This window comes from Haemaphysalis longicornis, unplaced genomic scaffold, assembly GCF_048455015.1.
Source record: "Haemaphysalis longicornis isolate Haplotype H1 unplaced genomic scaffold, Haemaphysalis longicornis Haplotype H1 scaffold_4, whole genome shotgun sequence".
NCBI lineage: Eukaryota > Metazoa > Arthropoda > Arachnida > Ixodida > Ixodidae > Haemaphysalis > Haemaphysalis longicornis.
In genome coordinates this window covers 92,296,305-92,366,205 of record NW_027526361.1, presented here as the reverse complement: position 1 = coordinate 92,366,205, position 69,901 = coordinate 92,296,305, and the positions used below count along the sequence as shown (strand labels likewise).

The window sequence follows — 69,901 nt, the reverse complement described above, 5'->3', positions numbered from 1 at the left end:
ATTTGCTCCAACAAATGTGGTGGGCTTATTGGAATTCTAGTTTGAACTTGCAGTGTGTGCTACAAGGTGACATGAAACTTGCAGATGGTACAAAGGTGATATGATATGCTCAGCGAGGCGGGATCACCATAAATGAGAGCAGCCCTTTCTACTAATGAAAATGGCATGCATGCTGCTGTCTTGATCTTTGTCCTGCTATAAAAGGTTTACAGCTGTGTCTATTCACGACAGATATGGATATGTCCTTTTGAGGGCATGGTGGTAGGTGTACATGGCTGATACCGTACATTTGAGTGCATTTAGAGAGGGCTTCAGTTTGCCTACCGTGATGTTGACACTCTTTCAGTGATACCGTAGGTTGTGCTGCCATGTTCTTGTGGGATCTGCATTAGTGGGCTTAACACATTGTCTAATTACGTTTTAGGATTAAAGTCTGAAATGCAAGCATGGCCGTATTTTGAAATTGTTTAGACAATATACTAGTATTTTCTAACGAGAAAAATGCATGGAAGTGTTGTTCTCTTTATGCCATTCTCCTCGAAGACTTGCTGATGTCCACTACTATGACGTGCTGGGCAACTCTGCAGGGCCAAATTAAGCAGATAGGATTGCCCGCCGCGGTGGCTTAGTGGCTAAGGCGTTGCGCTGCTGAGCACGAAGTCACAGGTTCGGTTCCCGGCCGCGGCGGCTGCTTTTCTGATCTAGGCGGCAAGCAAAAACGCCCGTGTGTACGAGATTTCGGCGCACGTTAAAGATTCCCAGACGATCAAAATTAATCCGGAGCCCTCCATTACGGTGCACCTCATCGCCTGCATTGCGTCAGCACATTAAACCCTACAATCAGTCAATCAGGCAGATAGGATTCCTGTCATGTTTGTATGACTGTGCATGGAGAAGCAAGGTCAGTGTTAGCCAAAGAGTGGATGAAAATAAATAATTGTGAAAGCTGAGACAGCGGGACAACATGAAGCAAACCAGTGACATTACCTGGTTGGTGTGGCGGCCGCAAATGGTGCATGGTGTTTTTGCTTCTGCCGTGCATTACAGGTAAGGTGAGGTTCTAAGACGTTCGGTGAATAGTTTAGTAATGAATTACATGGGCTGAACAGCGCCATGCAGCTGTGAAATGCCTAGGCCGAAGGAGTTGGTCACAGTGGGAAAACGGGATGACTTACGGCTCACGTGGCTCTTTTCAGGCTGCATGACCTATGTGTGGCACGACCAGAGAAAAGCGTTCACGGGCGACGCCCTACTCATTCGTGGCTGCGGTCGAACGGACTTCCAAGAAGGTACGCACCAACTGCTGCTCACAGTGCGACATGTTGGCTGGCATAGTTCTCTGGTACCAGTGCACAAGAGTAGCTAAACAGCAAGATGGTTTAGACTGATCTTAAGACCAAGTCAGAAACTGGTATAGGTGTTAGGTGTAGTGAACTTACGTTGTAAAGGCGTATCCTGAAATCGCCAAGCTCTAATTGTTGCGCGTCATTAATTTCTTGTATGAATGTGCCTTGGGAGCAAATTTAAAGGGACACTGAAGGGTGGCAACAAGTTGGCCTGTATCGATGAGTTAAGGTGCCGGGAATACAAATTTGCCATTCTCGCAACTCACAGTTGTCTAACAAAGCAGAAAATGCCAGAAACGTGGAAATGGGTGCCGATGCCCCACACGCTTTCGGGTACTATGGTTTGTGACATCACAATATTTGTGCACGGTGAGAGATAATTGGAGAAGCTCCTATAGATGTTCTTCCTAAAATGAACAGTTCTGAAGTGGTTGAGCACGTGAAATAAATGTAAAGCAGAGCTTTCCACGAGCTGACGTAATTTTAAAAAATGCAGACAATAGATTTTATACACTGTGAGACAGGCTGCTTCCCTCGCGCTTGTCAGCCATCATGCTTTTAGTTTCGTTTTAAAAGAAGCATTGGTGCGCAGTTAGTGAAGTCAGTAACCTGACATGGTGAATGTTCTAGCTTCTGCAAGCAATATCTCTGGCAGGAAGCGGCAAAGGGACAAGATGCACTGGAGGTGTTCAAGCGACCCAACCCGCCTGAGCTTCTAATCCGTTCTCCGCCAGTAAGGCGTGCCCACGCCTGGTTCAGACCTTATCGCCCAGGTTAGAGTACTTACTGCACGGGGTTAGCCGACTGATCCAGACTTGTACTCTTTGCCCGCTGCGAGCTGCCGTTGACAAATAATCCACACATCGTGCGCGCCATAGCTCTACCCGTGTAATGTTTGGGCCGGGCGGAGCCACTCCGAAGTTCGCCCATTCGGCCATGAAGACTACTCGAGACAGCTGCGATAGAGTGTATTTTGTGTCAGGTTGGCGCATCGTGTGAGAGAAGAGAATATGATATGGACGTGATTGCTGGACAAGCTGAGATGAAAGCTGCCACTTTAGCTATGCCTACCGGGGAAGCCGCTCTAGCGCGATATTTGAAACAGCACTTGTTGCATTTCATTCGCGGCTGGCGTGACGTCTGGGTGTCCAGTGTAACGGCTCCTGGAGCGGTGAAAAGGATTTCTCGTTTGGTCGGTGATAAATAATAAAAGTGAAAGCCAGCCTCCTTGGTCAAAGAAACGTTCTCGGTGGTCGGCCATGACTTGGCGACGTAAAAGCTGTTGTTGCCAGACCACACCAGTGCCTCACTCCTATTTTGTGACGCGATGTCTACGTCATGAGAAAATGAAAGGGAAGCAGGAGAGAGAAATATCAGCTTTCTTTGCCGATTTCTCTGGAAATAACGCATTTTTGCTCAGCGAAAAAAGCTGAGAGTGCTACGAAACGTATGATCTTTCAGTTAAAACAACATTTCATTCAACCTTTAGTGTCCCTTTAATTTAAGAAGTATCGGAGCAAACCCGAGAAATAGCCACATGAAATCCTGAACATAGAACTTGCTGTCATTGATCTTTGCGAGTGACTTTTGAGGAACATAATGAAGTAATAATGTACAAATGTACCCTTACTTGTGTAGCAGGCTTCGGCGTGCACTACTGTGTGAAAAAACCTTCTGCTGACTTGCAGGGAGCCCAGAGCGCCTCTACGACTCGGTGCACTCACAGATACTGAGCTTGCCAGAGGACTACAATTTGTACCCTGCACATGACTACAAAGGTACATATGCACCCCTGAATAAATGTAACATGAGCTGCCACTCTTTGTGAGCTGCCTGGCTAAGCTGCATTACACTCCGGGACATATCGAACTCCAAGGAGATCATGAAATAGTTCGATATATCGATAGTTCAAAATATAAAATATGCCCATCTGAAGCTTACCTGAAAACTCTGCACATCACTGATAGCTTTCTGAGATAACGACAAATGGTAGCTTTGCAATTTGTTCCTCAAAGCACGGAAAATACAAAACATGGTGCAATGACCACCACACTTTATTTAGCACGAAAAAAGTCTGTGAGCTTCGCTTGCTTTATCTTCTGTGTCATGAAGTTCACCAAGCTTTCTTCAAGCTTACTAATACCATTCAAATGAAAAAGCCCGGTGCCGTCCACTGCGCCGCCGCGGTGCATGTTACGTTGAATGCTGATGCAAGCTCGGCTGCCATAGGCGGTTGGAACATCAGGTTTCCTAATAAGGCTTCTTCAGTGCTTCTTCAGTGATGGAGATCGCTGCTGTGATCGCCGCATCGTTGCGATCTGCCACAGCCTGCATGTTGTCCTCGACACTTAACAAACTTGCGTGCTGCTGTGGCATCTGGAATGGCGCATGGGAATGTTGACAGCTCTCTAATTCACTCTCGAGGCACTCAACACTGTCCACTATTGTCTTCTGTGTCCGAACACCTCTCACCTGGAGCCGCATTGAAGCCGCTTTGCTGAACCAATGGACGTTTTTCTAGTAGCGCTCTGCGCATGCACTGCCCTTGCTCCCAGTGACCGATCCGCCATTCTTGGGGGGCAAAATGTAAACAAAACGACATCATATTGAATTAGCCAGAGCTAAGTGCTGCTCCATCTTCTAAGCCATGAAAGTGGCCGACAGATAGGTGCTACAGCTGCCATCGAAAAATTTCTCTGCCACCAAAACCATGCGTGGCACCTGGGACAGCTTCCTCAACAGCGCAGGGCAGGCGGAAAAGAAGGGGGTGTGTTCTTCTATAATCTCCCAAGTGTGGTTCGGGTGGCCGCCGCAAGAGGGCTACGCTACTGGAAAAAGGTCCATTGCAGGAACACGCACACGACACGCTCCAGAACAGCCAGCTGCATCACCTTCACCTTATGTCGGCTTACTGTGCAGTGTCGAAATGTGCTGCAAAGAATTTCAACTTTAAGTGCCTCTGCAACCGACGACTACTTTTCACTGGCCTCCGCCCGTCTAATGATGTCTGCCTTCGTCACTAAAAATCCAAATTCTTCCTCTCTTTTCGCAACCACGACTCTGAAGACATGTTGCCATGAACAAAACAAACACGCACCACGCTGCACCGGTCTCCATGCCAGCAGAGCCGCCTCCCGACGGTTTCCCTTTCTCCTTTCGTACCCAATCACACTCCGAGTTCTCGTTGTCATGAGGCTAGCCCCATGCTAGCGTGACGAGCAGGTTGAGCATGGAAGGTGTTGAGTATAGAGTTTCTTACTAAGTATTAGAGGTCACCCAGACGACGCGACACGTGAGAAGTCGTCACCATCGCCCACAATACCATCGGGAGAAGTGCACTTGCCGGGGCACTTGCAGCACGGCATTCAATATACGGAATGTGACAGTGAACGAGAGTTCGATATGTACGTAGAAGAAAGCTACACTTTTTCATAGGATTTCCAAGGGGGTGTTCGGGCTGTTTGATATATGCGATAATTAGTTATGTCTGGGTTTGATATAACCAGCATCGACTGCATATACATATACACATCCATCTGTTTGATTGAGAATGTTGTGGCAGCTTCAAAAAGATTTCTTCAAATCTGTTATTTTTTTGTGGTAAATTCTAATTTAAATGTTTTTTTTTTTGTGTGCGTGAATGAGTTAAAATGCAGCTTGAATCTAGCAATTTTGTTTTCCAGCTAAGCAGTTGTCCTGAATGTGTTGATTTGATGCATTAGCAAAGCTAAATGTCAGTAGCTGCTAAGGTTCTGCATTTGTCAACTTTGCACAATTGTTCCGTTGCAGGGCAGACCACCACCACAGTGGCAGAGGAGCTCAAGTACAATCCTCGCTTGACAAAATCCAAGGCGGAATTTGTGGACATCATGAACAACCTGAACCTCAGCTACCCCAAAATGATAGGTACCAATCCTGCTCACTGGATCAAATCACTTTTACACCTATTTGAGTTCATTGCTCAGAATTTCGAATTTTGTGGGTCCAGAGTGCAAGGCTCCTGGTTTATTCAGAACATGGGGATTTTTAATGTGCACCGAAATATCGGCACACTGGAGTTTTTCGCTTCTCACTGACATCAGGATAACGGCTGCTGCGGCTGGAATCGAACCAGCGTCCTTGGACTTAGCAGCACGACGTTTTAGCCACAAAGCCACTGCGGTAGGTCGTTGTTCAGGATCTAAAGTTCTGGCAGAGTCAAAAACTGGTCTGCAATCAAGACATGCTGGGGTGTTGGTCAGCGGGCCAATCTACACCAATTTGGTTTTTAAATTTGCATTAAAGGGGCCACACAGACAAAATCAAAGTTTGGTTCTTTCGAAATATTGCCTCGTTGGAATAACACTGACACTACTTTAAACGCAAACTTCACTCAAGTAAGCTATTTAATTAGAAAGAAAGAGAATGGCCATGTGAACCACTGGCTCGTTTCCGGCACTAGACCTATGACGTATTATGGGCTGTTGTGCGATTGGCCAAGGCTGGCAAAAGCAAATGCAAATTAAACAGGAGATGTAACCTTGCAGAACGAGCTATTTGCGCTTAAATTTAATGCATATTCTTTTTTATACCAGTAAGAATGGTGGGGTAAATGATGGAAGCTACCAAGACACACGTAAACATGGAAGCACCAGTGCGTGCTGCGCGCACTAAGCCGGTTATAGCTGGACAGCCGCCCGGCGCATTGAGCCGACACTGGCCAACTGGCATAAGTGACACTGTCTTCTGTGGCTCTGTTTGTCGAACATACTCGGTGTTTCACAAAACAAGTACTATCAACCGTAACAAATGCTATCCAGGCACAAATGCAATCAAAGACACAGTGAGGGTGGACAGCGCTCTCGGGCGGCATGGTGGGCACCATCTAGGAGGACTGGCAGGAAACAAGGTGCTTCTGCCGTTCACTACAGCCCTAGTCGTAATACTTTCGTTCGCTTCAGTACATGCCCTGGAGATGTCATCACAGACGTCCCGAAACACGATTCAGCGGGAGTCAAAATTATGGCTTAAATTGTTTCTTTTCTAAGTGAATAAAGCATAGTTTTGTGCCGGACAACCACTGGGGGCACTATAAAACAGCAAATCTTTTGAATAAAACAAACTTGTATACAATGCAGATTATAGGATTCCTACTTTCGGCAGGTTTCTGACATCATAGGTCAAATGAAAAATTCGGTATGCCATTTGGTGTTTATAAGGAAGGCATAATGTTGTTGAAGAAATTGTGGATATTTCTAGGGGTGCCATGGGAGCAAATTTAGGAAGCATTAAACCAAGCCCAAGCAACAGTCGCATGAAATGTTGTTGATAGAACTATAGCTGTCGTTGGTCTCCATGTTGCAGTTGCTTTTCAGGCCACCTAAAGCAGTGCGTGTGACCCAGGCCTCCAAGTCGCAGCGGTAAAATGGCGCATCTGCATTTACAGATGCTAATGGATAGAGGTCGCTCTCAGTTCTAATTGAGAATATTGAAATTTCAGACTAGTTTGTTGGCTGACCACAAAGTATGGGCATGAAGCCAGGTTTGTGCTGATGACCAGACGAGTCGCTTTGTTTCTGATGGTGTTTCCAATGGAGGTCTATTGGATGTAAAGTGCATAATTCGGTTGGTGCTTGTCCAGTGTTTGAATTGAACCACATGGGAATGTGCTTTGAAGACGACTCTTGCAAGGTGCTACAGCCACATTGCTACACATTTGGCCTGCTGAGCTTACAAATATTTTTACTCCATTCTCTTAAAAGTAAAAGCTGTCAAGCACAGGGAAATGCACTGTGACTGTTGTGGTGGCGCCTTCATTGGAGGGAAATTTTCTCATGCTGAGCCAGATTTTTAAGTTTGCCAAGAAGAAGAAATGAGATAGGTTCAAAGTGAAAGAATGTGGAGAGCAAGGAATTACTTGAAAGCACAAATCATTCAATTTAGCCATTGCAATGGTTGACTTGCGGGACGGTGTCATCATCAACGGCTCCACTGCACCTGCAGTTACCTGTTGCTTGTGTTACATTACGTCCATGCATGAAATTTTAAGTTCTACTTGCAATATTTGTCTCGCTTATCCAACAAGTGTCCAGGTCACATTTGCGTAATTATTTACCAGTGGCCACTGAGAGATTAAATTAGTGAAATTAGATATTAAATTATGTAGTTTCCTTGGTGCTCAGAATGACTTGCATTGAATTTTGCTTGCGCAGTTTTTCACCTACGCAAGCATATCTGCAGGCTGACCAAGATCGGTTGCTAACACAGCTGGCTGTGTTCATTTTTTCCAGACAAGGCAGTTCCAGCCAACATGGTATGCGGAGTCCACGAAGTTGCTGAAAATGTCTGAAGCTGCCTGCTCGGTGCAGTACCTACCAGTTGCTGACATCCGCCTTAAAATGTATTTGCCTGCTCCAGCGCACAAGCACACTGCATTTGCATTTACACCTGCAGCTACCTGGATAGGAAAAGCCGTGGACCGCATTGAGAATGCCTCTCTTGTGACCACCGTTAGTAGTATACCACCAACGTAGATAACATACAATCTACCCCACCCCATAGATTCTGAGAAATGTGATACTATAAGTACAACAAACGATAATAAAAATATTTTATCGATATTTTTGTTTGGTAAACTTTTTGTAGTTTCCAATGCATTTGTAGACTGAATTGCAGTAGTTTTAACTTCATAAAAAAAAAGGGGGGGGGCTGTCGCTGAAATGACACGTCAAGCAAGGCTGGTTCAAATGGAAAACCCATCTTCCACTACACATTCAGTCATTGCAGGGAGCTCGACAAGAGAGAGAGAGAGAGAGAGAGAGAGAGAACATTTTTATTGAGCTTTATGTGGCTCAGGGGGCGGTTGTGGCCGCTGGCTTGTGCTGGGCGGCGACATCGGCAGCTCTGGTGACCAAGGAGGTTTGTACCTCTAGATCTGAGCTCCCTAGCGCCTCCTCCCACTGCTCATCACAGGAAATTAGGGGAAAGGGATCTTTCGGGCACCCCCAGAAGATGTGGGGAAGGGTAGCGAGAGCGCCACATGCAAGGCATTCTGGGGAAGGGTACAATGAAGGGTGTATTCGGTGAAGTATAGTGGGATTAGGGAACGTGTTCGTCTGAAGGAGACGCTACGTGTGTTCTTCCGAATTAGTAAGGTTGGCGTGAGCCGGGGGGTACCTACGGCGGTCGAGGCGGTAATGAGCGGTTATTTCTTTGTACGTAAGGAGTCTATCTCTGGCGGATCTGGCCCCGTGATAGGGTTCGAGGCTGGCCCCGGCTCGGATTGTGAGCCTTCGAGCCGTATTGTGGGCAGCCTCATTACCTGCGAGGCCAGCGTGCGCCAGAGTCCAGACAATTTCTACCGGGGAGTTGGGTGGGTGGCGTCGGAGAATTTTGGAAGCCTGTGGCGAAACATGGCCGTTGGCAAAATTTTGAATGGTCGCTTTGGAATCGGAAATTATTATCGCGGGGGTCGGCCTTTGGGAGAGGGCTAAAGCTATTGCCGCCTCTTCTGCCGTGGCTGGATGGGAAGTATTTAAGGTTAGGGAGTCGAGAGGGGGATTATCAAGGTCGTTAATGACTGCAATGGCGAATGCGGCGCGGTGCCTGTATTCTGCAGCATCCACATATACCACGTCGGCTCGAGCGGGGAGTCGTTTTTGGAGAGCACGTGTTCTCTCTTCCCGGCGTCAAGAAAGTTGTGCCTGCGCGGTCATTTGGGGATGAAACGAATGGCCATGACAGTTCCCAAGTGGAGGGAGGAACATATTAACAGGTCATGGCACATCACCGTGTTCGCAAGGCTGTATGGGGTACTGTATCGTACTGTGTCATTGGCTCTGCCGACTTTCCTTTTGTCTAAGCTTTAGACTCTGGCCAAGCACTCGCAGGGTACCATAGTATCAATGTGAGAGCATTATTCTGAATTGCCCATCCAGCAGAGGAGTCAGCGTTTCCTGGCTTCCTAGTGCCCACTGGCTGCGAGGCATCTTTTGCCATGTGCACCAGAAAAAACGAAGAGGAGGGGCACACCTACTCGCTGTGACTCGTAACGTAGCCGCTAACATGGGTACTACACGCCATCCTGACATATCCCCCTTCCCTCATATGCAGGTTTCTTAAATTGCTTACCATGCCACATCACAAAATCTAGAAATTGTCTAAACAGCTGCGCTTGCAATTCGTATTACAACAAAGCAAAGCTATTGCAGACAAATTTTTAAAACAACCTTTCCTAGCAAACTGAAAGGCAGCTTTAGTGTAACAGTGATTATACTTCAAAAAACAGACATGAGCAACAAGTACAATGCAAGACTTGTTTACTTTCATTTGGAATTTAAGCGTTTTTCCACTTCAACTTCAGCTAAGCAGCGCAAAGTGGCCTGCACTGATTTTTTATTACTGTGAACTGAAAAGACTTTGTTTTGGCTTTTCACATACGTTCCCTTAATTAAGACCCTCAAAATTTTGAGCCATATTTGATGGCAGAGATATTTCTGGCAAGCAGTACCTTGTTAAAATTGCCATTTTATGCCAAGCTAGATAGTTCTTTTGCACTTGTGGGCAGTCAAATACACTATGCCACCTGGCCAGCCAACATGTCTCCATCACCATTAGCTCTTCTCCAGCACCGCTTTTCGCTTTTTTTGCCTGAAGGTGCTTTCCGCTGCACTTTCAATGGTCAGCAAAGTTTGGTTCATTCGAAAAATAGACAGCTTCATTGGAATAACTCTTGGCCTATTTAATGCACACTTCATTCACATGCTGTAGAATGTGGAAAACCGAATAGGCATGCGACTTGCCACCCACTTTCCCACAAGAACAACAGTGTATTGTGGAGTGCTTGCACAATTGAACGAGGCCTGCGAAATCGAGCTCAAATTGAGGGGGTTACAAGCTTGCAGAACAAGCTGTTTGTGCTTGAAATTTAGTGCATATCCTTTTAACAGCCATGGGAATGGTGGAGTGAACAACTCAAGTTCCAAACACGTAAACATACATGCACTGTGTATACGGAACTACCACCAGCCAACACCATGTGATGAGCATGTAAGCCTTGACACTGGCCAACTTGCATACACAACACTCACTTGTGTGACCGTTTGTCAAATCATACGCAAAGTTTTTTAAATTGATAACTATGAATCATAACAAAATATGGTACGTAAAGACCCAGTTGTAAATAGGTAAACTGAACATGGAAGTGCCGGCTGGCAAAGCTAAGGCCCCTAGAAGAGCTTTGGTGGCCCACACGGAGTAGCCTTGCTACGCTACCTAGGAAGGATGACAATACCTATGTGCACGCCGTGCAGCCTTGTCAGCTTCAGTTCCAGCTCCTGTTGGATTGGAGCTGCATGGAGCCAAGCATCTGTTACATCCGCGCTGATGCCATGAAACGTGATGTAGTGGGACAATGGAAATTTTGGGTTGAATTTCTGTCGATAAGGAATTGTTTGTTGCTGGTGAAGCATTGAGTGTACCATAAAGCACCAAATCTTTCAAATAAAAAACAAGCCATGATCAGTCTTTCTAATGCAAGAGATACTTTGATTCACTTCGAGCAGCATTTAGGGAGAAAATTTAGTTCACCAGTCTATTCACTTCTCCTAGCCTGTAACCCTTGACAACGCATCACTCAACTGGTGATAAGGCAATGTCACGCAAAACAGTTGACCAGTTCGATTCCCCATCATCGTGATGCGGTGAAGCAAGCAATGTGTGAAGGACGTCTTCAACTTTAAGTGGAAAGCAGGTGAACGGAAAAAGGTGGCACCTTCTGAGAACACACAGTTTCATGTCCACCAACATCAACGGTTTGAAGGCTGTAGACTCGCATTGAGTAGCTGTAGACTCTAGACATACAATGGAAGTTATCACAACATAGCTTACTTTCCATTGCAGTTTGTCGTGGGCTTGCCCAGCTCAGACTACGTTATCGGCTGCATTCCTCTTATCACACACACACACAAAAAAAAAACAGACGCAGTTGAAATTGAAGTGAATTTGATGCAGCTGTTGGAAGTGCGGAGCAGTGATTCACCAGTGTTTCCCCTTGTTGCGAGTACCTTGTGTTTACCTTTTTTTTTCTGTCGTGTTTTACTCTTTGTGTGTTGCTGTGCTTTCTGTGTTTTGCTTTTGTTCACGTTTTAATCATCACTGGTGCAATAACACCTAAAATTGCCGGAATTCTGGCCAGCCTCCCATAACATGGATATGCACACCAAAGCGAGGAACAGCAGCAATCATCGGAGAAGACTGCTGTCAACTTGCCCGCGACACCTAGGACTGCAATTGTCACTTCCAGTGCTTTAGTCTTTCAAGGTCACAAAAGAGCTGGGCCGCTGCCATAGGGATGTGTCACGCAGTCCACTTATTCACTGCAGAGCCGGTTCATTTGTTCGGATCAGGTCGACTTTGTGATTTTGTTTCCACACTCTTTCTTTTTCCTCTCATGTGAACTTACCACAGCACCTCTTCTGCTACCCTATTTCGTCTTACCTCATTGGTTTTCATGACTGAACCAAATTATTCTTGTCCAATCCCCCTAAGTGAGTATGCATTTGATTTGCGTGACGCCTGACATTAGTAGACAACTTTCTGGGCCCCTAAAGTGCTGTGCACTTAAAAGAAAGTTGGATATTTTAGTAACTGGCATAGCATTGCATTACCCCTTAAATTGTTGGTGCCCCAGGATTTTTATGAAACCTCTGGACATAATGTAACCACTGGGAGCTGTACGCACTTTGGTAAGTTGCAATTAACCTGGCCGATCCACATTAAAGGGGCCATGCAGACACAAAACACAAGTTCGATTCATTCTTTTAACGTAAACTTCACTCAAATAAGCTACACAATAGGAAAAAAAGGGCACGGCCATGTGACTGACTCACTAGCTCTTTTCCCACACTAGAACCTACGGCGCAATATGCACAGCTGTGCGATTGGCTGAGGCTGGCAAAAGCAAACACAAATTTGACAGCACTTAAGCTTGCTGAATGAGCTATTTGTGCTTAAATTTCGGGCATGTTCTTTTTATAGCAGCAAGAATTGTAGGGGTTAACAATTAAAGCTACGAACGAACACACAAACACCGAAGCCGTTAGTTCGGCACATTGTCGACTGACACTGGCAGCCGTCAGACTCGCTGGACTTGTTTGACACAACTAGCCACCAACTGACATTAGCGGCACGGTCACTTACAAGATCATGTTTGCCGAGTCTTAACTAGCATTTTTATGAAATGGTTAGTATGAAACCTAATAAAAACACGGCAGGTATAGAAGTCCAGCCAGAAGCAAAGGGCGAACACTGGCATTTCAGCAATATTGCAGAGCCATCACTGAAAGTGGGCGATAAACAAGATAACCAAAACGCCGTCTGTGAGATGGTAGCAGCCCTGGTCAGCAGGCTATCTTTAGTTATAAGGCGCTGCTCTGGACATGTCATTGTCAATGTCACAAAAACACACGGTTTAGTGGGATAATAAAAATTCTTAAAATGTTCAGCTTCTCGGTAGAGTGGCTGACCTCACCTAGAATAGAAGAGCAACGCAGCCTGATTGACTTCATTCAAGAAGCCGTCAGAAGACGCCTGGACCGAGGCCTCTGAATCTCGCAGCACTCCCTACAACTCCTCCTCACTTTCTACCTGTGAATAAAATATTATCTCTCTCTCGGTGAATAAAGCATCATTTGCTGCCGGACAAGCACCGCGGGCAATCTAAAACACAATCTTTTGAATAAAACAAACTTGCGTTTTGTCTGCATGGTCCCTTCCAAAAGAAGGGGGGGGGGGGGGGGGGGGGGCATTCGGAGCTATCGTTCAAGACGGTAAAAAGTAAATGCAAGGGGCACTTGCCTTCGGCTGTAGGTTTGCTCTGCTCACAGAGCATTTTATTTATTTATTTATTGATACTGCAATCCCACATTGGGATTTTGGCAGGAGGGTTCAGCATTACTACAGAACAGCTACAAATAGCAGCAAAGTGTTATTAAAAGCTTTCACAATAAAAAAACTACACCAACTCGAAAGACTACTCTATTATGTTAGTCCTTTCTGGCCCCGAAAAATACTTGGTATTCACGGACATAAAACCAAAATTTCAGGAGCTGTACTAAAAAAAATCAGCCACCTTCGCAATTGAGATGCAAAGACTTTGAGAAAACAGCGGAGCTGGTGGTCTTTGCTTGCTGTAACTAGCTATTTTCTTAGGTCTGACCCTTTCTTAGGAAAAAGATGATTCAACAGCTAAGTTTTTTTCCATGAATTGAGCTAAATCAAAGTCCACAATCCACCCTCCCAAAGTCCAAAATCTAAAATGACAAAGTCCGAAGCCAATGTCCGCACTACGAACCCAAAGGAATTGCTGTGCCCACACTAAAACAAACATCCAACACTGTACCAGGCTTGCCAGAACAAACCAGAAGCCCCCATTACTTGCACCCCAACCCTCAAGAGTGGAAGGCTGCGCTGTGCAGCTTGTACCCTGGTGAACCGAGGCCTTCTCCCACTTCGAAACCAGGCATCCATGTCAGCGAGCGTCATTTTCTATCCCAAGTTGTCAAAGCACAAAAGCCCAGCATGCGCTGCGTGCTGCACGTACATACCCCCTTCACCTTCCTTTTATCCTCCACGGTCCCAGGGTACCCAAATGGGTACCACAACCATAAAGGCAATAGCTTTCCCCCGTTCGAAATTAACGCGTCAAAAGTTGTCTCCCCGCAAAAAGCAGGCCTTGCTTTCACTAAGCCCCTCTAGGTGGCATGATGTGTCCAGGCATCTCTGAAGAGCGAGGCGGCAAAAATGGCTTTCACCGGCGCAAGCGCTCGAATGCATCCACAGGGTAAGAAGACCCAGAGTACCCAAATGGGTACCCTCAAATTTCATAACTTTCATTTGCTTTTTTGTTATTGTAATTTTTTTGCATTTATTTCTATAGATAATTAATCAAATAAAAGTGTGTTACAAAAGCTTTTTGTATTTGCACATTCTTGGGACTGAAGAGGTTATTGCGACTCATGCAAACCATGTGACAGTTCTGCAGGAGGTTCAGAAACGGTTTAAAACACCCATCACCAGTTCGTGGGCTCCTTGCCTCCTCACTCTTCCCCTCTCCACTTCTCCGAGTGCAATTTTCTGGCAAAGACCCGCACGGACAGAAGAAAGCTTGCAACAGCTACACCGTATTGCGAATCAGCCCGCCGCAGTGCTTTGTGCCGCACTCCTCAGCTGTGCGGCAAAGCCTCCACTACGTGCGCCTTTCGAGCAGGCCTTTCTGTCAGTGACTCATGCTTGCAGCCGACGGATCCAAACACAATGCTACATGTCTGGATCGATGGCGCCTCACTACTGGTGCGATTCAAACTTCAGTGGTGGCCGACGCAACACGCAGAGCCTTGTCCGAAGGATGCGGAAGCCGTTGCGGAGACCTCCTCTCCCCCCTCTCTCGGACTCAGTGTGCGCCACTACCGACTGCTCACGAACTCTGGAAGGTGTGTGTGCCTGTACCGTTCATGTCGTGTGCACAATCTAGAGGGAACGCTTGTTTGCCCGTTAGCTCTTTGGGTATAAATAAGATTCCTCCAGCGCTGTAGTTCATTCCTGTTTGAGCAGTGAATCAATGCTGTCATTTCTGCTCGAGTCCTGTATTGTAACCTCGCCCGTCGGGGTATTGCTTGTCTGACTTTGGCCTATCTCTCGCCATGAAGTAAACAAGTTAAGTTTGCCTTCAGCCTCTGGTCTTCAAGGCAGCAACATTGGCTGACCGCTCGCTTCACCATGCTAGCACACGCATGTTGGAGGCGACGCAGCTCGGCTCGGGTACGCCCTCCCGTATGCAACAATGGGTTGTCAGCGGTGGGATGGCAACGTTGCAACAGCCGTTAAAAAATTTTGCAGTTAAGGTTGTGCGGGTGGAGAAGTACAGCCGTACGAGGGGAACACACTTTTTTCTTCCCACCTCCGATAGATGCGTGCAAAAGTTTTGGCAGTGGGAAGAGTGAATCTCCCCCTGAAATGCTACAATACTTGGAAAATGTGGCTTCCCCACCAAATAGATACAGCCACGATCAAAAGTTTACGGACAAGGAAAATGGCAATTTTAGGTTATTTCTCTTTCGCTAGAAAGCCAGAGAAACTGCCGTGTGCATGTGAGGTGTCGTATAGTTACTGAACTAATGAAAAATACGGCACATAGTACCTCGGGCTGCCGCTTGGCAGAGAAATCACCCAAAATTGCTGCTTTCGAGGTCCGTAAACTTTAGATTGTGGGTGTACCTTGAACTTCTTCCAACAAACCTTCACAACCAATTTCATTTCTGTGCATACTTTGCAAGGTTTGGTCCCTATTGCCACACATTTGCAGAACGGTAGGAGAAACGAGCAGTACTCGCTGAGCACACGAGCACTGCACCTTGGCAATGCTGCTTTATTACAGATATCCCTTTAGCATAGAGATGAGGACACAAGTACACCACCACTTATTTACTAGGCCACTATTAACATGAGGGGGAAAAAAATACAAGGGGGAAGGCAGGCAAACGCTAACAAACAGTGCACAAGGAGAATACACACAGCAGAGAGCAAGGGGCATAGCAAGCAGAGGATGTCCATTGCGCGAAAGGGGGAAAAAGCATCAGAAGCGGCCGGCACGCTCCTCCCGGTCCTTCTTCTCACGAGAGCGCGACCTCCGCTCACGGCTTCGGCTGCGTCGTCGGCGCTCGCGGCTGCGACTGCGGCGCCTGGGTCCCTTGGGGCTGCGTGATCCAGACCGCGACCTGGGCAGGCACAGTGGGACACTCATCTACCGAGGCGCCTCCCGAATCAATGAGGCACAGGGTTACTACAAGTTGCAAAGCAACAGCGTGAGCACGAGCCGCTCTGCTCGGATGCACAGCTGCATTGAACTAGGCACCCCTGAAGTCAGACCATTGTTTGGAAACATTTGAGCGCCTCGCTGATCGTCGCAAGGATACACGCTGCAGACAGCAGTGAGCACTCTGACGACGCAGTTGTGCAGCCTACTCACGTAGTGTCTTCGCAAGAGGCAACAGTCCCTCGGGGACTTCGTTTCCACCAAGGACATTTAACTCAGCTAGGTGAAGCATCTTTAAATGCTTTTTAAAAAGGTGTGCGCCAACTTTACGTGCAGAAAACAAAGCTGACCGAGTATGGCCTCTTTTCTGCAAACGAGTAGTAGTACAAGCTTGCTCGCATGCAAGCATAATGTTTTCAGCTCAGTTTCGTCCTTTTATTTTGCAACCCGCTTATAACAATTATCGGTTATAACGATGGGATATTTCTGGAACTTGGATATAATTCCAAGTGGACTAGACTGTATACAGCATGATTACTTGTCCTGCAAGGAAGGAAATGTTTAACTTAATAGAAAGAAATTACCCATTTTACTTACAGACAAAGGGGAAAAGAAATTTGTGCGTTTCGGGTGTTTATTTTTTCCAACAAAACAAACTAGGCCAAAAAAGGACATAAAAAAAAATAAGTAGCAAGGAAAACGCCAATAAATAGAATAAAGCTTCAGGCGTAAATCTCATGCGCGGGACAATTTTTTTAAAGACAGAGTTTGGACACGTGTAAAAAGAAGTATCGCATGCCGGTTCGGCGAGTTTCTTCACATGACAAAGCATTTGTTTGTGTGAAACGTATATTCTAGCTGCGCACCAAGATTTTCGAAGCCGGCACATGACAGCATTCAACAGTGAGTACGTCATCGAGCAACATTCACAAAGCTGGCCAATGAGTCGTCAGGCTATACGGCCTCATTACCTGTTCCACAGTATCGTTTGCCAACAGCACAGGGTCAAATTCACTCATCGTTGTCATCGCACCACATAGAAGCAAACCAGCTCGAAATAGGCACAAAGAGAGCCTCGCAACCTTAGGAAGTACTAATCCGAAAACACTCCAAATGTCAGTGGTAAAGCATTACACGGAGTTCTACACTTACTTTAACGTGGAGGACTTTATCATAGCTACAAAGCACCACTGCAGATATTTCGGCAACTTTACAGAATTACTAGGGAAAATATCTGTTCTTACTCAAGGCACAATGAACTTGGCAGCGATCCAAAGGCCTGAAAGCTCAACCTAAAGATGCCACCAATGTTTCACACAAAGCCATTTGGCCATTTGGCCGGACTGGGCACGTCCACACTAATGACAGTTGGCGTAGTTAGCAAAGACCGATCTAGGGCCCCTCCAGGTAGAAGGAGTGGGAGGTACCCACCTCTTGCGGCGCTTGCGCCCGTACAGCTCCCGACGCAGCTCCCTCGAGATGGGCTTGAGGTGCATGAAGTTGCAAAAGCCACTGCGAGTGCACTCCCTAGATACAACAAGGAGAACAGGGCACACACCGATGAACCACCCCCCACAGCCACGCCGGTGGAGGCAAGGCCTGCGGCGCCCACACACACACACGTGCACACACAAATACCCCACCACAAAGATGGGTCAAAACCTCCATGTACAGGCACCTGCCACCATACTAAACTCACTGACCTGTGACCACCTCCCTGCCAAGTGTGCAACCACTATACAGTGGACCGTCATTGCCCCCCCCCCAAAACTACCGGAGCTAAAACAAAAGAAAAAGGGAAGAAAGAGAAGTCAACAGTCCACTTACTCATTCCCGCTGTAAAATACAGTGGGAACCGCAATTTGTTGGCTAGTTGAAAATCGTTTTGTATTGATTTGCATTAGCTCTCGCAGGTGCTGTTTTTTTTTTTGGCGGCACACTCAACAAGTTGCGCAAAAACAGTTTGGAACCTTGCACACGAGCAGTCGCATACCACATGAAACAACGGCTCTAAAACTTCTTAAGCCTAACTACAAGCACAGTAACAGCAAGCTAGCAATGTGCGGAGCAGGGAAAAAAAAAAAAACAACTCGGAATTGCAAGAGACGAAAACAGGGGAGTGATGAGTACTGAAGCGGAGCTGCACTTGCCCAACTAATTGCGGTTCTGAGAGTTTGCGGTTCTGTTTACGTTGTGGTCAGGAAATTCGAATTGTGATTAAAGAGACTTTTGCATCGCCTCATAAAAAGCCACTAACCGCAAAAAATTTGTTCCGTTTACCCGATTTCCGCTTATCTGTGTGTACAAAAGTGGCCACTGTTCCAGTCTGCAACAGGTCTAGATACTACACGAGCAATAATTTTTTTTTTTTTTTTAAGAGCCTTCGGGGAATCCAAAACCACAAATCAAGGACATTGTGTGTGTGCTATAAATTTGCTGTTAACAAAAGCACAGTGCCACTCTTCATCATGGCGGGGAGTTCGTATTTACAGCCTCAAGCATGGGCTTTCAACAGTGACCAATTCCATACAAACAAAGTGCTCCAGCTTGCGCTTGTCTAAGATGCCACAACCTGTTTACCTTGCCCCATCCTATGTTGTATAGACTGCATTCAGATAAACATAGTGTACATTGATTGATTGATTGACGCAATGCAGGCGATGAGGCGTGGGGTAGTGGAGGGCAAAAACGTCCAGAAAATCAAACGGCGAAGGCCATAAGCGTCTAAAATATCGGACTTTTTAATACATTGACCCTATGGGGAACCTGACGGTGCCACGAATGAGTCCAGGAAATCAGGCATGTCCAGAATTTAGAGTGTCCGAGAAATCCCTTCTGTACTGAACACAAAACTCTCACAGACAGCTGGCGCCACTTAGTGAAAGATAAACTGAAATCAGTTCCTTGTTTATGTTTTACTCCATTAAAGAAGTGATGTATTTAGAAAATGAGCAAACTAGGCTATTAGGAACATTTATATGTATCTGTAAAAACTTTTCACATTGGTACACGGAGCTTTTGAAGCCCGTGGGTCATGAATTCGCAAGTCTCATTCCCCGTTAAGTGCGCCTAGCACAGCTGTACTCAACTCAATGCTATGTCACTCTCTCCACTCCAGCAGCACCAAAAAGCTAGGCCCTCGGCAGACTCCCACAAGGTCCAATTCCGATCACCAGGTTTGGGTATCAATGTAATGTGAACTGCTTTACTTTTGCTGTAACCATGCACCTAACCAAGGAGCTGAGGGGTTTCTAAAAAGGCAAAGGGTTTTTTGCCCCCTAGAAGGCCTGGCTGATTGGCTTTCTGGCCTCATACCACAAGTGCGCTTGGATACACCATAACAGCAGAGGTAATTCTCCGAAGTAGATAGTTTCAAGTAATTCTGCAAGTTATTTGCGGGACGAATTCTGCCTGTAATATTTTAGTACAGAATTCAGACATGAAAGAGTCCGCAGAGAACAGGCAGTCAACTAGGCATTTAGGGATAGGGTTTTAATGCTGAAACAGGCTAATTTTTTTTCTTTTATTCGCCATGCCCTGTGATGCCGTTGCACTAGTAACTCCCAAGCTAAGGACACTTTGCAATACATTTTCAGCACTACTCAACAGGTGTCAATTACAGTGTGGTGAAGCCATATCCCACTGCATGGCGCAACTGATGGGCCAGAGACATATTCACAGGCTAGCTATCACAACAGCAGCTCGTCTCAAAGATGGGCCTTAAGTCTAGTATCCCAGCAAACTCCCCCAATGTACATTAGGATGTTGACAAAACATTAACAGCTTTGCTCGTGTGCCAATAAGTGGCGCTTTACAGCAAATGTGTTTGCTCCTCAACACTGACACAAACACTTGAGAGCTGAAACCAATAAAAAAGTGGGGAAAAAAAAAAAAAGAACACCACTGCATGCCATTACAGCAGCAGACTGTCCGTCCATTAGTCGAACTGTTAAAGGGACACTGAAGTAGGTGGGTTAAATTAACCTTGCCAGCTAAAAGTTTCCCTTCAGCCCGTTTACATTATTCTTTTCACAACTGCAACCAAATGTGCCGCTTGCCTCACACCGTCCTCCTTGCCAATTTGCCGATGCTGGCTTTGACGTCACATTTGGAAAACCGGAGTTTGAATTTCAAGGAACCATGAGCACGTTTAGCCCGTTGTCACAGGTGTGCAAACAAACAAAAGCTCGAGAGCAGTTGAATTTGGAAGAGTGCAAGAGCATGGAAAGACATTGCAAGCCACGAAGGGCGGGCAGTGTTTTTCGTGTTCAAGTGTTAGAGAAATGGGCCACCTAGCAAACTAAAGGGGAAGTTGAATGTTGAACGACAGCCCACAGGTAAATTCACAAATTCACTTCAGTGTCCCTTTAGAACGTAAACCCCAGCCGTTGTTGTTATCCAGCTCATTCTATAAGGGGTGCAAAACCACAGCTAAAATGTGCCATTAGTAATGCATGCACCACCTATCGTATAATGTCTAGCACCGATTCTGGCTGCCCCAAACAGCAGGGCTGTTCCTACCACTAGTGACTAAAGTGGTTAAGTCTCTAAACATCCTTGCAGTTGCTTAGAAAAGCCGCACGCAGGGAATAATTTTCTCGCAAAAAAAAAAAAAAAAAAAAAAGCTAGTGAATGAGGGCAGTTGAGCTGCAAACAGCACAATTGGCCACTGCTTAGCTAAGCAGTCAACATAATACTGCACGCTAGAGCAAGATGTGCCCGTCTTGAACAAGAGAACGCTCCATCTATGGCGAGTAATAAACAAGTGTACATTGTGTTACTCACAAGTGTTGTGGATAAACAGGTGTGTTTCATTTTTCCTTGGCTGTTCGCTGCAGTAAATATGCAATAAAAACACGCTTCCAGTCCGTAGATGGTTGCTACATTTTTGTGTCCCTTATTTACTAATCCCTTTGCGAGGCACGTGAAGGGTGGCTATTTTGGATGTTCCCTTTTCGTTGTCTTCACACACACCGCAGAACAAAGCAACAACAATCTTAAAAATACACAATGTGATTGCACTTTTTGGCCATTCCTCCATGCTGTGAAGAACAACCACCGAAACATGCAGACTGAGTGTGACAATGAACGTCTCAATGCACAGGACAATAGTATTGAACTAGTTCAAAATAAAAACAACTGGCAGTTACTGCTCACAAGTGAAGTCCTTACACAATTAGTATACTCCCTTATCAGGTCCTTCCGTTCTCATTGCACCGCTTCACTACTTGGGAAAAACACTTTTCTACACTTCGTAACACATTGCCAACATTTGGCTTAAAGGGGTCCCGAAACACGCTTTCACAATGTTTATGTTCTTTTTCACAAAAAGCAGGAAGTTCCCAACTACGCTGCAAAGTTAGTAAAGTAACTTAACCCTTTCTGTGCCCTTATTTCGGATTCCAGCCACATTTCCGTGTCGTCGTCCTTTTCACAAGCCATGGGGCAGAATCTCTGCTATCATTCGGCTTTCCTCCCTCACATACTTCCAGGGGCACCAAGCCGTGCTTTTCCCATCATCTCTCTGTAAATAGTGAAACTTCATTGATTAGCAATGAAGTTTCACTACCAGTGTCTCGGCATTGATTAGCAATGAAGTGCACTACAAATGCCTCTGCATATTCGCCCTTTCTTTAAAGGGTATCGCATGTCTTTTCGCAAGACGTGCACGCACCTTGTGAAGGAGAGTGGGTAGGCGTCTGGGTTGCGCACGTGCAAACAGCTGATGGAGCAGTGTCTGCATCCCGGCGCTTTCTTAAACCACATTTCCACCACTTTCCCGGTGAAGGTGCAAGGACGGAATTACACAAAACAGATGTATGTAAACACAAACTTCTACTAGCAGTCGCCTGCGTTGCCCCTTAGTGTTGTGCCTCCACCACAATTTGGAAACCTTTTCTTCCCCCACGTCCTCAGAGGGCTCCATCCTCTAGCTATTTGAGACAATCTGCTTACACCTCATGCTTTCAATAGGCTTCCATCTGTCCCCAACACATTGCAACACTGTTCATTCCCGCTTTACACCTCATGCTTTCAATAGGCTTCCATCTGTCCCCTACACATTGCAACACTGTTCATTCCCGCTGCCATGCATTGGGAGAGTTGACGATGGTGGACCTTGCTGCTTTGACTGTCCACTTACTTGGCTGCATTCTGCTCCCTTACTTCAACAGCGACATACTGGCACGCAGAGCCACCTTTCACTACTGCCGAGTGCATGCTATGGAATGCCCCACAGATTCCAACGCCAGCATTTTCACTCAATGGACCATCTTATATGCATTCACATTAAAATTCTCTCAAGGGGAAATTAGTCAAACCGCACTGTGAGGGACTTCACGGTTTTGCAGCGCTGGTGAAAGTTGTTTCAGGACCCCTTTAAGTGGTGGTTCATTCGAATGACAGCACCCCATACCCGAAACTGACCCCTGGTAGCAAAAAGGGGTGTAAAAAAAAAAAAAAAAAAGGACGCATCCCGTGCTGAAATGAAAAACAAGACAATTGGTGTGTCCCACTCGGAGCTGAAAGACAAGATTGGACGTGGGGTTGAAAACCACCAGCAGAGTGCTCACAACGGTGACCAAGAGCGCAAGGGCCGACGATGAGCTAGAGAAGGCGAGAAGACTGCAAAACGCTGCAGAGCAAGGCGCCGCGGCTTCCCAGAGCTAGAAATAGAAAGCATGCTGCTGCCTCTGGCACACCCACACCAACGCTTCCGCTACAAGAAAACAATGGGAAAGCTGAAAACAAAAAAGAAATTAAAGGTGCATGCCCAGCTTCGAAGCTGAAACGGAAAATGGACGATTTCCTGCCAGTGGGGGGGCGGCTAAGCATTGATCCCGCTGCGGAGGAGAGACAGAGAGCTGGAATAAAATGCTGCGGAAGAAAAAGGCGCGACAGGGCAAAATACCATTGCATCCATCACTTGAGCCAGCTTTTCTTAGCAACCGCAAGGAGTTTTCCGGCAAAAGAACCGACAAAACCGCGGCCTGAAACCGTTCTCTCTAAGTCGTCATGGGGATCGGGGGGGGGCAAGGGAGCTTTGCAAATGTGGAACGTCACATAGTCTGGCCTACGCAGCCTACCACACCCACCCAAGAAAGTGCACAACTTACTCAGTAGCCGTTGTGGAACGCCAAGTCTTTGCTTTCAAGCTAAAAAGATAGAGCACAAAGTTATTCCTCAGGGCTTCCAATCGGGCAGCAGGCAGGCTACCCACCACCCCTCCCCTCATTAGTCCCCCCCTTTTCCAAACTGAGCATTACCAAAAAGTTTTCATGTCTTGCAAAGAGTCAGCGTGATGCCAAGCCCACCACAGGGACTGTTTTGAGTCCGATATGCAAAACTGCCAGAGACCAAGCCTGTTCTTGAATGCACAAACAAAAAGACAAGGGCAATGGCTAGCATTGGATACTGCAGCTTCAGAGGGGGTCCCCCGCCAAACGATGACAACTGACTTTGTTGCGGGTTATTTTTTTCTCTAGGAAAGCAAACGTTCAACGAGGACTCAGTAAACAATGCGATCTTGCCAACAAACATAACCAAGGCTGGAGCTTTTAAGAACTGCACAGATTCAATGGTCCACTATCTGAACAGAGCTGCTGCAGCACAATGACGAAAATGCTTGACTGTAAAGAAGCCCATGGTTTAAAGTAGGTCAGAGAACTTTCAAGATTAGGAAGAATCCCTTCGGGCTGTTCATACTAGTGTGAGCGTGGCCATCAGGCAATTACTCTTATAAAATACCTAAAATTAACCAGCCTCCCAGATGAAACCATAGCTCAACCAGACAGTTTAAAACCAGCAGTCTAACTCATGGAGTACGCCAACGAATAGAATGAGACTGAAGTATCACCAATACGACAACACAGTCAGATACTGCTACAGCAAAGTCCACTTTAGCAATATTCCCACTATAGAATTCAGGATTTGCTGTCAACTGCCAATATGAAGAAACGCACAAAGGTTCCCTTGTTAACCAACTTTCTTTGCGTCATTTTGGCGTTCTTAATCAGGAAAATAGTCAGAATTGCAGAGAATTTCGGCACGAAGGTGGACATCGAAGCATGCTAATGGCTTAGTACACCATGGCCTGCATTTCGAACAAGTAAAAAAAAAAAAAAAAAAAACTGTACAGAGACTGGCTTCCGTGTATCGTTTCTTGCTTGATGTTGAACCACAGAGTGAGATACAGATGATGCAAGAACATAGAATGAATTCTTTTTTTACCGTAGACACAAACTATAGAGCATCTTTTGTAACCTAGGTTTCAAACCGAATTCCAGTGTGCTTGCACTGGGATATCTAGAGAAGAGCGGAATTCTTTTTTGAAAACAGCACGTACAAACCTATAATTCAACTCACTGGAACAATCTTGCCAAACAAAAGTGCCTCTGCCACAAAGTGGAAGGAATCTCCCCAGACTAGCACACTCGAGAGTGCATATGGAGAAGGGCAAACACCACCATTAAAAGTTGTGGCCACCCAAGTTGCAATCTAAGGACCTAACAGTCAAACGTCCTGACTAGTATAAATGCATGTCACTACCACGGCCCACAAGTAAAACTTAGCAGTGCTTTCAATCATCACAATTTACTGGCAAACTGTTCCGTGGTTGTGGCCGGGATGAAAGTACATGAAATGGACGCAGACATTATAGGCTGGTGCATAAATTATGAACAGACAAGTGGCAAACACTTGTTGAGTCGAGAAGGCAACACTATCCCTCGTTGCGCCACGAACCCGACGCAACTCGACCTTAGCCAAGCACAACTGGACGAGCGAAGCCAGGCATGCCACCTTACAAAACATTGCTCATGGTCCTGTCGCTATCACCATGGATGTGGGCAGAGAGCAATGAACACCTCAACGTTTGCGTGTCAAAGGCACGCGACACCGTGGATGAAACGACCCGCGACAAGCAGTACGAGACCAATGCTTCCTTCTTGCCTAGGGCTCACAGAAGCACTACCTCACTGTGGGCTTCTAAAAGAACAAAAACAACTGCCACGAACATGTAGCGGGGCCCTGGCCAATGAAATGTAAATGAAAATGGACAGCAGCAGCAAGGTAGTGTTGAGAAAACGCCCGTCTCGGCAGCAGGCCACTCACCCCATCTCGTACTGGCGGCAGCACGCCTCACGGAAATCCGTGACCGGAGAGAGCTCCGAGTAGATTGGGTGGCCGGCAAACCATCGATTGTTCAGGTCTGCCACGGCCTTCTCTGCATCCTCCTCTCTGCGAAACTGCACGAGAGGGGGAAGGAATTTGGGATAAATTCCTCTTTCAAAGGAATTGGCAAATGTGAATGGGACAGGCAATCCACACATTATTCAATTTACCTCTCATGTTAGTAAGAGCAGGTTACATAGCACTGCCCTCCCAAGAAAACAAATCGAGATTCTGCTCCTCATTCCCCAAAATGTAGGCTGACTCATCTACCACCATCCAAATGTACTACTATCCCAGTCGGATCGTACTTCAAGTCTACCAGTTCCCCGCGGTTTGAAGGCACATGGCAAGCAAGCACTGCGGGTCAAGCGACATTCTTTAACTCTGCTGCAATTTACTTAAAGCGCAAATTGTTAGCGTTTAAATTACCACTCGCTCCCATACACACATCATTATGTACAAAAAATTGTAATGAAGCAAAAAGAAGCGCTGCCTTCCCACTGAAAGAACTTAATTTTTTTTATCAACTGTGTGCAGTAAGATTTAAAAGTATTACCCACTACTGCTGCACAGACAAAAGAACATGCACAGTTTCCCAATAAAATAATGTCTCAAAAAAAAAAAAAAAAAAGCAACTTGATTGCACGCCCTTGCGGTAACTGCTTGCCATCCTACACAGCGGTAAACAACAGCATAGCATGCCGTTAAAGGGAACTGAGACCAGCCAGGACTGCCACATTGTCGACAATATGGGCCAACTAAAGAGAAAAATTCAATGATGCCTGCGCGCGCGCACACACACACACACACACACACAAAAAGATTGGGGGAGAGGGGGGCTCTACAAGCCAAAATTTGAGCAGAGTTCCTAAAGCAAACTGTCTATTAAGGTTGACTGTGGCCACTACAGCCGAAACATGCATATGGAGGTGGCGAACCCCTAGTCTGCAAGAAGCTGCCTGTTCCATACACACAAGGCCTCGTGTTTTGAGACCCCCCCACCTCCCAAAGAAAAGAATGGGGCGAGGGGGGTGGAGTGCTTACCTTAACATAGACATTGCCCACAAGATGGTCACCAAGGTTGTCGCACACATTCATCTCCTCAATCTCGCCATACTGAAACAAAAGGTTAAAAAGTATTCAGTAAGAGAGGAAAAACCACTGGGGTCTTGGCAGTTTCAACTAAAAAGTAGCAAACAATTAGACGTAATCTACAGAGGTGCCAAAATGCGAGAAAATGTCACATACCTTGTCCTCCAGCTCGACAAAGACATCTTCAAAGAAGTTGTCGAAGTGCTCCTGCATTTCCTCCTCTGTCATGTTAGCCACTGCAACAGGGTCAAACACAGATTAGGCACTTCGACAGGGAAGCGATAATGCAAGCTGTAGTGCAATTTTGGAGCGCTATTCCCATCACTTTTCAAGGGTAATTTCGTTTGAGTTTCCCCTCTCGTAGAGTCGCTCGGTGATCGTGGTTCAGCACACTCAACCCCAGAGCTCACGCAAAGAAATGAGCTGTATCAAATGCATATTGGTCACGCCGAAGCTGACACCAAAACAAGTTTACTGGGAACTACTTTAGCGCAGTAACAATGAACAGTTAGCTCCCCTTCCCCCTCCCCCCATAGCTTTCGCTCCATTGCCACAGAAAGTTGGCCCCGAGTATACATTGGTAGATTGTGCTGAGAACACAAATATACCATACACAGTAGACTGTGTTTGATTACACAGCAAATGCCATAAAGCACCAAAAACAGCACTGCCACCACATGCATTTTTCAGCACTGTGATTTGCAACGTTACAAATTGTGAACGCCGAAATTGATAAAACGATTAGTAGTGGTTAGGTATATTCTTGAACATGTAAAATAAATCCATCTGGCAGCTTTCAGTGCATGGATTCCTTTGACACAAACTTCACTTTTTTCAGTTTAGGTCAGATGCTGTGCCTCGACGCACAGGTTTTTCGGAGTATTTATGCAGGTGGATGTCAGAACAACTGCTTTTACTGCAAGAATACACATGTTCAACAAACAGTGGCGTCAACGGGAAATAACAAGAAAAGCTGGCAAGGCATCCAAGCTAGGTGGCAGCCACTCGCACATAGGTTTCTCAGCTAGCAATGTGTTCTTTCGTATCACACAAAGAAGTGGAAATGAAAAGGCAGACAAGAGTGCAAGCTTCGTTATTTATTTCTAAACAAAGAGAGCAAGTTTGTAGTCAAACAATTGCTGCAACAGCTTTAAGAACTGTGTTCTTGCTGTGAAACCAAAGGTTATGCAGCCTTTAGTGTCCCTTCAACGTTACCTACCAAAAAATTCCATTACGTGTCACAGCTGCCGGGTGATCAGCGTTCAATATTCATAGGTGAAATTAAGGGTACAACGCAATAGCTAGGTATAAGCTGGTACAGGCACCGGCCAGCGCAAAACGTATGCCCGGTACGCGACAGTTCACGCTCCACACACAAGGGCCCTCCAACGCAACAGCTAGGTAGACTTTGGTCAACAGCACTTAAATGGCAATCAGTATAAGCTGGTACAGGCACCGGCCAGCGCAAAACGTATGCCCGGTACGCGACAGTTCACGCTCCACACACAAGGGCCCTCACAAATTAAGCCGCAAGTACTACGGGGAATCGATCTCAAATCGGCAGCGAGTGTGCGTAGTACTTACAGTGTGACCCGTCGGCAGTCTGGGCCGAGTTCTGGGGGTTGTGGTATAAATTTTGCAGCAGGACAGTCTGAAACAACACAAAAAAAAATGTAAGTGAAAGGCAAGAAATTGCGCCGTACTCTCACGCGTAACTTACCTGACTGAACGTAGGTTTATTGTGAATTCTCGAACATCTGTCGCCATGTCTACAGGCTCCAATTTTGAAGTAGAAGGAGCAATTGACTCTGAGGAAAGAAACAGCGCAATAGGTCAAATATGATGAAGGCTCGATTCAGGGCTCGGGCGGCAGACGGCTCCGCCAAGAACAATGACATCCTGCTGCACAGAGCCAAATAAAACGAAGCGGAGATGAAGCGGACGGAAAAAGGTAACGGTAGCGTTTTGGCTGGCCTTAAAAGGCAAGACTCTACACAAAGTAAGCTTGACCTTTACGTGCACCGTGGCAACGGTTACAGTGGCGGGATGGTGACTGAAACGTCGTCATGGCTGAAACGCAGCACATTTGTTTGCTCGTTTTTTCACACTACCAGCAAAACCAAACATTAGAGCAGCTATACATGCGATCTGTGACTTGAAAAGAAGAGATTCTACGCATACAATAATCGTTAACGGTCGAAAACAATAAGCTTACTTGTCTTTTTCGGTGCCGAAAATCGACGCCAAATACTCCGCCATCTTGAATGCACAAATCTTACGTGCATGGCCTGCTCCTAGATTTTATTGTCCTGTGGGTTCTAAAAACTTTAAGAGGGCGCTGTACAACGTTCAATAAACTACATCTACACTTAAAGTTTTTATTTTAACCTTATATATAATTTTTTGCTATTGATAAATTTTAAAAGTTGTTATTTAAGTTAATTATTGTAAATTGACATAAGACGAATTATTTACGTGAGTACGAAACTCTAGACACACGGCCGAATTAACTAAGGCGCCCGTGGCATTGGAATGGCAGCCAGCAAGCGTTTGTCAGTGAGATCGGTGCGTAACCAAAAACACTTGTAACCAGTGCGGGCCCCGTCTTGCCTGCTCTGCCGCGCGTCAGCGGTTGCGTCGCTACTTTACTGAGCACATCAGCCGCACAAAAGTGAGTACAGATCAGTGAGAGCAGGGCGAATATGGCACCCCGCATTCGTGGTAATTGAGCGTGTGGAAAGTACGGCGATTAACTTTTGTCAAGGACTATTACAGCTGTTGCACAGGTTTTCTGGGAGCTCGATCGCACCTTCAGTCGACGCGAGACGTAGTACGTGGGCGCAGCGGCCGCCAGAAAGGGAATCGCGGGGCCGTACTGGCTGACCCATATTCACAGATTCACTTTCTACCTTGGCACTGGTGTCCCACTATCCGCTGGCGGTCGCTTCCTTTCGGCCAGCGCTCGCGCGCAGGATTTCCCAGTTGCTTTTAGGTCAGTAGGTTCACTGGCCTCGCCAGGAGAAAGTGCCCGGAAAAAGTAACCGCGCCGTGCATGTCCGCAATAGCGGCCGCCGCAAGCCGCCTGCTCTGACGTTCGCTTCTGTTATCCCGCAGCAGCGTCATGTCGGACTCGGACATGGCTCGGAACCCGTTCGCTGCCCTCTTCCCGTCCATGATGGACGTGCAGGCCTTTGTTCAAAACGCTGCCGAGGTGGCTCCCCGTGATTTCCCTCCGGCTGTCACCGAAAAGGACCTCGCCACTGCCCACCGGATGGAGCCTAACGAGACCTCGGCCCCGGAGATCATACGCTCGTCGGGCCACGTAAACAGCGGTATCGCAGACGATTGCCACCATTCGTTGGCAGCGGTGCTCGAGGATATTTTCAGGGTCACCGTCTCGGGTAAGAAACCTCATTACTGTTGCGATTGCGTTCGCGGAAGCTTGCGATTGTATCGAAACAAGTTGCGATGCTATTAGCACGGACCCACGGCTTAGTGCGCGCTTCTGTAAGCTTTCCGAAAGTGTAGAGCCGGATGTCTCATTGAATCACCGAGGCGCTGCTGCGAAGACGGTCGTACCAGATACTGCCCAACATGTCTGGGGGCCCGCAATGTGATTTTAACCACAGAGTTCAAGCGTATTAAAACATTGGGCTGGGCCTATCGAAATTTTCAGTGCGCAGCTGGGAAGTGCAGACTCGGGTTTTGCACGCAGACAGGGCACGTTCATTCAAGTTGCAGTTTAATTGTAAGTTCAAGCTTGAGGTGTTAAAATATTTTTCACTATTCCCGAAACGAAAGAGATAATATGCGCAGCTGCCCCAACCTTAAAATTGTTTTATGGTGGTTGTAGCTGTTCTTTATCAAAGTCTATAGCCACACCTAAGCCACCACAAAAACGCATTCATTGCTTGCATCGTAATCCATAATTGGGAATTTAGGTTCGCAGAACAGGCAGGGCAGAACAGATCACTCATTCAGGTCTTTTGGAGGGTGTTGCTACGAGACACTCTACAGATTAAGACAAATCATGGTCACGGGGGCAAATAACCTGCCACTGTGGCACTTCTTCACAGTGTGCATAATTTTTGTTTTGTGGGAGCACAAAAACGTCTGGTGTTTTCACCCAGACAGTGTTTTGTGTATTTATTTATTTATTGAATACTGAGAGCCAGGCCTTGGGCAGGGTGGGATTACATGTTTACATTCACAAGGATGCAATAGTTAACTCGGTACATATTAATGCCACACAGAAAAAAATAACACGACACTCATTGACAACATTTGTCAAAGAACAAAAGAAAGCACAACAGAGTAAGCGCATACCTGCACAGAAATGTTACGCGCATGACACTTAACGCGCCACTGCAGAAGAGTGAGCTGATAACAACTGTTTGCAATTAGAAAAACACGGCACGATGACAAAAATGCTATACAAGGAATAACTTAAAAAAGGAAAATGTACTCGGAGAAAAACGTTTACACATCGCTGAGGGAGGGAAAAAAAAAAACGGCAACAATGTTTACACAAGAGAGAACACAATACGTACGCGCACAACTGTTTTGAAAGGCACCGTTTACAGATAAGAAACCACTACGGCACAGAGAACATGAAAGTCAGAAGGAGCGATTAGCACACAGCAGTATTAACTATACCCTTAAAGGAGCACTGACACCAATTTTCGGCGTTAATATTATTGCACAGTTCGCTTCCTTCACTCAACAGAATACCCTGGCTGAAATATGAGAGGCCTGCGACGCGAAGAACATAGTTCAATTGGATCGCATTTATCGCGCCGACGGAGCAGCGCGCGGAGCGGCACTCAGCAAATGGACATCAGCGTGACATCACTCCAGGAGAGGAAAAAGAAGTGACGCGACAGCGCTCGTCAAAAACTCGTGACGTCACTTCACGCGCGCGGCCCACGAGCGGCGAGCGGGCGCAACACCCTCTCAAGCAGGCGCCGGTGACGTCCGCACAAAGCGGTGAGGTCAAACCGGGAGGCTGTCATATGCGCCGTTCGGGATGAAAGCGCGGGAATTTGAAACAAACGATTTTCAGGCCGTTCAATATAATTAACTATCGCGCGCTGAAGTATTTGAAGTGCTGTTTCAGGTTCGCCAGACCATTAAGCATCGATAAAAGCAATAAAAGTGTAACATAAAATTTTCGTGTCAGTGCTCCTTTAAGGAAGAAGTTAGACGAGAACAATGAGACAGCTACTTAAATAGAGAGGTTTTTCATGAATATATCCACAGTAGGGCATTCGACCGTACTCTGAGGTAGGGAATTCCAACTAGCGACTGTTTGAGGAAAGAAGGAATGTTTAAATACGTCTGTGCGACAAGAAAAATCTAACTTTTTTCGTGTGATATGAATGCGTCGGGCGGCGATCGGTCATTGTGAGGTAGTTTGCTTTGTCTATGCCAAGTTTATCATGGTATATTAAATAGAACAACTTTAGCCTGTCCCGGTGACGTCGCGTTTCTAATTTTTCTAAGTTTGCGGCCTGAAGGAGACTCGATGGGGATACGCGCCAGCTATAAGAATTAAAAATAAATCTGACGGCTTTTCTCTGTACTCTTTCTACTTTGTCGATGTTTGTTCGTGTGTATGCGTCCCATACCGGCACGGCATATTCTAGTACGGGTCTAATGTATGTTTTGTAGGCTAGTAATTTCACTTCCTTCGTTGAATTTCCCAATGTTCGTCTTAAATATCCGAGCTTTTTCATTGCCTTATTTGTGATATACGTCGTGTGCTCATTCCACCGTAAATCAGAAGTAAAAACAACACCTAAATATTTGTAACTGGACACTGCGTCTAAATAGCAATTACCGACATGATATCGAAAATTCAGTGGATGTTTTTTACGGGTTATAGCCATTGAAACAATTTTTTTTAGATTAATAGACATTTGCCACTTCAGGCACCATTCCTGTATATTGTTCAGTGACATGTTTAAAATTTCTTGATCGTTAGCAGATTCGATTTCATGGTATAGCACACAATCATTGGCAGATAACTTAACTTTTATTGATATGTTGCCAGCTATATGGTTAATAAAAACTAGAAACAAAAGAGGCCCTAACACGGATCCTTGAGGGACTCCAGATTGAACTACTGCAGATTTGGAAGTTACGTCGTCAGTATAAACGCCTTGTTCCCGATATGAGAGATATGCTTCTAACCACGAAAGTAATGAATCGTTCTGTAGAATGGGTTTTAATTTCAAGAGAAGTTTAGGATGCGAAACACAATCAAATGCCTTTTCAAAATCGAGGTATATGATATTGTGGGATTCTACATTTCACACTAGAGATTTCCCACCCCGCAGCCATCCGCGCTCAGCAAACATGCCTTGCGAGCACCGGCTGCGGACGGGTCTGTTGTTTGCGGAGACAGACAAAGGCAGGAGGCGGCGAGGGCAAAACATCAATGACAGTATTTATTGCAAAGTGCAAATCAAATATACTGCATACAGACTAATCCTAGGCCATAACGGTAACACTGGGAGCGAGACATTAAACAACGCTAGAGATCGAGATGGTTCGACTCACCCATGGCATACCGGAGTAGTGGAGCGCTGCGCAGTGCGAGCGCGGTTGCAGTCTCCCAGCTCGCCCGGACGCGCCCCATTGTGGCGCGTTCCCCAGGTCAGGACCAGCGCGCCGAAACGTCCGCACGCTACCGGATCCCCAAGACAAGAGAACGTCCTCACGTCATCCGACAACCCACCACACCTCGCCTTTTGGTGGCGCTAGTATCGAGGAAGAACTGGTTCTCGGGTAAGGCAGAGGGGAAAAGGGTCAACGCCCTCACCAGGGTGACAACACTGTCCGGTCGCTGGCGCCCTCCCGCATGGTTCCCGTCGCGTGAGCGAGGCGCGTGTGCACGCCGGCCGCGAGGGGAAGCTAGCCAGAAAGGGGTTCGCGTGAAAGTCGCGATCCCCACAATATCAACTTGTCGTTGCCTGTCTATGGCTGATGCGAGGTCATGAACGGTTTCCAGCAGCTGTGTTACCGTGGAAAAGTTCTTGCGGAAGCCATGCTGTCGGTTGTCAAGCATATTATTGCGTTCTAGGTGAACGGCGATGTGCTTGAAAATAATATGCTCTAGTACTTTGGCGCAAGTACACAGCAATGATATAGGCCGGTAGGAACTGGGTAGCGCTTCATTTTGTTTTTTAAGAATAGGGGTGATTTTTGCATACTTCCAGTCCTTCGGCAGTTCCGCGCATGAAGTAGATTTATTAGAAAGTAAACAGAGATATTTAGAGCACCACTCGGCATACCTGACCAGAAATGCATTAGGAATTGCGTCAATTCCAGGCGTCTTCTTTGTGTCCAAGTTAAGAAGAAGTGAAAAGGTGCCTTCTTCATGAATATACACATCGTCGATAGGCGGGGAAACAACAGAGGGACGAAATATCGGTGCAACATTATCGTCAATGGTGAACACTGTACAGAAGTAATCATTCAAGGTTTCACAAATGCGCTGCCTATCTCGGATTGGAACATTGTTCACGCAAAGATTTGGCACAGCCTTTTGTTGGTTGGTGCAGGCATCTGAATGGGTTTGTCGCATGCAGGTGTGAACTATTGCATTGTATGATGTACATACACCTCTGCTTCAGGTGACAGTGCTTCCGAAACGAGCAAGGGCCCCTGCTGTGTTTTCCTAGAAGCCCTCAAGGATTCCAAGAAGTGCCTTTCTCTTGACGTGCTCGATGAGGTAGGCCTGGCGGGTTCATTCTCTGATTTCTTGCAAGATCCTATGTGCTTATGATTGGAAGTACTTCAAGGTGCAGCGTACACTTTCGACTTTTCTGTCTTTTTAGTACAGCAAAAGTGCATGCAGTTGCTTTGAGGTTGTTTGTATTGAAGACTGCGTGTTCATTTGACACTGACATTGGTCTTTTTCCCTCCTCATGCCCAGAATTAGTAGTTATTTGTTGCACATAGGAATTAGAATGAGGGCATTGTACTACTGGAGATGTCGGGACTTGAAAGAAATTACAGGATGAGAAAGCAGCTCTTGCTTGTGGCGAGAACTGAGCCACTAAGTTGTTAGCAGTGACACTCTCCTTAGCATTGTTAGTATCAATACGTTGGTTGCTCCAGTTGTTTGCATGGGTTGTCAAGTGAGCAAGCATTGTGCAGGTGCTTGAAATAAAAGGGATTAGTGGTGGTGATTACAAAGTTTGATGTTGACATTGGGGCCAAATTAGTCCTTACATATGATGTCAGTGTTTGTCGGTTTCATGCCATACTTACACAGGGGCCATTTGAGCTACTCAAAGCATTGTGTTGTTAGGACCTGGTGTGAGAGAACTGTTCCTTGATTAATTCTTTGCCTATGCTTATGTTTCCGGATTTAAAGAAAGATGTCTAGTAAAGCCTGTGGTTGCGCCAGATGGGGCTTGATTGAGAGATTGTGTGTTGTTTCAGGTGGTGTTTGAAAGACTTGTGCTCGACGAGCCACAGCACCACGTTGTCCGTAAAAGCTCTGTGCCTAGTGATATCGCTGATGCATCTGAACCCCGAGTCCTGTTCTACCTGTACCAGTGTTACCTGAGGCTTCAGAAGGCGGCAACCAAACTCAAGGTCCAAGTCTTCTTCACTTCTTTCACCAAGTGAAATTTATATTTATAGTTTGACACCTTTTAACAGTACAGGAAAGTCCCAACTGTGGAGCCCTTGAAGAGAAGTGTCGCTAAGCTTCATTGGAACATCTTTATTAAAAGGCTTCATGTTAGGCTGTTTTTTCAGGTGGAGGCAAAAAACAAGGATGCGGCGAGGGCCAGTGCTAGAAATTGAAAGCAGCTGATCTAGGTAAACTGGTGCAAGTCATTCATTGAAGTTAAACATGGTGCAGTAGACTTTGTACAACAGAAACTGCTTTTCTTTGTTATCTTTATTGTATTTTTTGTGAGAATTGGCAGGAACTTTATTGTACTAACTTTTCATCCAAGTGAAATTTTACTGGGGGAGTGTTATTAAATCTGCTTGGAAAGCCAGTATATTACATTGTGAAGGGATCCAGCACTGTTTTTGACGAGGTGATTTTTCATGGTTAGGCGACTGTGACAACCTAACACTTGCCTAATGTTTGTGAGAGCACAGAAATGGAAATATTTGATATTTGATTATGGCTGCAGTAACCTTTGTAGCAGCTTCCTTGTTGCTTACGTATTTCCTACTTGTGCTGTGGAATCATTTTGTACCGCACTCTCGAGTGCATATTTTAACAGTACTTCCATTGTTTTGCTATTCTTGCTTGCAGAACGACGACTTCGATGCCATCCAGAAAACAATGATATCCCAGGCAGTGACGTGTCTCTGCCACTGTGATGTCTACCCAGGCTCAAGAATACAGGAGCAAGTGTTGCACCTCTTGGAAGAGTACCAAGGAGACATGGGTGAGGCACTTGTCTTGCTCAAAGTATCCACAGAGATCAAGCCATCCTCCTCTGTTGCTGAATGCACAAAAACGGAGAGAAGTGTGATTATTGTTGATGTGGTGCTTGTAAGAAGAAGTGCACTACCATAAAATTCAGAGAGAACGCCCTCCTTCAAATTTCGCCCACCCCCCTTTAGGTATGGAATATACAATTTACTAAAAGACCCCAAAGATTGCCCACGCCCTACAATCGATGGCTTTAGCGCCGATGAGTGAACAAAATCAATGCGGATCATCTATTCATGTGTTGATGCGGTCACTTATTTGTCCTTTCCGTACTTGACCCGAACGTTTGCCCATCTCATATTTTGTCTTGATATCGCCAGTTTTGCTTGTCGGTGTTGTGGCCACTTTTTTGTAGTTTTTCGCACCTGACCTGAAAGTTCACCCATCCTGTATTTCTCACTTGATATCTCTGCTTTGGGTGGGCAGTCTTTCGGAACTTTACGGTAGTTTTCAGCAGAAATCTCATCTCACAAAGATAGGTAGAGCCCTCCACTACGGCGTGCCTCATTGCCTGCGTTACGTTGGCGCGGTAAACCCCACAATCAATCAAGATAGGTAGATGCAGATGAATTTTTTTTTTCAGATTCGGATGAACATAGATTCAGATGATCTTTGTGGTAGCGACTGCACAATAGCATCTGTCTCTTGCTTTGGTCCTAAAAAAGCCAACGAAAGTGAATTTAACACAGATGGGAAGCAGCCTACCTTTGCAGGGGCTCATGGTGGGAGCCTGAGTTGAGACTGAAATTTAGCCAGGACGATTTATTAGCTTTTTTATGTGGAACATATCCACTGGCGGCGTTATTCATCTCCAATCCGCTCTGTCCCCCAGGGCACCAAGACCACCCGGAGCATTTTGTGCGGAAGTGTGCTGACCTGATCAAGGAACGCTTTGATGCGGAGGAAGAGCAGGTATCGCTCCTAGAGGTGCTGTCACCATCGTTTGAACTCCTCCGGGCCCGCTTCTCCAAGGTGTCCGTCGCCTCTCGCGAGATGTTTGTGCTGCTCGCTCTGCTCAGGTGCTTCACGCAGACTGTCTCCATGGCTACGGTGAGTTCTGGGGCTACATCGAGGGAGGCTGCCAAGCTCTGTGAAAGGCAGGATTGAATGAAAGTCTCGTGAAGGAGACCACTTGACTTGATAGGACTGTAAATAAGGGAAGCAAATACAGTAGGGCGATAGGGAAAAAGCAGCATGCCATATGAAGGAACTTTGGCACTTTAAATTTGAGTGAAACTGGGAGAAGTGTGGTGTTTGAAGGATGTAGACGTATGAATTTATGTGGGTTCTGCTCGGGAAACATGCTCTACTCATTTTTATTCTATGCTGATCTGTCTTGCATAGTTTTATGGTCGTTATTTCTATCATTCACATCAAATCAAGCTGTTATCCTCGTGCTTTTTCTTCGGAGGATTAAATTTTTATCATGGGGGGTGGATTTCTAACAATGATATATTCAGGCCATGATAAAAAAGCCCACCAGCTTTATCTTATTAGTAATGGCATAATGTGAGTTAATCTGTTTTCTGTTCACAGTGTGATTATTTCATGTATAACGCCTGTTTAAACTTGTGTGCAATTTTCATCTTTCAGGTCATAGATTGAAATTACTATATTTTTTCTGTTAATTTATGCTTGCTTCATGCACTTATGGTTCTTTACTCCAGTATTTCTTTTCTTGGCATCCTTTGAAGCCTCACTCTGAGGTTTTACGAGTTCACCAACATATGAACGGTTTAGTTCATATGTTTTCCTCGTATTTTCTTGGGGCTTTCCTCGTATTTTCTTCTGATATTTTCTTGGTGAGGTGGTTAGCCGCTCCCCAGGTGTCCAGATCATTGCTCTGGTGGCTATCAGATTCTAGCAGTGCTTAGTGTTGTTTCCGAGGTCACAGATTTGGCAGGCGTCCAGTAGATAACATCCAGTAAAGATTGCCTTGTAGATAACATCAGGAGGAAAAAGCCGTGGTAACGCAAAGGCTCTGCTGCTTTCTAGCAAGTCTCCTTCTTTTTTTAGCTTGTTTGTTCTTTGATGCATGGGGAGGTCATTGAACATTAGGGGGAGAGTGGCATGCAGTTCTGTATATACATAGAAACATTCCGTTAGCTGGTGGTAGAGTGCAAGGTATTTTTGACAGATCTCTATCAGAGCAGTCATTGAACTTGTGAGGTAAGCAGGGTAATAACCTGTTGTGTAGTGTATGGCATGAAATTGGAATCGGCACCTAAGATGTAGAGACACGCAGCACTAGTTGATCTTGACAATAATGCACATTATATAATAATGGCTGCATTTTTTTTTCCTGATTTTTTGTTTTTTATGCCAGAGAGGTAGAGTTTCTGCAGTCTTGTTTACCAAATATAATTACATTAAACAAAGAAAAGTGGGTGCATTGCAACTGTAGGAAGTGAAGGGCAAATTAGAAAATTTAAGTAATCATTATCAAGGGATCGAAAAAAGCTGTTCTTAAGCATTCTTGTGCAAGAAACAGAGCTTGCACCTAACAGTTAAAAAATGGGCAACCTGTGCTGTTCTGTATTAGGAAAATTTATGACTGCCATTCTGACAGAACGTCATTATAGTTAACTTGTCAGACCTGATTGTTATAAGGGCACTTGCCACTGCTGTAACTACAGATGCAGTTACAACACAGAGGTAAACACCATGGCATTCATATTATAGGGGCACCTGCAGCTCATACGCCTAGTCCCTGTTTAAAGAAACGACAAAATAAAACATTGTTTTATTTGGAAGAACTACCGCATAATCTTGAGAAAGGGCCGCACCCGTATTTGGGCTGCACCCTCCATTTTCAGACTACAGTAAAATTTTGTTATGATGAAGTTGAAGGGTGTAAATACTTTGTAAATGCTTCGTTATAGCCAATGTCCATTTCTGCCGACAATTTACATGCAAGAGAGGATGTACTCACCACCGAAACTCGCAGCAAAACAAGCTAAACGAACAGCAAACAATCATTACTTTATCCATGCCAAATGGCTCACCCATGATCACTCGCCAGCACAGGAGATGGTGACTCACTAAACAGTCATTAATAGATTTTTGCCGTGTCTTCGGGCGAATGATGGCATTTTCAGCTGCAACTGTGATTTCAAGTCTACCCCTGCTGTCATCATGAGCGCCAAAGAAGTGGTTCAGCAAGCCTGCCGTATCCCGGTAGGAATGCCAGGAGCGCGGGAGACATGCACACTTACGCTTGCGTCCAGGCGCTCGCAGTCATTTCAGCGTGCTGGATTTGGTGGCCCCTATCTAGCACGGGTTCACAATTACCGCATCCGTGATGCGACGTAAACCGTCGCGAGCTATAAGACATTGACCTGACGGGTACCAAAATAGTCTGTAAATGCTCGTTGGGAGAAAAAATAAGGTTCATTATACGCATTGTGAGGATATTTTAGCTTCGTTAAAATGAGGTCCTAAATACTTAGGCGTCTATGGGAATGTCAAGGGGAATTTCATTTGCTTCGTTATATTCATTTGTTTCTGATATTCTTTTTAGTTACATCAAGGTTACTGTAATAATTTAAAAAAAAGTTGTCTATGTATTAGCTGCACTACACGGTCGTGTTAAGCCGTCACCCGCAATCTCCCTAGGTAGCGTGTGTAAACTCCCTAGGTAAGGGCATTGTGCCTGCCCTGCCACACCGCGAGTTTTCTCTCCCGCTTTTGAGGCAGTGCGCGTGGCACGGCTACGCTACAATGGCAATTGTGGGACCCTCTATACTCCACCGTCATGCAACCGCTGGCGCGTTTGGCAGCACTCGGTGCGCTTTGTCAGCATGGGCATTGACATAGAGCATGCCATTCAAAGTTTCGTTCAGTCAGTAGTACGCTTTGGATGTCAAGTGCGACCCACGGAACAAAATTCGACCGTAAGGCTTAAGAGGGCACCCCGACAGCTGTTGCCAATGGATCCCAAGCACATGGGATTCGGTGTCCTTTCGACGTGGTATTGAAAAGCTTCAAGGTGACCAGGATTTTGGACAATCTTGACGGCCCTGAGGTTGACCTCGCGTTTGGAGAGGGTGCTCCCGAAGGAATGGAGCAGTCAGCCTCCTGCTCTGAAGACAGTAATAATGACGACGGGTGAGGTGCATCCAAAATAATACCGTGCATGCAACCACAGTGTGGCTCATTTTTAAATGGGGGAAACAAGTATTCGTGTATAACTCGCTCAACTTCGCTTCGTTTCCTGTCTGTATTAAACGCTGCCACCTTGCCTCCGATTGCAGGCCCTGCTGGACTTCAGCATGCCCTCAGGTTCGGGTGACCTGCGGAGCTTCCAGGACTCCCTGTTGGGGGTGCCGCTGTGCATTTCGTGCCTGCCACGCAGGGAAACGGACCCCTTCGAGTTCTTCGAGACGCCTTCCCAGTCCACTATGCAAGACCACTCCATCACCGAGAGCAACCTGTGGCTGGTGAGGAGGAGTTGCCTTCACGTGTGTCACGAGCCCTGTGGCTGCTACTATGGGGCTTCCTCCCTTGTGCATAGCTGTGTGCCACCTTGGCTTATTTTTGTCTTTTTCTCTCCTTATCTTGCTGCAAAACCTGGCTTGTAAATGTAGGTTTATACATGTTAATTCTTTCTCTCTCTCCCTCTCTCGCACTTTTGGCATCAAGCACTGATAAAGCATAGTGTTGGAGGGCTTCTAAAAATGACAGTTCTGCATAAATAACCTGCGCAACAACTGGCCAATATAGAGGTTTGAAGTGTGACTTATGCAACACATTTGGGCTAACAGTGTGCAGTATAAGAGGTGTGTTGTTGTGTGTGCAGCCGCTCAAGGGCCTAGCCAGTGAGATGCACAATGTTTTCTACGGCCTGCTGAGATTGTCTCCCGAGACCCGCAACAAGACACTCACGTGGCTCGGAAAGTGCATCGAGTCCTGCTCAGGTGAGTGCTGAGCCTGCCAGGTGGGATGGCACTTGCTGGCAAGTCACAAATGGTGGTCATGTAGTCTTGACCCCTTATCTCACTAGTAGTCATTTCGGGGCTTTGTTTGCCGATGCATGATCCAGGCAGTCTTAACACCACTGCGTTCAGAACTCCTTGGGGATTGTGAGGGAGGTGTGCAGTCAGTATTGTCTTGTGCCGTCGCTCATTTGTGTGCATGAAAAGCAGCATGCCCAGCGCCCGCAAGAAGCCAAAGCATTCAACGGAATGGCCAAACATGATGCCGCTGCATCTCTTGTCGCGGGGAAGAGAACAATAAGCCGGAGTGGCAGGAAGTGGATTCTTTGTGACTACTATTTCGCTGCACTTAGTGCCTTGCAAAGTGGGTAAGGCAGTACTGGTTCGGCGAAGCCTTTCTCCTCATGGGGTTGTGTTCTCCCCCTCTCCCGTCAGACCGGGGCAAGCTGTGGAACAGCCAGGTGTCGGAGCTGTTCCTGACGATGCAGCGGGGAGATGGCTTTGCCCTGAACCTGGGCGCGGTGCTGCTGCTGCTGGCGCGGCCGTTCTCGGAGCCCCGCTCGCCCAAGCTGCTGCGGGTCAACTACCGCTACTGCTCCGTCGAGCCCCCTTCCGACGAACAGGCCGACAAGCTCTACCTGCACCTCCGCGGTGAGGGGGCGCTGCAGGGCTCTGTGGGCCTGGAATTCATACCTTACCTCATGTGGGAAGAACAAGTAACTTTCTTTTGGCACATAATGTGCTATCGTGATACGTTGTAAATGAACAATGGAGCGCATGCGTTTCAGTACGTGCAGCGCATCCTGGCAACGGGCCGCCTATGCGCAGTACGAACAAGTGTCGAGAGTTCGTGTCCAAGCTTGGTATGGAAAGACCATCGTTCATCGTGTGAGCATTTTGGTTTGTCTTCCCACCGCATTCGGCGCCTGCTGATGTGAGCGTTTATAGAACTTCATTGCTGTGCTGAGTGAAAATAGCGCACGCAGTTATATTCCTTTATCCTAATATTTTGTGCCTAGCGCTCGACAGACTATGGTCTTTCCATACCAAGGTTGGTCACAAACTCTCGTAACTTTTTCCTGCTTCTCATACGCGGCCCGTCGCCAGGACGCGTGGCATGTACTGAAATCCACACACTCTGTTGTTCATATTTCAGTGTATCACATTACGATGGTACACGAGTACTTCTGTGGTAGAAAATTATATTGAGTAAACTTAGCACCTGGCTTGAGTTTAGACACTTGGCATTGAAGTTTTGCTCAGTTCCTTGAATACTAGGGGAGCTGGCCATCTAGGCAATATTGTGAATGAATGTGGATGGTGATTCCTTTCTTTTGTGTCTATTCATGTGTGTATTGTTGTTTTTATCTTGCACTAAAGCCCTTCTTTTGCAAAATGTGTAGTTTTTTAGGGATAAGACTTGAACAGCTGTGGTGGTTAAGGAATGCTTGTGGCTGCCTTTGCAAGCCTTTGGTTTGAACTGTGACAGTTGCGCAGTACAAACTGTGACTTATGGAACTGTTTTTTGGTGCCTGCTTGTGTGTAATCATAACCCAGCTACAAAAAAATTTTTTTAATGGAGGGTAGTTTTCTGATGCAGGGCTGTCGAAGGAGACATGCCTGGTGCCGCGTCCCGAGGGCGACACCAGCCCCCCGCCTGCTCTGACGGCCTTTAACTTCCCAACGGAGTGCTTCTTTGCGTGCCACCGAGTACTCAGCCTGGGCTTCCGGGTGGTCCATGACCGACTGGCGCGGCTCAGCCAGGACCTCAACCGAGTGCGCAGGTGGGAGTGATGATGGTGGTGGCAGTGGTCATTGTTGTTAATAATAACCACAACAACATCAAATACTTCTCAGTGTAGCAGCCAGAGAGATTTCCTGGGTCTGGCAAGGTTGGTTTGAAAATTAAAAGTTTCAGCTCAGACACAACTTTGCCTTGAGGTCCCATGCTGAACCTCAAATAACGAAATCATCGGGGTGAGCCAAAAAATTCACTTTTGCAGGAATTTCGTTGCCGCGAGAATGAAACATAAGAAAATCACCCGCAAACTGAAAGTTTATTTCCAAGCTTTTCTTCGGAGCGAGTGGTACTACGCACGTTGACGAGCTCGGCTCGTCTATGGTAGGCAAAGGGTTAATGGTATTGTGAGAACAGTAAGGCTTGCAAAGTAAAGTGCTTTACCAACCAAAATTGAAAAGGAAGCTAATACAATCTGCAGTCCCTAAAACTATTATGAATGATGCATTGGTACTGATGTACAACAAAATGAGCCAGTCCAACTCCACGGTGTTTTTAAAATTTTGGGGTCACAAGAGACCTTGGTTACAAGAGATATGTTTCCCAGGTCCCCTGAGTGTCACTTGTAAAGAGGTTTTACTGTATCTGGTTAGAATTAGGTATTTAACCACACCTTTTTTTGGATAAGATACCTGAAATCAATTTGTCGATTTCAAATTTCCATTCACCGTTAGATCTGCATGCCAACTTTTAGCAAATAGCCTAATTAAATGTTTTAAAAATTTGTAAGGCCTTTATTTTCCCTTTCACAATACCAGCTTGTTTGAGAACCCGAAAGGGATGGTGCAGTACATGTTTTTCTTGTCTGTTTGCAGAGTTTATGAGGAGACTCGTGCACAAGGTGGTGAGAACTCAGAGGTGGGCCGCAGATTGCAAGAAAACATGGAGAAAGGTAAAGTGTCTTTTTTTTTTCTTTTTAGCTATCCTTGCTTTCGCTTATACCTTTCCTTACACGCATGTTGTGGCTTGCACCTCTTTCCCTTGTTTTTTTTACATGAGTTGTCACATCCATTGCCCTGAAGGGCACCCCAATGCCCTTCTTTGTTCAAACGGCCAGCCAAGGGAATAACCCGCAGGTTTTCTGTTGATGGGGTAACTTCCCCGGATAATTGACCCATCTGTAGCTTCTCGGACCCGCCGCGGTGGCTCAGTGGCTAAGGCGTTGCGCTGCTGAGCACGAGGTCGCGGGTTCAATTCCCGGCCGCGGCGGTCGCTTTTCTGATGGAGGCGAAAAGCAAAAACGCCCGTGTGTACGAGATTTCGGCGCACGTTAAAGATCCCCAGGTGGTCAAAATTAATCCGGAGTCCTCCACTACGGCGCGCCTCATCGCCTGCGTTGCGTCGGCGCGTTAAACCCTACAATCAATCAAATGTAGCTTCTCGGTTGTTTTTTTGAGCTGTAAAAGACACCTTGACTGTTTAGATACAGGCAACCTGAAAGTGTGATTCTCTCCTTCACCACCTTCACATCATTATAACACATTTCATACCGTCCAAAAAAAAGAAATTTGTGCAAACAAAGCAGTATGTTATGTAGGAATAACTAAATACGGCACTATCACTAGACAAACAATGTGTTAATGGCTGTCAGGCTGTTTTAGTCCTTCAAGTCGCCCATACACTGAAACCCACACTTCACACTGTGAATATTCTTCCTTCTGGAGATGAGGTTCTTGGTGAGGAGTTTGAGTTAAGCTTTAGTGAATCAGAGCATGAAAAATGTGCAGAAAAAACAGAAAAACAGTCTGCGTTGCCTTTTGCGAAATAGACGACGACAGGCTGGCTACAACTGAGCCCCCGCCTGTTCTCTCCTTACAGGTATGACACGTTTCCTGTCCCTGAAGGCAGCCCTGCTGGAGCCCTCGTCCCTGGAGCAGATGCTGCGCTTCCACGTTGCCTCAGCGACCTGGCTGTGCCACGTGGCCACAGCCGAAGATGTGGGCGCATTCCAGCCTCTGGCACTACCCTTTCCTGAGCACGGCAACGCCCGGCTTGCCTTGGTGCCCGAATTTGTCGTCGAGAACATCTGCGACTGCATCGTCTTTGTCAAGCGGTTCAGCGAGCGCAGCCTTGAGGTGGGTGGTGTGCCGCAAGGCCCACTCCTCTCTCCTCCCCTTTTTCCTTTTCCTTTTGTTGGGACAGCGGGCAGGACCAAAGCACTCATTTTCTTCATCCAGATCTCATGTGTTCGTCCCTGACCTGGTCAGCTGTAGGATACTTTTAGAGAAGCGAAGCAGGACAAGTACTAGGGCTTTGGGTTGGCCTGCGAGAAAAATTGTGACCTTTGGGCTGAACACTAGGGAAAGTGTAACTGTAATCTTGAATGCAGTGGAGATTTTGAGCAGTTTGTTAGGTGTACGAGGCACACAGCTTGTGAAATCAGTGAGGATAAAGTGGGGCTGTTAGCGGCATGATTGGGATGTTTACTATCACAATTGAGTGGCGCTATTGTGCAAAGTGAAAAAGTCATCATCATCAACGACAGCCCACTAGGTACACTGCAGGATGGAGGCCACCCCATCGACCTCCAACCGCTCCTGTTCCGCGGCGCTAGAGTCCATTTTTTGCCTCCGAAAGTCCTTTTTTCGTCCCTCCATCGAGTAATTGGCCATCCCCTTCTTCTAGGCCTTTCTCTCGGTATCCACTCTGTCACCCTTGTAGTCCACCGGTTGTCATTTCGCCCAAGTTTCCAGCCCAAGTCCATTTCTTTTTCTTCATTTGAACTGTGATATCTTCTACTCTACTTTCTTCTAGTTTGTTCTCTGTTCTCTGATTGTTGATAAAATGTCAGTTGTGGCTTTGTGAAGTTTTGTAGTGGTTTGTTACAACAGGCAGCTTGTGAGAACTAATAGAGCATTCTTATTTTAGAAACTGCAAGAAGTAGTTAATGGTGAACCAGTACTGAGAACTTCTCATGACCAGTTAAAGTGTGCATGATTCAAATGTAGTTCCTGTGCACTTTTGTGTATAGTTCAAGGTGTCACAAAATTGCACGAGGTAATTTAGGGTCCGATGTCTCGGACAGGAGGAGCGACAAACAACTCCCCCCTACGTGCGAATTCAAGAATGTGGTTCCGACCTGCTAACCAGCGATAGGTCCACGCCCGATTGGCCACTGGTAGTGAGGCACGAGACGGGGCACGGGATAACCGTTTTAAAACAAAGCACATTTACTTCATCCACACACACAGGAAATACAGACTGACACAGAGGGTAATACAGGCAAAGAAAAAGAAGCTTGGCTCAGGAAACAGGCGACCGTAACACGAGAGGAGGAGAAAGGCAGACAATAGGCGGGCTGGGGAGCTTCCCCCAACTACTCTAACAATAGGCCCGCTAGACACACACACACACCCGTACACACAACACGGTACACTAAGAAAGGAAGATAATCAAGTCCGCGGAGTCTATGTGAAGGACGAAGATAATAGAGAGGGCGATTTTAGAATCTGCAGAAGAGTGGAAAAGGGGAGGATGCCTTAGCTCGGTTTGGTCGGTGGTCTCGCCGGGGAAGATGCGCCGGTCCGCCGGTCGTCTGCAGTGAGTCCCGTTGATCGGCGACGCAATTTGGGTTCACCTGGGCCGCGCACAGTCCCCTCCTTGAGGGGAACTCTCGGTGCCCAAAGTCGCTGCTGTCATCGCACTCGGGGCTACACTGCAGCCATCCAAACCGGCCGCCGCGTCACAACCGCACGACCTTCCACCGCCACTTCTCACTTCCTTCTCCCCGCAAGTTGCGAACCCCGCGCTGCACCGAGCACACAGTCTTTCGGACAGTGCGTCTTCCGAGAACCACGCGGTTGGGACTTCCGTTGGCCGCGGCACTCTCGCCCCTCTCTCACCGAAACACATGGCCCACTGACCTGTGGGCCGAAATGGTGGCGAAGACATTCCTACTCCGCCGGCATCCACCCGCTGGGTCCCAATATGGCGAGCGAAAAAGACAGCCATGGAGGGACCCAAATTTCGCGACACAAAGTACTTGAGCTTCTTAAATTTTCTAAAACTACAAATAATCATAATTATCACCTATGTGGCTTCACAGCACAACATGCACTCCTATGGGATACTGGCAGGACTTTTCACATTCTAAAAACAAGTTTGAGGCTGTTTGAGTGCTTTAAGAAATTAAAGAGAGCAGTTATCCTTTGCACATGTAGAAATAAGGGGACAAATTAATTTAGTGCTTGTAATAATAGTGCTGTCAAAAATCTGATATTTGCATCCCCTTGAAACTGATTTTTTACACCTCTTAGATCATCGTGAAAAAAAGAAGCTCAGGAAATGTAGCCATCAAAGTTGCTCAGACAATTTCATCTGGCTTGCAGTACATTATTTGCACTTTTCGTGCATACCAATGCTTGTCTCTCGTAACGGGAGTCCCTGGATTCACTGTAGAGCCAATGAATGGCATCTCAATTCGTCGCTGAATTCTGGCTCGTGTCAATTGAAATTCAAATGGGACCGCAATGCTTCATTGTTTGTGGTGTCATTTGCACGTAGCTTAACACTGACACTATGCCAGGATTAAGTGAAAAGCCCCTCCAGCAGGTGATGCCAACTTGGTTTCCAAAAGGACGCGGATCGATCTTAGTCTGGGCATTTGGTGGGAAAGCCCCCTCTGCAATCTTTGTTCTGAACATAGGGTAACCCAGTAGCAGTGCAGTACTAAAAGCAAGCAAAAGCAAAGGCAAATGAAACTTTGTTGCATAGAGGTTGCCTACACTTAGATCAATTTACATGTGTCATTACATCAGTAGTTTTGTGGCATTGAATTTTGTTTCTTCCAGATTTGATTGTATTGCCTGATTTGGCTTGCTGTGTTGTGCGGTGTTCCAGTTTGTCGGGCAGGACCTGGAGCACCTGATGACCCTGGTGCTGGTGTTCATGGGGAGCCCCCAGCGCATGAACAACCCGCACCTGCGGGCACGCCTAGCCGAGATGCTCGAGGTCCTCATGACCTCCACAGAAGACGACACCTATACCGGCATTGTGCCCTTGTGAGTGTAACACGTCCCATGTGTGTGACAAGCATTTCGATTGCAGCCGCTTGGCAAGCAGTCGCGCTTAGAGCGTTCCTTTACATGTTTCGCATGGCCGATAGCGTCCGCTAATAACCTATGAAGCACTAGAGGGCTTGAGATTGGGGTAGGAGACCGCAAGAGTTTTTTGTGGAACCAGTAATGTGAAAGCAGGATGGGATTAAGCCCTATCCATTGATTGGCCCAATTTTTTAAGCCTATAGTGGCCATATTTCTATGACACCCGAGGTGCGGTCATTAGCAGGCTATGCCTGTCATGTTGCCACAGTTATGCCGTTATATGAAACAGCAATGAATTCCCACTCGAATGAAGTGAGGCCCCACATCTCTAGAGTTACGTCGGGGCTCATGTGTTTACTTCTGTGGGCAAAGTAGGTAGCTGCTGTGTTAGCAGGTGTTGTGGAGAGAGAGTAAAAGAGATCCCCCGTTTCATTGGCAGCAACAACCGGAAGCGGCTGTTTGTGTCGCACCCGTTTGCGCTGGAGCTGTCGCCCACGCTGCTGCACGTGTTTGTGAGCATCGAGATGACGGGCCAGAGCGTGACCTTTGAGCAGAAGTTCCACTACCGGCGGCCCATGTACACTGTGCTCGAGCACCTGTGGAACATGCCGGGACACCGCAACAAGATGAAGGTAACCAGTGCGCTCTCGCTGCGTTTGAAAGGGGCTGGAGTGCTGCTGCAAGCGGTGCTGGTAGCGTGCCCTTGCTCAGCTGTCCCCAGTGTTCACTGCCTCTACTTTAAATAGTTTTCTGTGCCAGTAATGCTTGGGGTTGTTATCAAAAAATTAACTTTTACAGTTATTGCCCAGCTCAGGATGCCTGGTGTGCCCCCAACTAAGCAGGTTGTTTTGGAGTGGTCCCAGTGACATGTTCTGTTGGCAGTGGTAGCAATGTGGGAAAGTGCAGCCAAAGGAATGCACTGTTACATACATCTGAGCTGGCTTTAGTTGTGTGGAATACTATAAGATTTTAGGTTTGGGTCCATATCCAGCATTGTGAGGATAAATCCACCTGCCTCTTGAGATACCATGACAACAAAATTCAAAATTACAGCATGTCCTATAGAGTGGAATTTCGATGATACGATTCTGGGTGATACGAATTTCTGATAAGTCCCAGCGAAATTGTACTGTTTGCAATGTGAAGAATTTCGGCTCTTACGAACGAACCTGTGCGGCCAGGCGGATGATACGAACGAGCCAGCGAGGCGCCTAGCTGCCGGGCTAGCAAGCGACGTATGGGCTCTCTCTCTCCTCTTTTCTCCAGGAACTGCCGGGCTATTGTTTTCTGCTCGCGAAACGCACGCGCAACGCTGACGCGCACGAATCGCGTGCAAAAATGCTCCTGTAGTGAGCTCGGGCACGGCGAGTGAGGAGACGAAAGTCCAGAAAGGCGCGCTCGGCAACATGGAGGTTAAAAAAAAGCAGAAAAACGCCACGGATTTCTTCACGCGAGAGTAAGAAATGAAACAAATGAAAACTTTTTTTAGTGCTCAATTTTGTGGTCTTGGTTCATACGAATTTCGGATGATACGAATATTTTTCGCGGTCCCGCGAGATTCGTATCATCGAGATTTTACTGTATTGGGAAACATGTGCAAACTGCAACACTTTAGGTTAGTTATTCTAGGTTAGCGACAACAAACTATCGGTGCTCTCATAACAAGCATGCCATATAGAAAAGCAGCCCCTTGGAATCATAAACATATATAATTTCTTTGAATATTTCAGCCTGTGCAATGCATAAACAGCAATTCAAAGCAGCTAGCCCAAGCTGCAGTATGGTACTAGTACTGTCATCGATTAAATTTTCAGACCACAAGTATTCGATGATGAAAGATTAAACTGTTTGTAAGGTGGGTCACGAGAACATACTATTTCTCTTTTTCATGACTTTATTCTCTCTTCAGGTCTATTCGTTGGAGTGGTAAAATTTGTAGGCCGCTCTTGCTGAGAAAAGTTCACAAGATCTCTACAGAAACTGTGGGCCATGCATTGAATGCGTTCAAATAACCGGAAGCCATATGTATGTAGCCATCATTACGTTAACCTCTTGCCCTTTCCAGGAATGAAACCCAGTGCAAGGGTTTCCGCTTAAATTGTTGCATTGGAATCCCGCTCTGCTGCTCTGCCAAAGGGGAAGTGTTATGGAAGCATACTGCAGTTTTGTTCGTCACCTTTCAGTTAATGCTGAAAAGGAGACTAACTAGCTTTTTTTTTTTTTTTTTTTTTTTTTGGCCACGTGTTGTGAGTAAACGCCACGGTGCCTAGGTCGTTAAAATAAGTCTTCCGTAGAGGAGTTGTGTGTAGGCAACAACTCGGGTCTGGTTGGCTAGAGGCTCCAAGGAAAGCATTGGCTCCAATGCGGATCACCACGGGAGGCCAAGACAATGGCCGAGGACCAGTGCAGGTGCCACCAAATGGGAGGGATTGTCAAAACACCAGAGCGGTCCCCACCAAAGCTAAGAAGCTTCCACACATTACATTTTTTTTAACTCCTCTCATCTACTACCAGGACTGCTCGCAACTCTAACCCAATTTGAGTGTTGTATGTCTACCGTTTTGGTGAAATGCAGAGATGCGGCCCGTGTCTGTGCACTGGACATTTTTTTTTATGTGGGTGTAAGTGTTCCTTTTTCTGGCAAAAAAGGAACCGGTGGTTATCTTCTTTCCCGTTGTTCGCATAATCCTGGGTGAGAACCATATCCCAGGCTTTTGGTGCCTTTCTACTGAAATGCTGTCGTTCTTTATTCACACGGTTTGCCTTATTTCGTGCTGCTGCTAATAATGGGGGGCAATGCCCCATGTTCGTCTGTGGCGTTTTCTGGTGTTTGTGTTGTGTAATTTGAATATGAAACGTACTGTCAACAACCAATTTCTTGAACCTGACTGAGGGTATATATAATGCCCGCAATGAGGTGACATAATGTCCTTAAAGAAAAAAAAACACGAATGGGTTACCGACGTTTATTTGAAACTTGCAGATAACTGAAAGGTCATGAAATGTGTTTCTGTTAAGAGTTGGTTGTTGACCGTGTGGGAATCATTTGAATTGAACTAAAATAAAACTCATTGGTTAGAGTAGAAGCTCTGTCGATTCCTCTCTCTTCTTTTTTTCTGACTAACAAGCAGCATTTTATGTGTACCCAGTAAAACAACTACTAATGGCAGGGACGTAACTGGGGGTTACCGTCAAAATAGAACTGCTGGTGTTGGCTTCAAACCTTTGTGACAAAATTCTGTTTCTTTAGTTATCACTGTGGAAAACTAGGCATCATTGACGGCTTTGCAGTGAGTGGTGCCTAGGCAGTGAATTGTAGTTACGTAACCCTTTCACAGTCATGGTGTTCAGAAAAACATGTGCGCATGTTTGTGTTATTTCTTATCTTTAAGTGTGACGCTATTCAATAAAATAAGAATTATTATATAAATTATGATGCCCTTGATATACCTTTCCTGTGTGCCCCAGTTTTCTAAATGTGAAGCAGTGGGTGCATATGCATGGCAGTGACTGTGTGGAAAATGCTGCTGATTTTGTTTTTGTGCAGTTGTGACCATAAAGGATTAACATGTACTGGTCAGTGACTGGTTTGTCATGTGTGGAGTCACATTTGAATAGTCGTTGAGCTATTGGGGCTGCATTTCCGAGTGTAGGACAGAGAGGCATCTCTCAGCCCTGCCCATTCCCTAACCTGCAGAGCCTGGCGGCTGAAGCTGAGGCCAACATTGAGTGCTCCACACCTCCGCTCTTCCTGAGGTTCATCAACTTGCTCATCAATGACGCCATCTTCCTGCTCGACGAGGCACTGTCGGTGAGTTGCCCCTCTTGCTTTGCTAGCGTGCGGCTAACTCGAAGTGCGCAGCTCAGTTGAGGTGTCAGCGGGGATGTGGAGTGCAAGTTTACATTCTAGTTGCCACTTTGCTCAAGGTTTAGTGCAGTCGTCTTAGTGGGGAAATGCACAGCTTGCTGCAACGTCTCTCCTGTGCACTTCTACCGCCGTTGCAGCAGCAGTGCTAACTGAAGCTGCTGTGCTGCTATCCTTGCTGTTCTGCCTGTGCGCTACGCCTGTCGCTTGCGTAGACGAAACATTAAAAGCTCAAAAGATTTTTTTCTCCGTAGCCAGTTGTGCCGGTATCGTTATGTCAAGGGAGTGGGGAGGGGGAAACTCACTGATGTCTGCAATGGCGTTTACAATGTTGAAAGCAATCTTGCGCCAGGAGATAAGGAAGCGATTTTATGGTTTCCAACGTGCCAATGAGCCCTGAAAAAGAAAGACAAACCGGCTTCTGTTCCCTCCTCTTCCCTCTCTGCCCCCAGTACATGAGCCGTCTGCGGGAGCTGCAGCAGGGTCGTCAGCAGCAGCAGCAGCCCGGGGCACAGGCAGCCGAGGCCAACCTGCAGCACCTGGGCATGCTGGCACACTTCCACAATGTCATGGGCACCGAGACCATCCGTACGCTAGCGCGCCTCACGGCCGAGGTGTCCTCCATCTTCTGCCACCCGACCATGGTGGACCGCATCGCCACCATGCTCAACTACTTCCTCCTGCACCTGGCAAGAATCTTCTCCCTTCCCCTCAGACATCCTCTAGACGTCCTCTAGAATATGGCAATCCTCCTGGGTTAGCTGGAACAGCCGTGATCAGGCTCATTGAGCATGACAGGTTGCTAGGGTTGAGGGGGAAAGGAGGGCCCCGATTCCAGTACCCTTTCCACTAGGTAATGCATCAGTTTCCCTCACGAGGAACAGTGGCTTGTCACCCAGCCGCCTCCTTGTCCACCCCTGTTTAGTAGCGAGGGAAGTTGTGAGTTCACTCAAAGCTTCAGCCCTGTGTTGAAATAAGGGGCTACAGAAAGTTCTGTGTGCCGTTGCGTGCACGCCTGCATTGCAACTCTTCGCGTGGCCTCTCCTCCTTGCGCGCCTGCAGGTTGGCCCCCAGAAGAAGAACCTGAAGGTGAAGGACTTCAGCGAGTACGAGTTCAAGCCCCAGGAGCTGGTGCAGAACATCTGCAAGATCTACACCAACCTGGGCTCTGCCGACTCGGAGACCGCGCAGGCCTTCTGCATCGCCGTGTCCAGGGACGGCAGGTCCTACAGGTGAGGCAGTGCGTTCATGGGGCGAGGTCCAAGTTAATCTAAGTTTTGTCATATGGCACTCGACGGCTACAGTCAAACCTCGATATAACGAATCGTGCGAGACCACCGAAAATTGTTCGTTCTTTTGAAATATCGTTGTAATGAAAAACTGGCGATTATAAGCCGGTGCTCCAACCTAGCAGTGAAAATGACGTGCGTTAGCAGTTGACGCGTGCGCAGACAGGCAAATTCGAATAAAAATGTTGCACTCACTTCAAAGCTGCTGTATCGTCATCTTCCTTCGCGTCGTCATCGTCACCAAAGATGAGGACTGCTCTTGCTTCTTTTTTGCTTTGTTGCTCGTTAGCCGCATTTATCTTCGTATCTCGCACAACTTCACAGCAAAATCACCCGCATCAAAGGAATACCGATCAGCACACATGATTAGCGTGAAGAACGACCGACCGGCCACCGACACCCAGTACGAGAGAGAAAAAGAGCCAAACGCGGCTAGACTTGCTAGGCTACTGCACATTAAACCGCAGCTTTGTGGTGGCGCTAGCTGTTCGCACTCGACATGGTGAGGATGATAACTGCTGGACTCGGGGAATACACAGAGAACTGGCGGTTTCTGTTTCACGCGAGAGTTGCAGTGCTGTTACTTTTAGCCGAATTCATAATACTGATGTTCCTTGATTGTATAAGGAAAAATAAACTGCGTTATTCTTAAATGTGCACTATATTGAAATTCGTAGTTCTGAAATATTTTTACATTGAAAATATAGGCAATCTCGCGGTGATTTTTAGAATATTTGTAAATTTGAGAAATCCATTAATGTGGGGTTCGAAGTAACGAGATTTGACTGTATAAGCCATCATCAATCGCAGGTGGGTATTGCGGCAAGTTCGGGGTATGATCATTGTGTGAGGGAGAAACGTGTCTCATTTTTGATGACCCATGGAGGGGTGTGATCATTATGCGAGTAAATTGGGTAGGTAATTTAATGCCGCAATAACGAATGACTACAACAAAATTTGCATTGCTACAAATTGTTTCCCGGTGCTTCTAGCTTATTAGCTTGCCCTTTGCAGTAACAAAATTCTAATGGCATTTGGGCATTTTACCTTCTCCAGCAGTTTGGAAGCCGCCGGGGTTGGCTGGGTGTTTCATTAGTGTGACAGTTAATTAAAGGGACACTGAAGTGAATTTTTCAAGCTCCCGTTTTTGCTTGCACTGCGTAGACTGGCTCAAATTAGCACACTTTTCATCGTTTATCCGGTTGACTAATCGATAATTATTTTACAAAACGCGAAAGAAGAAAAACTACCATGCGCGATTTGCGGCGGCCGGACCGACTAAGCTGTGACGTTGGGAGGAGGGGGCACCGTGATTGGACGATGCCCAATGTTAGCAATCAAACAAGTTTCGGTTTCGGTTCTGTAAAACAACATGTTTGACATCCGATGGCATCGTTGGATGGGCATTCTCAATATCACAGTAATCGTAGTACCGCGCTTCTGCCATGTTGTCGACTGTAAAATGCATAAGATAAGCCTCCCAGGACGGCTTGGAATCGTAGCATTCATTGGCTTAGCCCTACGCAGTGCATGAACGCCCTCCGCGTCCCCGCAGACGCTCAAATGCATGCGCTTTTCCTCCATATTTGGAGCTTGCCTCACTCATGCCTGTATCGTAAAAAGCGTGTTCGCACCAGTCCAAGTGTCTGTTGATTCTGGCCTGGGCCCACTGCCTGCATGCAGTCGGTGCATATGGCAACAGCACGCCAACGAGAACTCGCTAGCGCACCAGTGCCAGCCTGCGCGAGTTCTGTGGACTAGTTCATGGAGCAATGAACGTTGCGGCCCCAAAAAAGGTGAACCCAGTATAGAAAACATCGGCGAAAAACGAAAAAGTGAACTTAAAAAAAAAAAAAGCATGTACCCGCGGGGATTCGAACTTGTGACAGGCAAAATAATTCCAGTGACATACCTAGCGCTCTAGACCACTAGACTACAAAGGGGGCGATGCTGACGATGGAAATATAAACTATATAATGTATAACCAGTTTACACTTTTATTTAGTTTTAGTATTTCAAGCAGCTTAGGTGACTATTTGTTGTATTGCGCTCGTGCAGTAAGCGTCCCCCGAGTTTCCACAATAGCTCACGTCTAGCGATTGCATTTCGTAGACGGAAAAGCGTTCGCAGATGCGTAGTCGTGCTGCTGACCGCTGTGCTTGTTCGCCCAGCGCAAAAAAGTGCTTCCCGCACCCTAGTTTTACGCTGTACGATAAAAATATCAGTTGATTTTATTTCCTTAGTACCTATGTTGACTTCGCTGACTCTTCTCCCCCTTTAAGAGGCCTTATATTTTCCTACTGGCGTACCAGTCAGCGAAGCGTCGCATGTGCGCTTGTGCAGCGCTTGTGTGAAGCGACCTTGACTTGGAGCTAGATACAGTGTACAAACTAACGAAGTAAAGAAAGGCACATTCGTCCATTCCCAAACATATTGTGGCTTAGTTTCAACTGATCGAGCGAATTGCCATGACCCGTCGGCGGCCGGCGGACTAAACGTTGGGCCGACTGACTCGGTCGCGGAAGGTCGGCGAGCCGTGCAGTTACACAGCCAATTGCCACCTTCTCTCCTGCTGACGTCACACGAAAACGCCACAGAAAATGGGCGAGCGTAAAGAGAGGAGGACAGCATTTTCGAATTGATTTTTCTACTAAATAAATTCGCTTAAACGCGCTTAGAGTGGTCGAAACAGGGCCTAGGGACTCCGGACTACAATTTGCGCTCGTAATCCCGCATTGTTTACAAATCACTTCAGTGTCCCTTTAACCACAGTGCATCATAGGGAAACAATTTTCATCACTGAGAGCAGATTTGTGGCGGCTAATTGTGATGTTGCTGGGGGCAAATGTCCAAATTAATGTGCATCCATTTGTGTGAGTTCACAACTTTTCAGATTGACGCTTGATGCTTTCTACGGCCATGAGAGCAGCCTGTTTGATGAAGTCTTGGCTTACGAGCTTTTATTTTATTTTATTTTTTTTTTCTGTTGTTTGCCTAATAAGCATGTGTCTTTTTTTCCCCTCTCTCTGCCCCCAGCCCTGAGCTCTTCCCGCAGGCGCAGAAAGTTCTCCTGAAGATCATGCAGGCACCCTTGTCAGTGGCTGTTGGTGAACTGGCAGAAAAAATTAAGGTACGTGTTAGCTCTTGAGGGGGATGAGCACTGCCTTGCACGTGGGTCTTCAATACTCTCAAACGTCGAATTTACCACACCTTGCGGCAATGCCAAAGGTGGCTAGTTTACTGGTGGCAAGCATATATATTTGAGAATTGCTGAATTGAGCAACAACCTTCTGGGGAGGATTTGTATCTCTGCAAAGTGCACTGTCTGGTTATCATACTTACTTTGATAGCAGAACAAGAAAATACTATTCACTGAAACTTTTATGTTGCTTCTTTGCTTTAGAAGCCTACTCCTGCAATGGCAGTGGCACAGTTAGTTACGAGAGTAGAAGGGCAGGGAGATGTTGATAATGCGTCAAACCAATTTCCTCATGCTTATAGTGTTGCAAGATAACTTGTTCTGTAATGGTGTGGGTAGTTCGTTCCTTTTTTCCCCCATGAGGGAAAAAGGCCAACTTAAATGAGCCATGAAGACAAAATACAAGTTTGTGTTATTCGAAAGATTTCGTGTTTTATAGTGCTCCCAGCGTTTGTCCGAATGCAAACGATACTTTATTCACTGAAAAATTATTTTGGGTTAAAATTTTGATTTTCCCACTAAACCATGCGTTTTCGTCGTCTGCAATGACATCAGCCGATTGGAAAGCCTTGTTTATTGTTAGTGAACTTAGATGGCGCCACCATACATTGACAAGTGGTTTTCTTCCTTTGGTTTATTTTTGACCGTATTTAAACCTGGTTTATTTTCGTTCATGGAGGCAATCGTTTCGTGAAACATGGTGCTCGCTCGACAAATTCGGTCTCGTAAGACATCGTCGCTTGCGTCACTCAGCCAGTGTCGTCTGAGACAACCCCAAAGTCCTTCAGTGCTGTGCAGCTAAACGAAGCATAGTGCATGCAGTACCGACAGCAGTATGCATCGGTACTTCTATGACTGTGTGTGCTTTCGTAACTTCCACTGTTTGTCCCACCATTCTTAGAGCTTTAAAAAGGGTGTGCCCTAAAGTTAAGCGTAAATAGCTCGTTCGGCAAGCTTATAAGCCCTGCCTAATTTGCGTTTGCTTTTGCCGCCCTCAGCCAATTGCAGAGCTGTCTCGTATGACATCATAGGTTCTGTTGTGGGAAATGAGCTAGTGGTTCGCATGGCCATTCCATTTTTTCCTAGTTATACAGCTTATTTGAGCGAAGTTTACGTTAAAAGTGGTGTCAGTATGATTCTAACAAGGCAATCTTTTGAATGAACCAAACTTGTGTTTTCTCTTCATGGCTCCTTTAAGCATGCGCACAGTGTGGTGAGGAAGCCGGCTTTCTGCGCCGCCACTGAGGTTTCACGCGCAGAGAGTGAAGAACGTGGGGGGAGAAGACTGTTCACTGAAGAATGTCGGGGTGTGGCGAATGCTAGAGGTGCCTTTTCGCACCCCCGTTTGGTAACTGCTGAGCTGGGCAAAATATTCATTCCCTCTGGGTAAAGAGAGAAGTCAATTGGTCTCCCTCTCCCCTGCAGAAAACGGCCTCCCAGCAGAAGCAGGAGGACGAGGCGACGGGAGACGCCCCCGAGGAGTTCCTGGACCCCATCATGAGCACCATCATGGCCGACCCTGTGGTGCTGCCAAGCTCGGGCATCACCATTGACCGCTCCACCATTGCACGGCACCTGCTCAGGTGGGCCTGCAGCACTGCTCCCGCCATCGCAGCATGCAGCTGTTCCCTGTCGGCACAAATAAAGTGCACTCCATTCGCTTCGATCCCTCGTTGGCACTAAAGTGGAGTTCTCAGTTCTGTCCATTCTGTGTCCATTTCGAGTGAGCTCCGATTGGCCGAAAGCTAACGACCCGGATGTGATGCAGAATAAGCAAGGGTGGGGCGTCGATTTTTGTGTGTGTCATTGGTTAGAGGCGTTGTAAGCGCAGTTGCGTCACGATTGCAATGGACATTTTTGAAAGGGACATAACTCAAAATTCTTCCCATGATGCAGCTGAGGGATTTATAACCTGTCAGCATCCCCTTGCCACTGTGCAGTCCCATAAACTTGCAGAGAATAAAGGGAACTGGAAATTGTTAAAGTTACGTACTGGAGGCTGCACTGAATGTGCCTTGTTAAATCGTCTAATTTTTCAAGTCTGAAATGCAAGGGCAGCATTTGGATCTGGCTCATTATAGACATCAATTTGTATATGAAACATAAAGTGGGCCAGGCCCCTAAATAAGAAAATTTGCTTAAATGGCATCATGCAGAGTGAATTGTGGAGTTAGGCAACAGTTTCTGTGCTCTTTTTACTTGTTGGGGCAGTACTTGGAATTTTTTACGCTTTGCTATACAGGCACCTTGCAATGTCGGTTACAATAGCCACTTGCCGTAGCCGTTTCTGTTTGCACTCCATTTCAACAGCAGTACAACTTTTGTGTCTTTTTTTTTAGGGGAAAGGTGGGCATTAGAATCAAGTAAATCCCTAAAAGCAATGGAGAAATGCCCAAGATATAGTTAACCGTACACCTATACCAAATGTGTTTTAAAGAATCGCTTGCATGTGAGTGCATCATGAGCTGCCTCGTTGATGTTGGTGTGTGTGCATCTTTTCAGTGACCAGACCGATCCCTTCAACCGGTCTCCCCTGACCATGGAGATGGTGACTCCGAACGAAGAGCTTAAGAAGAAGATACTGGAGTGGAGGGCAAAAAGAATTCAGTGACGGTAGCCTGTTTTATCTCTTGTTAAGTTTTTTGTATGGTCTATCACCCTTTCTGGTCTTGTTGGTCCACATCCTGTAAATATTTAACAGAGAGAATAAACCTGTTTTTTCCAAACAAAAACTGTGCTCCCTGGTTTCCTAATTTGCCCATTACCGGCAGACTAACACTAGTGGTGCTTGTGCTGACAGGTGAGTGTTAGTATTCCAAGACTGTGTTAGATTCACTCTAGCTGCTCGTGTTAGGTAGTTTATGCACCAGCCTCTGTGCATTGCATTAGTCCGAGAACAAGTCACTGCTGTCAGATTGGGTTTTTCTGAGAAGTTTAATGGGTGGAGTGAGAGGTCTTTGCCAGCGGCATAGTGCTAACAATTTGAGTGAATTTGATTCTATGGCTGTTGGGAGATTATGAGAGTAAGCAAGCAAGCAGATTGTTTCTGCCGTGCAAGACATGTCGGCAATTTTTGCTGGCTGTCGCATTTGACTGATAAGAGGTGTCCTTCTGTTCTGCTAAGTTCCTTTTAAATGCGAATGCATTTATTAGCCGGGGTTTGTCTTGCTCCGTTGGCCGGCGTGCGCCTGCATTCCTCCAGCGCGAGCGCACGTGAGCGCGCGCACGTGCGCTCGCGCCTCGTAGTTCTGCCTTCGTCGTCGTCGTAAATGCGAATGCATTTCTTTCGCTGTCGTCGTCGTCATCGCACGTGCGCTCGCGCCTCGTAGTTTTGCCTTCGTCGTCGTCGTCGACGTAAATGCGAGTGCATTTCTGGACGCGGCTATGGGAAGTGTGCGCGTGCGCTCCAAACCCTCTGACCCCATAGTCTTGATTGGAGACTTCAACGTTGGCGTGCGCAAGAAGAGTGGCGAGTGGCTGGTCGAGTACATGCAGACCAGGCACTCTATGCATTGTCTCTCTGCCGGCTTCGACACGTGCCCCACTACCATTCACGGGAGTTGCGTTGATCTGGTCTTTACGTGAAACTGTGACGCGCGTATGCTTCTCAAAGACCCTTTGACCGTGCACTTTAGCGATCACAAGGCAGTGATTGTGGCCGTCAGGTACAACAATAACACAAACAGGTGCTGATGAATAAATGATTACGTTCACACTCTCGTCATTAATTACGCCATTACTCGCAACACACTCATCGGTGCACCCAATGCATTCGCATTTCTGCACGATTCCCTTCGGGGAGGTGCGGGGGAATTTTTTTTACAGTGCAACCTCGTTACAGCAGATATTCGTTACACCAATTCGTGATGTTTGGTTCGTATCCCTATCAGTGCCATTGTTTAAACTTCTTTTACTGTAGGTTTTGTTATAACATACATTTGGATATAACACACTAGCTTAAAAGTTTAGCAAGTCCATTTTTGCACCGCTATGGTGGACTTTTCATGTGTAGGCAACTTTTCTTTTCATACATTTGCAGTGTGTGTTTCTAATTGACAGTGGTGGTGGAACAAAAACAATTTGAAACAACTAAAAATCATTGTGAGTTAAGAGTGAAACTTTTTGGTTGTCAAAAACTAGCTCTGTTAAGTCCGTGCAGTCGTGCACCTGCAGTATGCGCAAGTATGATGTCCTAGCAGTCAAATGATAGGATCAAGTGATAAGATTGAAAATTTAACGATGCAAGTCAAACACATGTTTGTATACTCTAAAGGCGTGAAGCAGTGCAAAGCGAAAGCTGAGAGCACGTCAGTGGCCAATCCACTGTGAAACCAGAGGACGGCTGCCGATTGGAAAAAAATAAGCAGGGAGCTCAGGCTTGTAGAGTAAACATAGAAGTTTGAGAGACGGACGCAGTCCATTACCATGTGAAGGTTGCCATAGTTGAAACAAAAAAATGTAAGCCCCATACAATATAGGTGGCTAAATCTCCAAGCTGAGCAGCAAGGCCTTCGCTTGCACTTAGCTTATATTAATGTGAAAACAGTGTAAATGCAAGTGTAGATATGAGTAATGGTATGAGTGAATAAAAAGATCAAGTGGGGGCCATGCAACAGGACCACCCACCGCGGTGGCTCAGTGGCTAAGGCGTTGTGCTGCTGAGCATGAGGATGCAGGTTCGATTCTCTGCCACGATGGCCACTTTTCTGATGGAGGCGAAAAGCAAGAACGCTAGTGTGTATGAAATTTAGGCACGTTAAAGATCCCCAGGTGGTCAAAATCAATCCGGGGCCCTCCACTACAGCGTGCCTCATCACCTGCGTTGCATCGGTGCGTTAAGGCCTACAATCATTCAAATCAGTCACTACATACAACAGGAGCACAGAAAATGTAAGAATACTCACACGTGTGATTTTGTGATGCGCTTCATAGTGTCACAAAAGGATGGCACCGTTGGAAAACCCATGTCATTGTGAAGGCTTGTTGCCCTTAAACACCAAACTGTTTCAGTTGTAACTAAATTTTGAAAAATGAATGGTGTGCACATTTTTTGTTTCGTTGTTCAGTAGTAGTAGAAGCCATCCATGATGGAATCAAGGATGGCTTCACTCATGATTCCAACAGTCCGTAGTAACATTATTTGGATCATTCATACTACTTCTACAACAGACTGAAACAGCAGACTGAAATTGTGATCACTATCATGGTCTGCTGTAACAAGGTTATACTGTATATCATAAGCATTTTAAAGACATTTAGAGGCTAGGTGGTGGACCAACTCACCCCTAGTATGTCACAGTTTTTAGGTTGCCAAACTTGTGTGAATCTTGAAAAGACCACAAAGACAACTTGAAACTTCACTTTATTCAAGAGATATGCCTCCCAACAATTTTGTTTGGAAGAAAATGATGCTTCTATTGCGTAGGAATTTACATTTAAAAGAACTTACAGTTGAGGATTTATTTAACAGTCCCTGGGAGCAAGCTGCCAGTCATTCAAGGTAGGAAGTTGGAAAATTTTATTAAGCCTATGGGAAACTGAGGGAAATTCCAAGTTTGTTCATTCTGAAAATTCGTAAAAGCAAGGTCTAACTGTTTTTCAACTTCCTGACCCCTACTATGTGTCATAATTTTTGGGGGACATACATACCTGGAGGAACAGACAAATTAGGACAGTCTGCGCGTCAAGGAATGCCATCTACCAGGAACAGAAAATTGGCCTTCTAGTAAAACATAGTGGAGGGCTTCACCCCTAAAACGGCGCATTTGCAGGTAACATGCTTGTTTCAGAAAACAGCTGACTAGAATCGGGCCAGAGCTGAACAGAACTTGCAACATTCCAAAGAGAAAATAGGTGACCCAAGCTTCTCACACTGCTTTTGAGCCTCGCTGCGTGCTTCCAGAGAAGAGCAAGCAATGCCATTGTCTTCCTCCATTACAGAGGCCATGCAGAGATGGCACCGCAACCTTGTACTTCTTTTTACAGCATCAACCAATCTGCACATGCCAGCAGGTGGTACTGGACAGTAACATTATTCAGTAATTGTGGCAAATTAATTATTATTATTTGCCTTATTATTGGTTATAACAATTGAGTCTGACGGTATGAACCTAACATAAAATATAGTATTCAGAGATCTGCGAGAGGTCATGGGGGCATTGCGTGTGACAAGGCATGACTTCAGGCTCTAAATAAGTTGTGGCATCTTCTATCCATCCAACACTCAGAAAAAGTTGGTGCTTTTTAGGTAGCCATGCTATCCCTAAAAGAATAGACTTCTTGACTGTCCCTCTTATCTTGTGCTGTCAGCTGGCTTAGAAAATAATAGAGGCCAAGGGCACATCTCAACACTGTTCAGATTAAACTAAAGCTACTGCAGGATACTGTTGATTGTCACCGTAAAAAAAAAGGCCAGAAAACAACGCCACTTTAGTAACAAGCGGTCTGCGAATCGTTAAAAAAGAAAGAAAAAGTCAAGGGGGGGGGGGGGAACAACATCTTTATTTGCCGGCTAAAAGGTCACGGTGGCTCTCCCTCGCTAGGAGGGGGGTGCCGGCCGTGACTGCTGGCGTGTGATCACCGCCAGCGCAAACTGCGCGGCGGCTTTCTGTGCGGCCTTGTCTGTCTCACGCACCGCACGCGCGAGATGGGGCGGTAGTATGTTTGTTTCCTCTTCCGCGTCGTTGCACTCCCACATCATGTGGGATTTGATGCAGACTTCCTCCGATGGGCCCTGTGGAGTCGGCTGGCAAATGCATGGCTAAGTCTGGGTGGCCAAACATGCAGTTACATTTCCGTTTTCTAAATATTGGGTGAAAACCACTAAATCCTTACAAAAGTAACTTTTTCTTCCCAACCCTGTTGTAACAATTACTGGTTATAACAATGACTTTTTTGTGGCACTTCAATATTGTTATAATAAATGGGTTAGACTGTACTGGATCACCTCATCCCCGGCTGACCTGGTGCCATTGGCAAAAGACGAGGCTGGCACAGACAAGTATAGCGAGTCCATGTTGTGCTGTGTGCTGCCTTATTGCCCCCAAGCCAGGTTCAGATGATGCCCGAGTGTGCCACATATTTGCCATCGAAACACTGGTAAACGTGCGTGTATAAGCATGTGCTGAAAGACCTGGCGACGCCGCCGGTTGGTGATCGGCTCCTCGACAGCCACAAGATTCAAGCGGCCCCCACTTTGCTTTCTCCAATGCGTCCGTTAAAAAAACGGAGGCAGCCCAACCCTTTCCCTCTTCTATAACACCGTAGTCCTTTCCGCCGCAGTGCCCTCGGCACATTATAATGTAGAATAAATGTGGTTTCATTCATTCATTATTTTTGCGTGGCAAATCTGGGGCGATATTCTCGTGCTTTGTCCATTTTGAGCAAGCTCTGATTGGCTAAAAGCGAACAACTGAATGTGACACCATGCAAGCACGGTGGAGCTACTGCGTTGAGCCACAGCTTCTTGGAGCAGGCGATTTTTCATCTCCTTGTTGTTGGTTCGCTGGTGGAACAATAAACACATAAAAGATAGTTTAAAATAGGTTTAGTCATTTAAAATGTGTTTACAAGAAGTTTCGCAAAAGTCAACCCAAAGCCCGCATACAACTGGAAGAACGTCACGTTTCCAAACGGACAAACGCGAGGATATCGCCCCTCAATTGCAATTCTTCCTACATAATTGTGGGAATCGTAAGTCACCTGATAAGCCCAAGCTGGCTCGCCGTGCCAAAGGAATTAGGTTCTAAGTTGTTGTACTGAGCCAATAGGCTCGCAGTTTGGAAATAACTCAGACCAACTGTGGTGGCACAGAAGTTAAGCCACTGTGCCACAAAGTTCATACGCTTCAGCCGAAATGTGAAAACAACTGCAGCGCCGGCAGGCTGATTTTTGATTGTGGAGTTTAACATGCCGACGCTTCACAGGCGATGGGCGCGCCTTAGTGGAGGGCTGCGGATTAATTTCGACCACCTGGGGATCTCTAACGTGCGCCGAAATCGCGAACGCACAGGCGTTCTTGCTTTTCGCCTCCATCAGAAAAGCAGCCGCCACGGCCAGGAATCGAACCAAAGTCCTCGTGCTCAGCAGCACAACGCCTTAGCCACTGAGCCACCGCGGCGGGTCATTGGCTGATGTGCAAGTTGCACATCAGCTGTTGCTCAAGTTCTGCTTTCCCAGTCCACTACCGGCTCCCAAGCGTGTCCGACTGTGGGCGCCAACCGATGTACTGAGCACTACACAGGGATCGGAAGTACTAACACGGTCAGAAGCAGCCAAAGTGCACAGCAGCATCCACCATGGCCGGAAGTTGTGAAGCAAATAGCACCCGGTGCTGCCGGAAATAGAGGGGGAGTGGAAAAGAGGATAGGAGGAGTTGTCACTACTTGGCAAAAAGCATATCAAGACCCTTTAGCTAAAGCGAGGCACAACGTAACATATTTATTGCCCTGGCACGAAGGTTGTAGTATTTCTTATGGTGTTGAGATGTAAAAATACCCCATGTGTACATGATTTTGGCACAAGAACCATAGGCACTTAAAGTTAATTCTGCAACCAATTGTTAGTGTTGCTGAGCGCAGTGTATCTTTGATGGCATGTCAAATTCGAATTTTGGGTATTGAGGTTCAGTCTGCTTGATGGGACTCGATGCTGTTTTGGAGCATTGGTTAACACCAGAGTTCTCAGTGGCTGTGCTGCCACCATTCAACAAAAACTTCTGCGCTGCCTATCAGCTGTGGTATTGTTTGACAAACGGGATTGGCCATCTTATCACCATCGTGCCCGTCAATGCAGTGAAAGTAACAGCTCTAAAACTTAAGACTTCAAATCGGGGATTTATATGCCAAAGAGAAAGCTGGGCTATGATGCATTGTAGCAGTGGGCTAAGGATTAAAGAGGATGCTCAACATGCGCCAATATCTCGACACATGGGTGTATTTGTTTTTCACCTCTATAATAAAAATAGGTGTCCCAACCAGTAACCTAACCTGTAACCTCTTGTTCAAGAGTGAAAAAACCTGACCAGCTGCCGCAACATCTGAAAATTTGTGCATTTGTACACACACAACCTCCATGCACAATATTTTTCATACTTCTGTTGATCTTTGTTCACTCGATCTTTCTCCTCATTGTGGACTCTACAGTCCTTTCTTCTCACAACAATAAAACTACTTGAATTGTGCGCAAGCAAGGTCCTTTTTCTTTTTACAATTCTCGCCGTTTTTACAACTTTTCTTGCTTCACAAAAGCAAGTTGATTGCTCCAGTTCCTTCTTTGTCAGTAGACAGCTCTGCTCATCTGCCGATACACCAGGAGACAGGGTAACACAGCTGCTTTTCTGCCAGTTTAGAAAAAACCACTTCTGGAAAATAAATATATTCCATCTTTAACAAAAAACAACCGCTGTCAACTGGGCTGTGACGACTTCTCCTCAGTTTTTTTCCGCTTCAGCTGTTCGACGAGAAACTTGAACCTGATCATGCACTCCTCCTTTGACTTGCCGGGGACTGCCTCAGCTATCCGGTCCCAGCGGTCTTCTGTTCCCTTGGGGAACCTCTGCAGTGCCGCCTCCATGCACTTTTGCTGCTCCTGGCTCCAGTCGGCGGAGGCAGCAGCGGAGGCCCTCGGTGCAGGAAGCACAGTCCTTTCGGCACGCGTGGGAGGTGGCAGGTCGGACTCGGCATCGTCCGCGCACTGGTAGTCTTCCCCGGTTACACCCTGTGAGTGCGGCGTCGCGTTGGCGACGGGAGAGTTGCGCAGCTGCTTCATGACTGTCATGACTTCCTGCGGGCTGCGGTTAAGCAGGTCGGCGATCTTCTGCCACCGCTCTACCGTGCCCGTGGGGTACTTTTTCATGGCCCTGATAAGGGCCACGGTGTCTTCTTCGCCCCAGGGTGCTTTGCGAGTGCCACCAACGTCGCTACTGACGCCCGCCGAAGTCGCGGTTGATTCGTACGACACGGGCGCAGTTGCAACGACCGGCAACTCGCCGGCCTCGGGAATGATCCGTATACGCCTCCGAGGCTTGCGCTCGCGCTCCGCCGCGTCGTCGCAGGATTCGTCATCGCTCGTCTTGTCTTCCTCCGCGGCAGCTGCTTCGCGCATGCGACGGCGCTCCTGGATCGTCGCGATGCACTCGCGGGTGAGCGTCGGCGAGTTCCACGTCGCCCAGCAGAGGAACACGGCGAAGCGCACTATGAGTAGGTCCCTGTACTGCGGCTTGCCGAGCGACTCGAGGTACGAGGCGCGAATCTCGTCATCGACGGGCGACAGCTTCTTGGACTTTCGTTCCTTGCGCTTGAGTTTGGCCAGCACGGTCTCCTCCAGCTCGAACTTGCGCTCCCAGTAGGCGGCCCAGGCCAAGATGTGCTGGCCCAGAGTGAGCAGCACGACCAGAAACAGCAACAGTTCGGCAACACCCATCTTTCGCACTCGGCGGTAGTAGTAGACGGGCTGCCTCCAGTCAGGTAGACCATTTTCAAGGACCGCGTCGTACTTCTTCCTTTTCTCTTCATCCTTCAGTATCTCAACAACGGCGACGATTTTGCGGAACTTTTCTTCCGAGCCTTCTTCCTTGTTCTTGTCCGGGTGGTACTGTAGAGAAAGCTTCCTGTAAGCTTTCTTGATTCCCGCCGTGTCGACATCTGGAGAGAGCCCAAGAAACGTGTAGAAGTTCTCGTTGACGTCCTCCACGACGTCAAAGAGTTCAAGGTCCTCCTGGGTCCACGCTGATGCACCACCGTACAGCAAGAACGTAGCGAAAGCGAAATAATACGGCATTTTCGAAGCGAACGAGCTCGCGGCAACGTAACATGACTGCGTCAACATGTCATTCAGATTCTCCTGATGATGATAAGTGACGCACCAGCGCGCGGAACAGCAGCCTATTTTTAAGTATGCCAACATCATAACTAATTTATTAAAAGATAAGTTATTGTTTTAATACAAGTTTAATAGAAATTATTCTAATAAATTATGGTTTAGCTTAACTGAGTATTAACAAACTATCCACTATCGGGGCAATCCAGCACGCGCTTCAAGCCACGAGCAGAAGGACTTTCCGCTGCTCCGTCCGACCTCCACGAGCCGCGGCACGACTGCCCAGCTGTGGGATTCGAATTGTGTCGCTTTTAGAGTGGCCGGATTTAGTCAAATTTAAAGATAATAATGGCCACCAGCATGCTGCGCCTGGCAATGTGCAGAGGTAAGACACTGTCAATCAGGAATTTCCTTTCCGACGGCACTGCGCACTCTTTCACAACTACATACCACCGTGACCGCTGCTCATTGAAATTCGTGTGTTTTCTTTTGTTGCTGCACGCACGCTCCGAAAGCTCCAGGAGCTCCACTCAGTACCTTTCAAGCACAGGCCTTCTTTTCCACCGTGGTCAAGCGACAGCTACCCCTGGTTTCGTCAGTGTCGACTCAGAAGCTGGTGCCATACAAGCCCCAGGTCACTGCAGTTCGGCTGGTTTCCGCAGACTGTGAGCATAACGATACACCAGCCCAGATGCCCTGTAAACACCTGATTTGACCTTTCCACTTTCCGCGCTTTTTTTTCCACAGCTAACTACGTTTGGATCTGGAAGGCGGAGCGCATCCTTGCCGCTTCCATGATTGCCATAGTGCCCGGGGCTTTCATGTTTCCCAGTCCGGTGATGGACTGTCTGCTGGCGATGTCCGCCACGCTGCACATGCATTGGTGAGTGGGAACGCCGTTCGTGAATTCTAAGCTCCGTGGATTGTGGTAGTGCTACGCTTTATTAATTAGGCAGTGCCTGTTCTGCCGGCAGCCGCGAAATTCTGCCGGCACTCGCCTCTCATTGGCTTGTGAAACCACGAGATATTCCCTTAAAAATAAACGTGTTGTTATTTTCACGGTACATCGCGAGCAATGACAAAAGTGAGGGCCACAGGTAACCTGTATTGACCTAACGCAATGTATACCTCACCACACTGACCTAATCTAACCTTAACACCCAACCCAACGTAAGCGCACGTAATGCAGCCCAACTTAGTAGAAGCCCGTGCATCAATCTCATAACAATTGTGTTACGATGAACCAAAAATTGTCAAATTCATAAACCACAACAGAAAAAAAGCTCTTTCCGAACCAATAGTCTTGCCATCTCAAAACGTGGAGTCGGTCCCTAGGGTGCTCCAGGTAGCCTGCCAATCACAGGTGCCAGTAGGAATATCCTGTGGTGTTTCTACCTGCTGCCGGTAGTATAGACACTGCCAATTAACTACCTGTATTTTGGTTGTTTCACCCGCCGACGGAAAATGTGGTTCCAAAATTCTGCGAGGTTGGTCGAGCTCTGGTGCTTTTTACAGTGAACATGTTACTGCTACCTCAGCCATTTTTTGCAACCACCATCATGTAGACAACTCACCGCAATAACCAGTGGTATGACCTGCTGTGTCTTGGGAAGCGCAGGTCATTATCGTGCTACTCAACAAGTTAGGAAAGCTCGTAAGCACTGCTTCACAGAATTGTAGTACCAGCTTCGCTGGTCAACCACGTAGCAGAGTAGGTGTTTAACTTTCAAGTTTATTTGGTACCACACACTTACAGAGAAAACAAGGATGCAGTGAGCCCTATTTTATCAGTGTCGATGTCGTGTATAGCATGAAAGTTGAAAGTTTTCAAATATTTCTCTTTTCTCACTTGAAAAACATCTTTTGGGGACGGAGTGGAGTTAAGCGAGTTTGCAGTGGTTTTTTTCTTTCTTTCAAAATGAACAAACTTGTATTAGATCTTCATGGCCTCTTTAAACAGTAGTAGCCTGGCCATCCAAAGTGCAACTACATTTCTACAAATATTATTTTCATGTTGCTGTGCGTTGCAACATCCCTTGGCACCAGAGTGCCTGGCAGTTGTGTAGACGGACCCAGCACGCCCACCACTCTGTGCAGGGGTGTGGAGACCGTTGCAGTGGACTACATCCGGCCTGCCTTGTTTGGCAACGTCATCCCCAAAATCGCTGTTGGGGCTGTGTACGCCCTCTCCATCTCTGCTCTCGTGGGTCTGCTGTACTTCAACTTCACGGACGTGGGCATCGTCAAGGCCATCCAGATGCTCTGGACTGTGTGATCCTCTAGGTGGGCTCAGCAGAAAAGGTTGCTCTCCCACAACAGGTGCAAATAAAAAGTAGCCGAGGGGCTCAGCTTGTCAAATTTCATTGCAAAGTTGCATGTTTTGCGTCTTTGGGTCTGCACGAATGTTTGTGTGCTGTTGAGGCAAGGTTATCGTGGGATGCACAAAACACAAACCTTGCAATGGGCACCTCTATGAGAAGTCTGCAGGCCACCTCTCTCGATGTAATGCACTGACACACTGTACTTGATGTTGTACTGAGGCCAGATTCAAGTGTTGCAGCAGTGTTTGAAGGATTTAATGAACACAGTGAGTAAATGGTCGAAAGGCAGACCTACTGTTTCCACGAGCTGTGAAGCTCAGCTTGAATAAGTTCCATTCTGTTAAGAGGACTGAAAAATGCACTCTTATTGAACTGTTATGGTTAGTTGTAATGTGCACACTTCTACATAAAAGCACAAATCGTTTAGAATATTTTGATATTGAAATTAGGATTTCCCTGCATACATCTCCTATTCAGTGAATTTCAAATATGTGCGTGTTGACTTGGAATGTTGCAAGTACACGAGGCTGTTGTTTTTTATTACTGGGCCCTTTCTTTTTTCAGCATGCAGAAGTTCAGGAAAAGGTTCATCAGCTAGTGTTGTAATTAAGAAGTTTATTCACTACAGAAGTTACACCAGTCGAGCACAACAGTGCTGTGCAAAAGAGAAAGACACTGTGCTTGTACACAATCTGTTTTCACTCGAGTTCAACAGTTTGGAGGAGAAGGAAAGGGGGGGGGGGGGGGGGGGGGCAAGGTCCCATTA

General features: G+C 46.6%; 5 protein-coding genes across 11 annotated transcripts in view; 3 read left to right on the top strand and 2 right to left on the bottom strand.

Annotated features, from left to right (window-relative positions):
• Positions 1–7,945, top strand: part of LOC144179083 (uncharacterized) — a 15,364-nt gene extending 7,419 nt beyond the window's left edge. For both annotated transcript variants that reach the window (XM_077707288.1, XM_077707289.1), the window contains exons 4-7: positions 1,197–1,289; positions 3,035–3,124; positions 5,136–5,252; positions 7,616–7,945. In XM_077707288.1, coding sequence (XP_077563414.1) covers positions 1,197–1,289; positions 3,035–3,124; positions 5,136–5,252; positions 7,616–7,674 — 359 coding nt within the window. In that variant the 3' untranslated portion in view covers positions 7,675–7,945. The remainder of the gene's footprint in view (positions 1–1,196; positions 1,290–3,034; positions 3,125–5,135; positions 5,253–7,615) is intronic.
• A 7,766-nt stretch (positions 7,946–15,711) lies between these two features.
• Positions 15,712–28,727, bottom strand: U2af38 (U2 small nuclear riboprotein auxiliary factor 38). Of its 2 annotated transcripts, XM_077707286.1 has the most exons (9): positions 28,616–28,726; positions 28,121–28,208; positions 27,985–28,051; positions 26,557–26,636; positions 26,353–26,424; positions 25,249–25,382; positions 23,253–23,291; positions 17,569–17,664; positions 15,712–16,099 (listed from the first exon to the last, which is right to left on the bottom strand). In XM_077707286.1, exons 1-9 carry the CDS (start codon positions 28,657–28,659, stop codon positions 15,958–15,960), a joined length of 762 nt encoding a protein of 253 aa, XP_077563412.1. In that variant the 5' UTR covers positions 28,660–28,726; the 3' UTR covers positions 15,712–15,957. The 2 variants fall into 2 exon arrangements, with proteins under 2 accessions (XP_077563412.1, XP_077563413.1); XM_077707287.1 differs by lacking the exon at positions 23,253–23,291 and having other exon boundaries at positions 28,616–28,727.
• Positions 28,728–28,908: 181 nt separating this feature from the next.
• Positions 28,909–58,728, top strand: Ube4a (Ubiquitination factor E4A). Of its 4 annotated transcripts, none has more exons than XM_077707283.1 (20): positions 28,909–29,071; positions 29,518–29,801; positions 34,038–34,135; positions 34,852–35,007; positions 35,687–35,822; positions 36,702–36,919; positions 40,123–40,308; positions 40,668–40,785; positions 41,239–41,454; positions 42,404–42,587; positions 43,417–43,493; positions 44,420–44,676; positions 47,441–47,601; positions 48,083–48,275; positions 51,341–51,454; positions 51,961–52,197; positions 52,571–52,740; positions 55,834–55,927; positions 57,422–57,579; positions 58,499–58,728. In XM_077707283.1, exons 2-20 carry the CDS (start codon positions 29,522–29,524, stop codon positions 58,605–58,607), a joined length of 3,162 nt encoding a protein of 1,053 aa, XP_077563409.1. In that variant the 5' UTR covers positions 28,909–29,071; positions 29,518–29,521; the 3' UTR covers positions 58,608–58,728. The 4 variants fall into 4 exon arrangements, with proteins under 4 accessions (XP_077563409.1, XP_077563408.1, XP_077563410.1 ...); XM_077707282.1 differs by having other exon boundaries at positions 29,515–29,801; XM_077707284.1 differs by having other exon boundaries at positions 28,938–28,965; positions 29,515–29,801.
• A 6,444-nt stretch (positions 58,729–65,172) lies between these two features.
• On the bottom strand, positions 65,173–66,833 carry LOC144179078 (dnaJ homolog subfamily C member 1). Its single transcript, XM_077707279.1, has one exon. It carries the CDS (start codon positions 66,821–66,823, stop codon positions 65,402–65,404), a length of 1,422 nt encoding a protein of 473 aa, XP_077563405.1. The 5' UTR covers positions 66,824–66,833; the 3' UTR covers positions 65,173–65,401.
• A 198-nt stretch (positions 66,834–67,031) lies between these two features.
• Positions 67,032–69,901, top strand: part of Sdhd (succinate dehydrogenase, subunit D) — a 4,483-nt gene continuing 1,613 nt past the window's right edge. Inside the window, exons 1-4 of one of the 2 annotated variants that reach the window (XM_077707281.1) lie at positions 67,032–67,199; positions 67,330–67,479; positions 67,562–67,697; positions 68,912–69,097. In XM_077707281.1, coding sequence (XP_077563407.1) covers positions 67,163–67,199; positions 67,330–67,479; positions 67,562–67,697; positions 68,912–69,089 — 501 coding nt within the window. In that variant the 5' untranslated portion in view covers positions 67,032–67,162 and the 3' untranslated portion in view covers positions 69,090–69,097. Of the gene's footprint in view, positions 67,200–67,329; positions 67,480–67,561; positions 67,698–68,911; positions 69,134–69,901 lie in introns of both variants that reach the window. The other variant, XM_077707280.1, reaches the window with a different exon arrangement.

Coding starts and splice junctions, on each gene's coding strand:
- U2af38 (XM_077707286.1), bottom strand. CDS start 28,659: ATGGCGGAGTATTTGGCGTCGATTTTCGGCACCGAAAAAGACAA. Junction 28,052..28,120: donor ATAAACCTACGTTCAGTCAG/GTAAGTTACGCG, acceptor GTGTTGTTTCAG/ACTGTCCTGCTGCAAAATTT. Junction 16,100..17,568: donor GGGCGCAAGCGCCGCAAGAG/GTGGGTACCTCC, acceptor GTGCCTGCCCAG/GTCGCGGTCTGGATCACGCA.
- Ube4a (XM_077707283.1), top strand. CDS start 29,522: ATGTCGGACTCGGACATGGCTCGGAACCCGTTCGCTGCCCTCTTCCCG. Junction 42,588..43,416: donor GACCTCAACCGAGTGCGCAG/GTGGGAGTGATG, acceptor GTCTGTTTGCAG/AGTTTATGAGGAGACTCGTG. Junction 48,276..51,340: donor GACACCGCAACAAGATGAAG/GTAACCAGTGCG, acceptor CCTAACCTGCAG/AGCCTGGCGGCTGAAGCTGA.
- LOC144179078 (XM_077707279.1), bottom strand. CDS start 66,823: ATGTTGACGCAGTCATGTTACGTTGCCGCGAGCTCGTTCGCTTCGAAA.